General features: G+C 38.7%; 2 protein-coding genes and 1 long non-coding RNA gene across 8 annotated transcripts in view; all 3 read left to right on the top strand.

The window, feature by feature from the left end:
* Positions 1–1,060, top strand: part of FAT1 (FAT atypical cadherin 1) — a 134,673-nt gene extending 133,613 nt beyond the window's left edge. For all 6 annotated transcript variants that reach the window (XM_039322838.1, XM_039322836.1, XM_039322835.1 and 3 more), the window contains one exon: positions 374–1,060. In XM_039322838.1, coding sequence (XP_039178772.1) covers positions 374–987 — 614 coding nt within the window. In that variant the 3' untranslated portion in view covers positions 988–1,060. The remainder of the gene's footprint in view (positions 1–373) is intronic.
* Positions 1,061–12,796: 11,736 nt separating this feature from the next.
* On the top strand, positions 12,797–42,843 carry LOC120298795 (melatonin receptor type 1A-like). Its single transcript, XM_039322834.1, is given in 3 exon segments — positions 12,797–13,419; positions 41,976–42,800; positions 42,803–42,843. Coding segments are annotated over 3 exon segments (1,047 nt in total). The 5' UTR covers positions 12,797–13,238.
* A 26,514-nt stretch (positions 42,844–69,357) lies between these two features.
* Positions 69,358–70,368, top strand: LOC120298796. The gene is made up of 3 exons (XR_005554225.1): positions 69,358–69,410; positions 69,954–70,045; positions 70,159–70,368. It is a non-coding gene; the product is annotated as an uncharacterized LOC120298796 (long non-coding RNA).
* The last annotated feature ends 811 nt before the right edge of the window (positions 70,369–71,179 follow it).

Raw genomic sequence — 71,179 nt, 5'->3', positions numbered from 1 at the left:
TACCCAAAGAATGATGCTTTCCCTGGGACATCCAACCCTGGCAATTTTAAGACTTTGGACTTCAATTTCCAAAATTCCCTGGCTGGGGAATTCTGGAAGTTGAAATTAACAAGTCTTAAAAGTTGCTATGCAACTACATCTTTTCACAACCTAGTGCAAGGTATATTGAAATTAAGCTAATTCAGATTTGGATAATACACTATATACTGCATGGCACTTTGTGAACTTGTGGTAGTAACAATGAATGTCTTCGTTAACCGTTGGGAGCAAATTGCTCCAGTTATTCCCATTCTGTAATCATGGTTGGCTGAGTTGCTCTTAATGTATTTTGCTTTGGTTTTTCAGTAGATCTTTCTTTATTTATGTTCTCTAGGCTATCACTGGGATACTTCTGACTGGATGCCAAATGTCCAACTGCCTGGCATACAAGAATATCCAAATTATGAAGTTGTTGAAGAGACGGCACCTCTGTACACAGATCCAAATTCAATTGATGCTGACTATTATGCTGGAGGTTATGACATTGAAAGTGACTTTCCACCTCCACCAGATGATTTCCCTGTTCCTGATGACCTCCCACCCTTGCCACCGGAATATAATGATCAGTTTGATTCCGTACAGCAATCCAGGGACATATCTGCTGTAGGTAGCTTAGAGTCTTCGGTGAGGAGCAGGCAAAGATTCAATCTCAACCAGTATCTTCCCCATCACTACCCTTCAGACATTTCAGAATCTCAGAACACAATAAATGGAATCCCTACAAATTTCCAAGAAACTTTTGCTCCTTACACTGTAGGCTATAGCAGAGACCCTGTAGAGAACATGTCCATTTCTGCATACGCTTCCACAGCTTCATGCTCCGATATGTCAGCATGCTGTGAAATGGAGTCTGAGGTAATGATGAGTGACTGTGAAAGTGGGGATGACAGCCATTTTGAAGATGTGATCATTCCTCCACTTGATCCTCAGCAGCACACAGAAGTCTGATACTCTTCCTAAAAAAAAAAAAAAAAAAGTGCCTGGATGCTAATGAACAAAAAAGAAAAAGGATTGTAGAGAATCTTGAAGAGCTTTTTCCCTCCCTGGCAATGCTTGAGCGCTATTATTTCAGTGAACTAAAACTGGCATGGCTGCAATGGAATATGCAGCCCATATTAACCAATTTTTCATTTTTTTCCTCCTGCAGTTTCACTAATCACAGGTCTTCTGTGTATTTTTTTTTTTTTTTGTACTTTCATTGTCTATGTTAGAAACAGAAAAAAACACCACTTCCTCATTTTAGCATGATAAATGTATTTATATCATTCAGAAGCAAATCATTTTTCTTATATTTTTGTAAATTTTATGTACAGTTTTGATTTTGGTAATTTTACCTAGATTTTGTAGATAATTTTAAGGTTTGATTTCCACTGATTTAGTGGTGTTCTGTATGCCATTAAACCCTGGGCTTCATTATACAGTGGCCAAAATTGTGGAAAACAAGCTCACTAAATGAAAGAACATAAAAAAACCCAACCAACTTGATAGCGAGCACATAGCACACTGACAAATGTCCTCTCAGCTTCAATACATGACATCAATAACTGAATCCTACTATGATCTGATTGGCTCATTGCCAAAATAAGATGACACCTGATTGGCTCTCTAAACACTCATGCTCATTGGCTACAATCAAATGAAGGAAAGCTACCTGATATCAACCTAAGCAAGTTGTGCTTCCTTTTTCTGGTTATTTGGCTATAACTTTTCATAGAATACAGTACAAATAATTGAACAAACTTCGTTGCATTATATTCTTGATTAAATTATCTTTCCATTGATACATAATTTTATGGTACTACTACAAAAAAAGTGTTATTAGCCATCAAACCTCAAAAATACACTTTTCCCAAAAGGTTTCCACAATTTTGGCCACTAGATGTATTCAGGAATCATTACAGTAAACCCTTGACTGAACAGTTCTCTCTTTAGCAGGCTTACAATGCAAAAGGTATTGCTGACCCATGCACTGTATAACTTTTGTGTCCGTACGTATAGAATCCTATTCACTGTACAGCTTAAAATCAGATTCAGATTTTACACAACACAGAGTGCTGAACAGATGCTCTTCCCTTATTAGTTCATTAAGTCAAAGGTTTACTGTATTTACATTTGTTCTCACAGAAAATCAGTGTTATCACTTATATATTTCAATGTAATAACCCATGCATTTCCAATTGTACATAATTTCCAGTTGTAAAACATATCTGATATTTTCTGGCAAAAAACATAGCAGTGTCTTACACAAGTTTCTGTATTCTGGAACAGTATCCATTTTTTTCTTTTCCTGAACAGTGTGTTGAGCCCCACTGCATTCCTGTTTAGAACCAAAATCACAGCACAGTTTTTATAGTGTCTGTATATTTGTGATGCAGCAGTCTTGTAAAGGTTTTTACTGAAATCTACCATTAGTCAGTCTTTCTTACAGATAATAAATTATTAATAAAATACTCTAGCTTTGTTTACTCTATTTCATTCATTTTTATATAAAATTTATAAATCTATAAGTAGTAAAATGTAAAGTTGCTTCGTACAACCAAGCTCTGATTGTGCAGTCAATCCACTAGGTGGCAGTAGGAGCTTATTCATTTTTTTTTAAAAAAATCAAATACTTGGTTCATGATATAGAGATAGTAGATAACATACTTAAGAATGACATTTTCATATATTGCCTGTTACACTGCAGTGCGTTATCATAGTAAAAATACACAGAATAGAATGGAAGACTCACAAGTTACTTGGTAAATAGTTGTTATATGATACCCTTATTGCTGTTGCCAGAAATTTCAAACATCTTTTAGTTTATTAGTGATACCTTTAGTAAATGAACCTTTCAAGTTTATTGAGTACATAGTGTTTTGTGTCAATATAAAATTGGACCATATTTAGCTATAAACTATATCCTGAACTGCTTGGGCTAACTCTGGGCAGATGTGCTCCAACCTTATGCCAAGTCACAGAGGACTTTATAAAATCAGCATTTCAAATTGTATCAAGCTGATACAGAGCCTGTTAAACAGATAACATGTGCGCCCACCAAGCCAACACTGGTGAGCACTCAGGACACTATATTTTATGCCAACAGACTGTCCCAGGTTTGCTTTGTTGAATGAAGAAAGCACAATGAAATTATCCCTCATATCTTTCAAGCAATCAAGCTTGACAATCTGAAGTGTAACAGTGTATTATATACAATGATATGAAGAAGCTTAACTGCACTTTTCACTTTTCATATTGTAGATTTCCACCCTTGAACTGTCTACATCAGTGGTTCTCAACCTTTTTAATGCCACGACCCCCAACCGGTCATAAGTCAAGGACTACTCAACCGGTCGTAAGTCGAGGACTACTCAACTGGTGTAGCACCCTGTGCAGAATGGGACTTTTGGCAGGCTCATCAGGGCAGAGACAGCCTGGACAATTCCTATTGGCTTTTGAAAGCCAATAGAATTAGACTCTATTCAAGAGAGCCTATTCTATTGGCTTTCAAAAGCCAATAGAATAAAAGGGAGTAGCACAGCTAAGGAAAAGGGGAAAAAAGTGGCAGACTGCATTGTTTGGCGACCCCCATGAAATGGTCGTTCGGCCCCAAATGGGGTCCCGACCCACAGATTAAGAACCACTGGTCTACATAAAGTAAATGTGGAAATCCTCTTTTGCAAGCTGTATCAAAATAAATTTATCAGTGTAACTTCTGGAAAAGAATTTCCCAGTTGATTCTGTTATTTATGTGCACCAAAGAACAAAATAATTATATTTAGTTTTGACTATTACATCTTAAGAGCATTTCAGGGATTGTATGTGAGTGCGGATAGTCTTCAACTTAATGAACATTTGTTTAAGGGCCATTTGAACTTATGACAGTGCTGAAAAAGAGGACTTATGACCAGTCATTTCACTTAACAGCCATTGCTGTGTTCCATAATCAGACGATCACAATTTGTGACCTTTCCAGGGAGCTTCCTGGAAAGCAAAGTAGGTTGGGAAAGCCAGATTCGCTTAACAACTTCATGCTTCACTTAATGATCACAGCAAAAGAGATTGTAGGTCATAAAATCAGGCATGAGTCACTTAAATGACCATAATTGCTTAATGATGGATGTTCTGGCCCCAATTGTCATAGATCAAGGACTACTTGTATATTTTCTATTTAAAAAAAAACCCCGTATGAGAACAAATTTCCAGTGAGATTTAGCATCACTGGGAAAATTTCATGATTAGCCTTGGAGAAATGCTAGTTTCTGTCAGTCAATTTTACTCTTCTGAGAGTAAATGAATCTAGTAAATGGAATCCTATGAAGTCAGTAATTTTGGCAGGTGCTGGGAAATATAACAGAAACATGAATGTTTTCTTGATGTTATAAAGTTTTGTAGTTACATCAACAAATGGCATCCACTAAAATGGCCTTCCAATAATAGGGCATAATACAATTTCCCACTGCGAAGAGCTGCTTTTTACAGTTGGTGAGACACCGGGTGGCGAAAATTGCCTACTTGAACTCTCTACACTAGGGGTGTCAAACTCGCAATGTCATGTGATGTGTTGCAACATATCGCAACTTTTTTGCCATTGCCGGCATAAGGGTGGGTGAGGTTTTGCAATGATGCATCTGGCCCGTAGGCCGGCAGCTTGAGCCCTGCTCTACAACGTTTTTCACCTTCAGTTAGAGCATTCCAATTCCCAGAATTCCCCAATCAGCATTGAAAAGTGGTTAAATGAAAGAACAAAGGAAGAAAAGGAAAGCAGAAAGAAAGGATTAATACTGCACTAAACCTGTTTCCTAGTTTTTCATATTTTTTTTTCTTCTGTGAAAGACATCTATTTTTCCTCTAATTCTCAAAGGAATGCTTTAGAACTTTTTGACAATGTTTTAACTTAAGATAGTGTTCTTACTGTTGCATAACAGTATTTTCTTCTTTACCTGTGGTATATGGGGTTGCACTTAATCCCTGATAAGAAACAGCTCCTACGTAGGAGGAGTTCATTCATAGCCTCTTTGCAATTTAATGAAACTGCAGAAAGCTAAAGAGGCTTCAAATTAGTGAGCAATGACTGCACAAAGCAAGGACAACTACAAAATTAAGAACTTCCTTGGATTTTCCCTAAACAGGCAATTTCTTGTCCAAGCTGAACAAGGATTTTCTTTCAAACACTAAGCCATATTTGGCTCATTGCTACTGAATGCTGCTTCTCCTTGGTCTTTAGATGCTTTGATTAAAGGAGAATCAAAGGGGAGGGAGAGGATTGGGGATGATGTTACCCATCAGCAATGTTTCTGTTGGTGACATTTGCTATATAAAAAAGATACCTGTGTTTAAAGGGGAAGGTAATGAATCATGTCTTGATTAACTAAATACTCATTCATTAAAGTGCATGTAAAACTGGTGTTCTGGAAGGTAAGCAGTGATCGCATAGAAACAAAATACACATGGAGATTTGATCCATCTTCCCAAATGAAATGAGAGAACTACATCTTTTAATGAACCACTTAATTATATTATTATTCAAATACAGCTTTAATGGGTATATACAAAGAGAGTATTAGGCACTGGACATATTTTTAAAATAAATTACTGTAGTTGAAATAATACAGAATGGCCATCAAGATTTCCAGAAACGCAATTGACTGAGGATACATAAGAAGATACATTTTCCTGAATTGTATCGAGGTAAGCAGTTTTATGTTGTTAAGAGCTAGAGTCACATAGCATTATATCCTTCAAACCTAGTACATATGTCAGAACCCCTCAAATGTATTTGTCTTCACTTCACCTCTTTCATTTATTCCTTCCTTGCTTGAGCTTATGTATTCATTTTCAGGGCCTGCCATTCTGCTGGGGGCGGGTGCTTGCATGGAGGGGGAATATTATCTGCTTTGCTTTGCTCTGTATGGGGTGCCCTCCCTCTGGGTGAGAGGAATATAACCTGAAAACATCTGCCTTATCTCCAGACAATGGCACCTGGGACCATTGGGAAACAAAACCGAGAGAGACCTTCAGAAGCCCGCTGAATCTCCAGATTCTCCTAACACTGTGGCACCTGTGGATTGGCTGACTTTCAACCGGATGCTTGGACACTGGGGAAGGACTTCTGAATTGCCTTGTTGATGTAATCCTTCATGAGCCAAATCTTTAGACCTTGCTTTGCTCTTTTGCCATCACTAACTCTCAATAAAAAGTTCCCTTTGAGACAATGCCTGTTTCAAGAGTTCTGCTTTCTTGGGAGATCTAGTTGAGGCAGGTCCTTACATAAAGCAAGATCTGCAATAGTGCCCAACTTGGAGAGGCATCTGCCCTACCGAGGGGGGGGGGGCTTGTATAACATGTCTGTGCTTGGTAGCAAAATGGAAGCTGATACCAAAGACTGCAGTGAGTCGGCTATCCAGATCTATCCCAGGGAAGGCATCTCTACCTGATTGGAGGAAGATGCTGCCCTAGAAGACTCCTCGAGGCCAAGATGGTCACTCGGTGTCAGGAAGAAAGAGGACTGGGAAGAAAGAACCCAAAGAGTAAATTTCATCCAAAGAGGTCAGAAGAAGACTCGAAAGAAAAGGACAGAAATGCTCTCTGACAATAAAGAACTGGACAGGCAGTCAGACCTGAAGAAGGGGATCTTGAAGTGAGCCATCATTACATGATGGAAGTTTTTGAGGACCTAAAAGCCAAATCCCTGGGCTGCGAAGAAAAGAAGGAAGAACTAGCCAAGGAAGTCGAATGCAGTGAAGGAAAGACCATAATCACCGAGGTGGCAGGCAGAGCTGTGGGGTTGACAGAAATGGTGGAGGCTACTCCAGTAGACCAACAGCGAGCCACCCCTCAGACGGCTTGGTCTCCACAACCACCTTGACAGAGACTCCCCCAGATGAGCCAAAGCTAGTTCCATTGGGAGTTAAATTTGATGGGGATCCTTAACAATTGGGAATCTTCTTGGCTCATCCCATGCAAGTGTATGGGAGGTCTCTGCCCAACGATGCAGCTAAGATCAGGGTTGTCACTTTAGCCCTGGAAGGACTGCCACCAGATGGATGGTGACCTTGTATAACTGTGATGCTCCCAAACTTTAACCAATTCATGACCGCCCTGAAATGCCAGTTTGAAGATTGCTTGCCAGACCGGAAGGCTTGGGATCATATAAAAACAGTGAAACAGGGGCATTGACCAGTGGCCAAATACATGGAAGAGTTTCACAACTTGGCTTACTGCCTTGACTGGCCCAAAGTCATTCTGATAAGCTGTTTCCAAGATGGGCTGAACAACAGCCCATCTGTATGAATGATGTGTCATAGCTGAAGAAGTGGAAATTGACCAGACCCACAACCAGTGCTGTCCTATGAAGTCAGGGGGATGAAACCACATGGAGAAGAGAGGATAGGTCAGCAAAACCTCTGCAAACCAATCACATTCCTCTGCCTGCTTCAAGTGTGGCAAAGAAGGGCATCGTGCCATGGAATGCCACAGCAAAACTCTGGCTAGGAAGCCAGATTGGCCCGCTGGGGGAAAGCCAAGCAAGGCTACCCAGCGCTCGAAAGATATAGCCCTGAAGTCCACCTAGGTCGTGGAGCTACCCTGAGCCTCAAAGGCTGGGGGTAGAGCTCCAACCCCACCAGGTGACAAGTCGGAGATGTCGGAGATTGGTTATGATGAGGAATCATTGGTAAGTGGACCAAACAACACCATAACTATGCCCATATAACTGTCAATCCCAGGCACGGGCAGGAGAATGACATAATCGCACTACTGGACTCAGGGTGCATCTGGTGCTTAATAAGCCCCAGCCTAGTTGGGAAAATGGGAGTTCCTCTAAGGAAACTCAAGGATCCCATTGCCTTTTGTTAGCTCGATGGGTCCATGACAGGGTGCATCCCGGAAAGCTTTGTCACCAAATCCTTGGGACTCACCATGGGATGCCACTCAAAGACTTTGGCTTTCATTGTGGCTCCCAGCATGGAATGGCCCCTTTTCCTTGGACTAACCTGGTTAAAGAAATGGAACCACCTAATCAACTGGATAGAGTGGCATCTAAAGTTCCCAAGGAAGAGAGCTCCTCCCCAGGGATTGCCTGCTAAAAGAATGGAGGGTCTGAAGCAAGAATTAGTGTCCACACTGAGTGAGCAAGAGATTTGGAGCAATTCCAAAAGAGTACCGTGATTTAGCTGAGGTTTTCAGTGAAAAGAGGTCAAATGGGCTCCCCCCCCTCACCAGGCAACGGACTGTGCAATTGAAATCATCCCAGGGGCTAAATTACCTAAACCAAAACTATATTCAATGACCCCTAGGAAAGTAGATGAGCTGCACAAGTTCATTGACAAGAATTCAGCTGGCCAGGACTCAGATGGCAACCTCTGTGCTATTCAGAGAGAAGAAGGATGGGTCTCTTTGTCTCTGCATGGATTATTGATGTTTGAAGATGGTATCCATGGAAAATGTGTATCCCCTGCCCCTTATGAGGGACATGGTAGCTCACCTAGTAAAAGAATTTTTTTTTTCTAAGTTAGACTTGCAAGAGGCATACTATTGCATCAGAATTAAAGAGGGGGATGCTTTCAACTGCCCCCTAGGTTGCTTCTAATTCAGGGTGCTCTCTTTCAGGTTACAGGGAGCCCCAGCAGTGCTCATGCAACTAATCAATGAGGTCATCTATGAGCACCTACAAGGGGGTTCAGGTGTATTTGGACGATATCTTGATCTACACCAAAACTAAAGCTGAACATGTTAAGTCAGTTAGGGCAGTCCTAAAGAAACTCCACACTGCTAAATTGTACTCCAAATTCTCGAAGTATGAAATCCATAAGGATAGAATTGACTATCTGGGCTATGCGTCTTCCACGAAGGAGTGGAGATGGACTCAGAGAAAAGTGTGGGCCGTCATGGAGAAGACCTCTTCCCGCAGCAGGAAGCAGTTACAGAGCTTTCTGGAGTTTGCCAACTTTTACAGGCAATTTATCCCCTCGTTTGCCCTCTGCTTACTTACAAATTTCTGTATCATCTCCAACTAGTTTTGTTCTTCCTTTCATTTCCCCTCCCTTTCCCTCCCTTTCATGTTAGTCCCTTGTCTTCTGTCTTTTTGATTTTCTTTTTCTACTGCAGCAAGTAGTGTGCATGCATGTGTCTGAGACTGATTTGTATATTATATGCCAGCAGGAAATCAATTAACTTTATAAATAAGCTATTTATATTAAAGGTAAATTATTTTAAATTAGTGATTATTTCAATTATTATTTATTTGTCAGCTTTATATAGTTGCTCATCTCATGATCATGACTCTGGACAATGTACAATAACAGCAGTATACATTTGGAAGGAGATAATTCTGGCCAAGCTGTTTTTTGATGTAGCTGTGGCAACTCAGCATGCATCCAGTTTTGGTCACCATGATGTAAAAAAGACGCTGAGACTCTAGAAAGAATACAGAGAAGAGCAACAAAAATGATTAGGGGACTGGAGACTAAAACATATGAGGAACGGTTGCTGGAATTGGGTATGTCTAGTTTAATGAAGAGAAGGACAAGGGGGTACATGATAGCAATGTTCCAGTATCTCAGGGACTGCCACAAAGAAGAGGGAGTCAAGCTATTCTCCAAAGCGCCTGAAGGCAGGACAAGAAGCAATGGATGGAAACTAAGCAAGGAGAGAAGCAACCTAGAACTAAGGAGAAACTTCCTCACAGTTAGAACAATTAACCAATGGAACAACCTGCCTCCAGAAGCGGTAAATGCTCCAACACTGAAAGTTTTTAAAAAGAAACTAGAGAGCCATCTGTCCGAAATGGTGTAGTGTTTCCTGCCTGAGCAGGGGGTTGGACTAGATGACCTCCAAGGTCCCTTCCAACTTTATTATTTATTTATTTATTTATTTATGAGACTTATATACCGCTTTAAGTGCAAGCACTCTCTAAGCGGTGTACACCAGTAAGCAATGTATATATATATATTTACATTGCCCCCAACAATCTGGGTCCTCATTTTACCTACCCCGGAAGGATGGAAGCCTGAGTCAACCTTGAGCCGGTGAGAATTGAAACGCTGACCTGCTAAACACAGTCAGCTAAAGTGGCCTGCAGTACTGCACTCGAACTGCTGCGCCACCTCGGCTCTTTATAAAGAGCCACCTCGGCTCTTTAACAATTATTATTATTGTTATTATTATTATTAATAATAATAATAATAATACATAAACATATATGCAAATGTGTCACATGTATATATTCATGACAGGAAATTTTCTTCAGGAATGGAGCTAGCACTGATGCTAGGACAGCTAGGATTGGAGTTGGAGAAGTTGGGTATTGGACAAAACTATGGTCCACATTTGAATGGTGGGTTTATTTTAAACAGAGCATCATTTTCTTTCAGATATAATAGCTGAACACTGGTTTGAATTAACATAGCTTTAGGAGAGGTCCTTGACTGACAAAAACTGGCTTAGTATTGTGGTGCATCATCCTTTTTCATCACTTTCTGATGTTCCTCTGAATCTGTGATCAGAACCAATCAGAGAAATTTTCCTTGTAGCATAAGGCATGCGTAAGAGCACTGGATGCTATTTTTAGCACAGTTTTTTTTTCCCTTCTAGCAAATGGAATGCCACCATAGGAAACTGCTACATCTTCTTAGAGGTTGTTATTTTTTTACATGTCTATCACTTCCTACTTTTTCATTTGTTTTTTATTCAGCTTGTTAAACTTCATGACTGATTGCTCCCCCCCCCCTTTTTTTATAGCCCAGCACAGCAAGTTTCATTATTTGGTGTCAAGGACGTCAAAATGACATAATCAACAAATGGGTAAGAGTCAGTGCATTGTGGTTAGTAAATTCTACTTTTTTTCTTTGAAAAATGAAAGGGGGTGGTTCTCTAAATCAGCGGTTCTCAACCTGTGGGTCGGGACCCCACTTGAGGTCGAACGACCATTTCACGGGGGTCGCCAAACAATGCAGTCCGCCATTTTTTCCCCTTTTCCTTAGCTGTGCTACTCCCTTTTATTCTATTGGCTTTTGAAAGCCAATAGAATAGACTCTCTTGAATAGAATCTAATTCTATTGGCTTTCAAAAGCCAATAGGAATTGTCCAGGCTGTCTCTGCCCTGCTGAGCCCTCCAAAAGTCCCATTCTGCAAATGGTGCTGCAAGTTGTCTGCAGCGAGCTGTCTGGAAGTTTCCACCCCTCCCTGCTGAACAACTACTAAAAATGTAAGTAAAAGAGGGCCAGGGGTGGGAGGTGGGAGGCCAGCAGGCGCAGGGAGGGTTGCTGGCGTGCGTGGGGCCCGGCGGGTGCCTTACCACCCTTGGGCTGGGCCAGCTGGTGGCCCAGCAGGTGGTCACCCTGCATCATCGCTGCTCCTTGCCAGCTATGCCTCGGCCGGCGCAGGGGGCGGTACCACGCATGCGCGGCGCTCCCAGGCAAGGAAAGTCCTCGACTTATGAGTAGTTGGGTAGTCACCGACTTACGACCAGTTGGGTAGTCCTCGACTTATGACCGGTTGAGTAGTCCTTGACTTACGACCGGTTGGGGGTCGCGGCATTAAAAAGGTTGAGAACCACTGCTCTAAATGGTCCAAATAATTATATATTCGCTTTCACATATAAGGCATTACTCTTTCTTTTTCAGCTAGACACCAAATGAGAGGGGGATTCAGCACTATGGACTATTTGCTTAGCATTTGTTAAGGCTGTTTGAATAATGTAAATATGCTTTGCACATAAATTGAATTTAATGACATGCACCTTTAAAAAATAAACACAATGCTTTCTCTATGAGAGGGGGAAAGGAGTATTTCCCTGCTATTTTTACACCAATCAAACTGTTTACAAAAGGTTTCCAACCTTTTGAGCTTGAAGTCCAAACACCTTAAAGTTTCCAAGGGTGAGAAATACTGGTTTCTTGCACAATCTGGCTACCAATTCATAATATTATTCTGCTGATCAAAGCAAGCCGGCCCCTGAGAGATGGATGGAAAGGATCCCAGTTCCAGATAGGTATCCATCCTGAAATCATATGAAAAATCTGCACTGCATCTCACAATCAGGAAATGTAATCTGCATCTTTTTGTAAATACATAAGTAATATTGCATAAACATACAGTATCTGATTTTTACTTATTTTTTACAAAGGTAAAGAATACAAATAAAACATTTGGATTCTTCTTTGCTGTTTTCTTTTCCTACCCTATAGCCGAGGTCTAAGTTGCCTGCTTTCTCATTCCCCATGCAAAGCAAATACTGCACTCAAAAGAAGTTTTGGTAGCATTCTACTCAGAACTGGTTTTTTTTTTTCTTCCGTCCATTCCCAACCACTCCTCCCTTCCTTACCTACTTGACTAAAAATAGATTTTAAAAGCATACATAAAATTCACATTTATTATAAATAAATAACTCATTCGTCTCATCTTTCTCTTGCTCTTCCGTTCTTCTGTTCTCCCAGAAAGCTCTCCCGAAGGCTATCCAGCCAGTACATCAAGTAGCAAAAGATAGAAAAAATGCTGGGTACTGTCTCTCCAAGACCTACCGACGGCCAATCTCAGGAATGAACCCCGGTAGGCCCATGAACGAGCGAGCGAAGGAATGAATGGAGGGAAAGCCTGGGAAAAAAATGAATGGGACCTCGCGCGCTCGCGCCCGCACAGACCCTCCCGCTTACAATTTCGCCGTGAATGGCGGCCCTTGTTCCCGCGAAGGCCGCAGGGGGGCACTGTGCCCGCATTGCCCACTCGGACGCAGCTGGACTCCCCTCGAGGCGCACGTGTCTCGGGAAGGGGAGGCCAGACGCCAAGGCGGAATGTCACCTGGAGACAACGGTGGCGGCCGTTGGGGCGCCTGTGTGTGTTTGGCGAGAAGCGCTGAGGTGTGGGTGCCGGACGCAAGTGCAGCAGCCAAGCGTCGGGGCGATGAAGGCGGAACGAGGAGGGAGGGGCTGCTATAAAAATAACTCAACGAGGCACACTTCAGCGAAGCGTCCCCGTCTGAGTAAGGGGACGAGATGAGGCGCCCGAGGATGGGAGGCGCCCGGCGCAAGAGGCAGCCACTGGTCGGCTCTTTTGCAAAGGCACGAGGAGACGGAGTAATGTCGTTATCCTCCCACCCCAACCCGCCTCGTGCACATCTAGCGTCTCCCATAAGGAAGGGCAGAGGAAAGGGACGAAGTTCTGCTGTCCAAATTTGCATCGCCGGCATGGACGTCCGGTGAGCGGCTCCTCGTCTCCTCGGCATGTCAGTAAATCGGAGCGGGCTGAATGGCTCAAGGCCGCAGGACCAGCTCACCTTGGACAGGCCCCCTTGGGTGGCTTCCACCTTGGCCGTGATCCTTATCTTCACCATCGTGGTGGACCTGCTGGGCAACTTGACGGTGATCGTCTCCGTGTATAGGAACAAGAAGCTGAGGAACGCTGGTGAGAAACGGGAAGCCGAAGGAGGGTGGCAAGAAAGTTGCAAACCAACCCAGCCGCGCTCCGGACGGGACTCCGGGGAGAGGAGTGGAGATCGGGAGGGTTGAGGGGGCCGACGGTCACTCCGGCCCGGGACAATATTCCCCTGCAAGTCATAAAGGCATTTCTTCTGACAGCCAGGCGCCCAATCATTTTTCTCCCCCTCCCCCAGAAAGCGATTGCTTGCCTCCCCTAGCGCCCTCCCGCTTTAATCTGGCTGGCACTCCTGTACAACTAGGGTCCATCCAGCCGCCCTATTTTTATTCTCCGGACTCTGCCGGGTGGCTGCAAGGCAGGTTTTGTAGCTCAAGCTAGGCTTCTCCAGAAGTTTGGGGTGGCACCCTTCCTATGACCTGCCCATAGGATGAACCCATCTCGTGTATCCCCTCTTTTTTTCTATGGCAGTGGTTCTCAACCTGTGGGTCGGGACCCCATTTGCCAAACAACGCAGTCCGCCATTTTTTCCCCTTTTCCTTAGCTGTGCTACTCCCTTTTATTCTATTGACTTTTGAAAGCCAATAGAATAGACTCTCTTGAATAGAGTCTAATTCTATTGGCTTTCAAAAGCCAATAAGAATTGTCCAGGCTGTCTCTGCCTGCTGAGCCTGCCAAAAGTCCCATTCTGCAAATGGTGCTGCACAAGTTGAGTAGTCCTCGACTTACGACCGGTTGGGGGTCGTGGCATTAAAAAGGTTGAGAACCACTGTTCTATGGACTTTAAGTGCTCAAGTTTTACAAGGTTTGCAGGTTGCCCTCGCTGTTATTCCTGAGCCCCCATACTATGAAAAGCACCAGCTTCAGAGGGGGTGACAAAAAACAAGGGGGCTGAAATGTTTTTTTTTTCCTCCACTTCAGATGGGAGGGTAAAGAAGAAGATTTTTTTTTTTAGCAGAAACCAGGTTTTAGGCCAGTGGTTCTCAACCTTTCTAATGCCGCGACCCCATAATACAGTTCCCCATGTTGTGGTGACCCCCAACCACTTATACATCACCGGGTGCCAGGGGCGTGGCCAAAGAAAAGGAGGAAAAAAATGGTGGACAGCCTTGTTAGGCGACCCCCGTGAAATGGTCGTTCGACCCCAAATGGGGTCCCGACCCACAGGTTGAGAACCACTGTTTTAGGCTGTTATATAAAACTCCATGCTCAGTGTAAATAGTAAGATCCAGTCCCAGTTGGAGTCATGTAGTCCAGCAAGAGAGAGAGGCAATAAAATTCTCCCTTAGATGAATATGGAAAGAGAGATGGTCAATTAAACCATACTCTGTGTTATTTAATCCAGGGTAAGAAATAGTGGTTATTTGTACAAAGTGAATATGTTGCTTCCTTGCCTCTTTGCGGTGCAGCCAATTCAATGCTAACCCATTCTTTGGCCTTTCCTCTGGCTATTTAATTCATTGGGAGATTGTTAGGCAGCTAAACAAAGTTTTACTTCTTCCTATTTAAAGAAGAGAATCTCTTAAGAAAATCTGCCTTCTTTGATGCTTGATCTAATAAAGCAAGGTCCTTTTCTTCTTTGCTTTATCAAGTCGGTGCACACATATTCTAAATCTAGTCATTCGTACCTCTCTGGCCCTTTTAAACTTTCATTAAGAAAAAACTCTTGTTCGCTAAAGGAACAGAAAACACATGACACCTGCAGGGAACAGAAAACAAGTGCAAGGAATTGCGTCAGCAAAGCAGACAAATGTATTTCCACACCATCTTCTAGAATTCCAATCTTTAGTTGATGCTCTGAATGAAATGTCTTGCCAGCTTTTGAAGGGTGTCACATGGAATGTTAGTTGGTCTTACACAGTGTTTTGACAATCTGGGCAGATGAAATCTGACGATTGTGGGACTAATTGCACAAATGTCCATGGGCATCTATCCATGGGCATCTCCCACAAGGGCCTGAGATAACTGTTTCAGACACAGGATACATTCATCAGCCTTTTGGACAGACTCTGATAAGAACACCTGCAGTAGCCTTGTATCTGGAGAGTGTCTGTTATTTGATACATTGTAACCACCCCTATATACGTCTTTTGATTATGCTGTGTGATGTAAAAACCTTAGTAACAATAAAAGAGGGTGCTGGAGTCAGCTCTGGGCTCTCATCCCGAGATACCTGTCTGCGTGTCTCATTCTCCATGGGAGACCACCACATCTGGTGACCCCGACGTGATCCACTGAAGGATACGTCCCTGCCAACCCTTTACTTATCGCCTGGAATAGGCTTGGTGCACCCGACGAAGTTGCTGGCAACTGACTCCTCTTCGTAAGTATGGGGGGTGGAATGTCTCACGCTCAAAAGCAGCATGTGGAAGAGCTGAGGCTACTTGGCAGGAAAAAATATCTTACTGATCAGGAACAGAAATTAACCCGTCACCTTTCTAAATCTGAGGCTGTCAAATTGCTTGCTTACGTTTGGGCTAACTGCTCATCCTATCCGGAGTCTGGATCTTTAAGCATATTGGTCTCATGGAGGAAAATTGGTTGCAAACCAGCTGACTGATCAGCTTATAAAAATCCACTTGATAAACCTATGCTGAATTGCCTCATCAGCCCCCCTGGGTATAAATCCGTCTGTTATGTTGCCTGCCACTCCCTTACCCCAGTCTGATAAATTGGTTTTGAAACCCTCCTGTCCCTGCCAATTTTATGGATTCTGATAAACAGCAAACAACCTCTCCTGTTCCTGCCACGTTGCCTCCTCTCTCCTCTCTCTCTCTCTCTCCTGGAATCATGCGTGGTGCTTTTCAAAAGGCTTTAAATAATGGTGATTTAAGCGTTTCTGAACTATCCGAGACAGAGTTGTTCCCTGTTAATTACCAACAGACTGCTAAAGGGTTAATAGTGGGTTGGGAGGCACTTCCCCTGGCTATGATCAGAGAATTGAAAAAGGCTACAAAAGATTATGGCATAACCAGTCCCTATACTAGAGGACTAATACATTCAATTGCTAGTGCATATAGAATGTTGCCTCAAGATTGGAAAGATCTGTTCCGCATGCTTCTTAACGGAACACAATACGTAGTCTTTGAATCTGAATATAAAAGAGAGGCACAAAAGAGAGCTAATCACCCAGGTTCACAATACACAGCAGAACAACTCTTTGGAGAAGGCAATTTTACTACCCTTAATGCTCAAGCTCAAACTTTTACTCCCTTTGCATTTCCTATCATTAATGCTTGTGTTCTTTCTGCCATGGCTCTTGTTGATGAGTCTGGAACCCCGATTCAATCTTTTTCTGCCATTCACCAAACTGCAACTGAATCCTATGCAGACTTTGTGAATTGCCTGCAAGTTGCCATTGAGCATCAAATTTCAAACAGAGATGCAGCAAATGAAATCCTCATAAAATTGGCTTATGAATATGCAAATGCAGACTGCCAGTCCATTCTTAAACCAATTGTTTCCAGTCCCACGGCCACTCTGGCAGACTTTCTTAAAGCCTGTCGCATTGTGGGAACCAATGCTTTTCAAATGGACACTCTTGCAGCTGCAATCCAAAAGGGGAATCAACCCCAAGGCACTTGCTTCAATTATACTCTTCAGATGTATTGCAACTTTCTCTTGCTGACTGGGCAGGATCTGTTTCCTGTCATGTTCCCTCTGACCCTCGCTTCCAACTCCTTAATAATGTTTCAATTTCTCTGCATTCTCCCATTTCCTCCTCTCCCATTCCTAATGCTGTCACCCTGTATGTTGATGGCAGCAAGACTTATGGTTCATGTGTATGGAAGGAGGGTGAACAATGGCACACAAAAATTACTCCTCCTCAAACTTCTGCTCAGCGTGCTGAACTTGCTGCTACAATATTGGCCTTACAAACTTTTTCTTCTGAACCTTTTAATCTTATTTTAGATAGTCTTTATGTATATAAAGTTCTCACCTCTTTATCTGATTCATATGTGTCACCCTCACTGGATGACTCTCTCCTCAGTCTCTTTCTCACACTTCAATCCCTTCTTCATTCCCGCTCTACTTGTTTTTTTCCTGCTCATATTAGAAGTCACCAACCTTTCCCTGGTATTATCTCCGAAGGCAATGCCAAGGCGGATGCTGCCGCTTCGGCTGCCTCCACTCACCAGGACGTTTCTGTCCTTGTTTTATCTCCCATAACCCCATGGGACAGCCATTCATATTTTCATCAAAATAAGAAGGCTTTAATGAAACAATTTTCTTTAACAGCTACGGAGGCTGCGGCTATCATACAACAATGTCCCACCTGCAGCCTCCAAGCACACTCTGTTCCTCAAGGGGTCAACCCAAGAGGGACGCAGAGCTGTCAACTTTGGCAAATGGATGTTACACAATATTTGCCATTTGCCCCTTGGAAATACTTGCATGTTTCCATTGACACCTATTCAGGTTTTATTATGGCCACCCCTCAAAGGGGTGAGTCTGCTAAACATGTTATTAATCATTGTATTCGTATCTTTTCTATCCTGGGCAATCCAAAAGAAATTATGCATGCAAAAAAGAAAGGGGAAAATACCCCCGGCTTGCCTGGGATACAAAACACTCTTAATCTTGTACTTTTTACCTTAAACTTTTTGAATGTTTCTGGCACCCCTGGCTCAACTGCCGCAAGCAGGCATTTTTCTGCTTCTCCCACAGATTCTTCACGCCCCCAGGTATACTATCGACGTTTGCCTGATCCCACCTGGAAAGGGCCTGCCTCCCTCATTACTTGGGGTCGAGGCTATGCTGCAATAGACGACCATGGCGAGATCATTTGGACTCCAGCTCGTTGTGTTCGTCCTTATATGGCTCAACGTACACCACCTCAACCAGGCATATGAGGATCAGGGACTGTGGGCTTTTAATGCTTTTGTACGGGATGCCAGGCGCACTGCTCTTACACTTAACGTCACGAACTGTTAGATCTGCATGCAAATTCCTGGTGACAGTCGTGGTGGTCTTATTTTCCATGCCATTCCATTCAATGAAACAGGATGGAAGCAGCTGTGGAGCATAACTACAGAGACATTGAATATGACATATGCTGTGGGTGCTCGTATAATGGAACCTGCCAGATTTTGTTTTTATAGCACAGGACTATTCCGTACTGCCATTTATTTGGGAACTTATAGTAATTGTCAACAAGTTATTATATGGAATTCAGCAAAGAAATGTAAATCCATCAAAAGCAACCTTACTAAGGTAAATGACACTTATCAAAGCAATCAATGGACAAACATCAGTACCTACATGGCTTGCCTTGACATGGAATCCATAATAACATTTGCTAATGAGTCTCACCAGGGTTATTATGAGTTACCCGATATGTGGCTACTATGTGGCCGTAGAGCCTATCGCCAGGTGCCTAAGGATTGGAAAGGCACCTGTACACTGGGCCTTTTGACTCCTGCTATATATGCCTTGCCTCATCTCCCTGATGGACGCCTGCGGAACAAACGTGATACTGGTTCCTCGGATCCACCCCTAACATTGGGTGGTAGTTTAGAGACTCAAATCAGCAGAGGGATTCTACCCAATCTAGGAGTTGCCATGAACTATAGAGACCTTCATTTGCTTAACAATTGGACTGTTCATATGTTTAATGAAACAATTAACAGCATTAAAATGATTAATCAAGAAATGGGGGAAATAAGGGAAGTAGTTTTGCAAAATCGGTATGCTTTAGATATTATTTTAGCAGCAAAAGGCGGTGTATGTGCCTTAATTCATTCTCATTGTTGTATGTATATACATGATTTTCAACCTAATATTTCTGCTACAGCAAAGAAAATGGAATCTATGCTCCAGAATAATCCCTTACGCAGTGATGGATCAGGCACCGTGGATATTTGGGGTGCCCTTTGGTCCTGGCTACCAGATGGATCCTGGCTACGATCTTTGATTTCTATTATAGTAACCATTTTGATATTATTTGTATTGCTATGTTGTTGCATTCAATGTATTCCCTCCCTCCTGCAAATGTGCAAAAATGTTACGCCCTCCACTAGGAAGGACGCCTTAATCAGTGAATCAAGATCCCTTCTGGAACTGGAAGTGAGTAACATTGAAAAAACAGAAAAGCAGGAGATGTGGGACTAATTGCACAAATGTCCATGGGCATCTATCCATGGGCATCTCCCACAAGGGCCTGAGATAACTGTTTCAGACACAGGATACATTCATCAGCCTTTTGGACAGACTCTGATAAGAACACCTGCAGTAGCCTTGTATCTGGAGAGTGTCTGTTATTTGATACATTGTAACCACCCCTATATACGTCTTTTGATTATGCTGTGTGATGTAAAAACCTTAGTAACAATAAAAGAGGGTGCTGGAGTCAGCTCTGGGCTCTCATCCCGAGATACCTGTCTGCGTGTCTCATTCTCCATGGGAGACCACCACAGACGATGACTCTGGGAAAGCACATCTTTTTCCTGTGGTGTCCATAAGAGCACCTAAGTATTGCAATGTTTTCCAGAATTTGTGGGAGTTTTGGAATAAATCACCTCCTTACTGCTGCAAGGTAATTATTACACAATCAGAATGCAATCAAAGGAAATAGCCTTTCTTTGAGATATTTGCTGCTGGTGTTCTTTTCATCAGTCTGGGGAGTACCGAAAACAATATTATGTTCGTTTGTTGTGGGCGGGAGGCCACCTCACTGACTTTAGATTTTGAAACTCTACATTAAATAACACTTTGGGTTACAAAGTTAATTTCCATTTGCAGTATATAATTCTCATTGTCTTTTTCTTGCAGCCCTTTCTGCATGGCCCCTACACACACACACACACACACAAACACACACACACACAAATTTCTGCATGGAATGGAGATGTGTATTCTACAGTACTGACAGAAGGACAGATCAAGTAGAAACAAAATTTTACTTTGATATTGAAAATAAGAGGCAATAGGAATCAATTCTCCCAGGGCAAATGAATACAAGCACATTCTATTGCATACACTATATGCATACAAGCAAATTGGTTAGCATTCACATGGTCCCATCTGGGTCTTGCAACTTCTTCCTCACTTCTCCATTGACTTTACTTGTTGGAAACTGTCACAAGGAGGTGGTGACTTAATCATCCACAAGTTTCACTTGACAATGACAACAAGGACTGCCAGGAGTGCCATCACTAAGTTATGCAGTCATGTGACACAGTGCTTTAAGACCACATTGCTTAGTGACCAAATTTCCAGTTCCAATTACCATTGTTAAGCAAGGTTTACATATCCGTAACAACTTGGAGTGGTAGAATCATAATGTACAATTGTTTGAATGAGAGCTGTATATTGTTTTTCTATGTGAAACTATTTCCTTCCTAAGGCAAGTTTATTTTATTTATTAGGTTTATAATCTTACTTTCCTCCAAGAGTTCAAGGTAGTATTTGTTGTACTCCAATATTTTCTTCACAAAATGGTATTTTCTGAGCATAAGATTGGAATAGCTTATTAAATATAGTATATTAAATTGTATTGTGTACAGAATTCGTGAATAATTTAGTTTCTGTATTTACCTGCATTGCTGAGCCCAAAAATAAATCACTAGCCTCTTTAAGTGCGTTAACTGAGAGGCATTCTGAATCCATTAAATCCATCTTTTTCTACATCAAGTATAAAAAAGTTTGTTTTAAAGGAACATTATAGTTCCATGCTTGGTATTTTCAGCTTGAAGAGGAGTGGAGAGTCAGAATATTTATAGTCAGAATCACACTAAATATTTTTGGACTGTGCGAATGATGTAATGACATGATGTTCCAAAGTGTGTAAAACTGGACAACATATAAGGATTCCAGGTTTTTATAGGTTTTGTTCAGGGATAGAGGTAATATATTTCATTTTTTATGTTAATACTCTATTACTGCAGCACACCCAACCATTGGATGCAGCACACCCAACCATTCTTTTTCATTTTCTATCTAGAAATGGCATAAAATTGCACCATTGATTTTTATTAACCATACTATTGAAATTTGATAGCTGCAGAGCTTGGGGCAATATGGCAATGAATTAAACTATTCAAGATAACATAGTTGGGAAGAGCCAGTGCTTATAACCTTAGAAAATAACTCTTGTTTGGAGCAGGTAGACTAGATCAGGGCTTTTCAACTTTTTCACAGACTGTACCACCTTTAGAACATGACAATATTTGAGTACCACCAGTAGCTTAGCAAACTTAATGACCCCCCAAAACAACCAGGAAAAAACTTACCACATTTTTAATGGGAAACTTGTGCCTGCCCTTCTGCCATTAACCCTCCACTCTTCCCCCCCACAAAAGGCTACCAAAAGCCACATCCAATGGAGTCCCTCTGTCCCCCAAACAAAAAAAGATTTTCCTACCCCTCCTCAGCCTGATATCTAGGAACAAGGAAGCCCTCCCATTTGAAGCTTTCTAAACTTCCTTCATCCAGATTTGGAAAATAAACTGTGGCTGCCTTAATATTTACCCCAAACTAACCCGAATTCCAGAAATGTGATTTTACAGCTGATCAGAGTGGAGCGGGAAGGTGGGAGGAGAAGGAGGAAGAAGAGGAGAAGATGAGGGAGAAGAAGAAAAAGAGGAAGGAGAGGAGAAAAAAGAGGAAGAGGAGGAAGAAAAAAAGGAGAAATAGGAGCGGAGGGGGAAGGGGGGAAGAGAAAGAAGAAGAGGAGGAGGAGAAGATGAGGGAGAAGAAAGAGGACGAGGAGAAAAAAGAGGAAGAGGAGGAAGAAACAGGAGAAATAGGGGAGGGAGGAAGGGAGGAGGAGGAGGAGGAAGAAGAAGGAGAAGGAGAAAGAGAAGAAGAAAGTTTCTTTGAAATTACTGATCTGAATATGTGGCATTTCAATTAACCCATCTTGGCTTTTTTTTAGCAAGCTGCTCTCCTGGGCTCCTGCCCAGCTCACTCACTCACTAACTCAACTTTTACCTGAAAAGACATGCTTGCTAAACACACCACTTGCTAATCTTTGCCTGAAAACACGTGCTTGATAAACACATCGCTCGCTTGCTTACTCTTCTCCCCAAAACATGCTGCTTGCTCACTCACCCTTCCTCCAAAACAGGCTGCTCGCTCTGTCTCCCCTCACTGCTTTGGTAAGCAAAGCCTCTTCTCTTCTCAGTCTGCCCCTTTTATACCTTCTCTTCTCTCCACCCTCCTCCTCCTTTTCTTTTCCGGGTGCACCGGAAGCTCCAATTGCCATGTTGCCACGTGCACAGATCCTGGGGATTCTGCCAAGCTCTGCAGTTCCAGTTGATCTCCTCCAGGTCTGTGCGGCTCCGCTTTAACTTGTTTCCTCCCCCACTGCAATTAGCTAGGGCTCGCGTACCATTAGCCAGGTGGTAAAGTACCACTGGTGGTATGAGTACCACCGGTTGAAAAGCCCTAGACTAGATGAAGCAAATTCTAGTCAACCTAAGAGTAACTTCTTTGGAATAGGAGAGACTATTTTCTATAGTTTTCCATGATAAAATTCCAAAAACATAAAGATTATCCTGTGCACTCTGCTTTTGCCACAACTATTTTCAGAGTTTACTGTTCTCAGGCATATATGCCAAGTTTTTAAGGGTAGGTCTCAGTAATTCAGAATATCACTATCACAAGCTTATTTATAGACATATACAATGTGTGACATTAGTATGGCTAAAATAATAAAAAATGCTTTAGAGCAGTGGTTTTCAACCTGTGGTCCGTGGACCCTTGCAGAACACAATGTTGTCCAATGTTGTCTGTGAAGGCTTGAAGAAATGTTATGATTTAAATCTTAAGTTTTGGTGATCTGTGGCCACAAAAGATATTTAAAGGGGGTCCATGGTGAAGAAAAGGTTAAAATCACTGCTTTAAAGTATCGTGAATGAAACTAGCTGAGATCTATAGAACATGAGGGAAATTGTGGCTAAGGGAGATATGACTAGGCTACAAATGGTATTTTGCTAGAAACAAGGTTCTACTTCTTTAGTCTTCTATCCAGGGGTCCCCAATCCCTGGTCTGTGCATTGGTACCGGGCTGTGGCATGCCAGCAACCGGTCTGCACAAACAAGCAAAGCACCATCCATGGGATGCAGGCAGCACACAAAACCACGCACTCTCCAGTCCATGGAAAAACTTTTCTCCACAGAACCGGTCCCTGGTGCCCAGAAGGTTGGGGACCTCTGTTCTATGCCATGTTCAGAACTTCTGGCCATGTTTCATAAGCATGTCACACATATCTGCTTATTTGTCTTCATCCCAAGTATTGCTTTTCTAATTATCTTTTAATTATTATGGTCAAGGATGTACTAACACAGTGGTTCTCAATCTGTGGGACCCTTTTGGGGGTTGCACGAGCCTTTCACAGGGATTGCTTAAGACCATCGGAAAACACATATTTCTGATGGTCTTATGCAGGGCTTGTCAACCGCCTTCTCTCTCTCCCCCCCTCTGCTCCAGCTCACTTGTTTCTGGAAAATATGCTGCTTGGCAGCAGTCTGCACGAACTCTACCAAATGTGCCCTGCAGGGGGCGCATGAAGAGCGCAGGCACAGAGCAAAGCCCCGCCCTCCCCAGAGACTCATTGTGCAGCATCCGGATTGACTTCTTCTTGTGCACACAGGTCAGCCAAGGGGAGGCCACGCAGCACCCAACTCTTGCGCCCGTCAGCTGGCGACCCCTGAACTTGCACTTGTCAGCCAGGAGGTCTGGTGACAGCTGCAGGTCTCCTTTGCCACCCTGCAGGTCCTCGTCTCCTCCTGCACCCGTTCATGTTGAGCCCGCCGGGGCTTGACAGGGAGAGAGGGAGGGAAGGAGGAAGGGACTTCTCCTCTCCTAAGTTTTGATCGGCTTCCCAAAGGCGCCACAATCCTCATGAAAGCAAGGGGGAGAAGCAAAGAGGACGAGAAAGCTCGCGGCAGGCTCGAAGCAGCACCTGTCAGCGTTGGTGACGAGAAATTCTCCACAAACCCAGGGAAAGGTGGAGAAAAGAAGCCCCCTTTGGGAGGAAACTGCCACCTTCTTCTCCTTGGCTTTGCACTCTTCTGTTTCTCGGCAGCTGGGCTGGCAAGCCTCTCCTGGCTGGACCTTCGTTTCCTTCCCTCCCTCTTGGTCTCTTCCTCCTTCCCTCCCTCTCCCATTGTCCCTTCCTTTCTTCTTTTCCTTCGCCTCCCTTCCGTTCTTCCTTCCTTCCCTCTTGCCCAGGATCGGGGCGAGCCTCTACAGCTGAGCTGCGCTTCTGCAGCTGTAGCTGCTCTCCTTGGCTCCTGCCCAGCAAACTTGCTCGAGCTTTGATAGAAAACAAGCCGCTTGCTAATTTAGCAGAAGCACAAATCAGCTGTAGCCCGGCGCTGATCCTGGAGCTTCTGCTACCTTAGCAAGCGGCACGTCTTTTGGCAAAGCTGAGCAAGTGAGCTGGGCAGAGCTCTCCTGTCTCTGCCTGTGCAAAGGCAGGTTTGCCAGCAGCAAAGCCCCCAGCCACGCTGGCAGCCTATCCCCCTCCCCTTGTCCCTTCCTGGGCACGGGGGGGGGAGGAAGGAAGGAACGAAGAGGGATGGAAGTAAGGAACAATGAGAGAGGGAAGGAAGGAAGGAACAATGGAAGGGAGGGAAGGGATGAAGGGACAAAGAGGAAAGGAAGGAAGGAAGGAAGGAAGGAAGGAAGGAAGGAAGGAAGGAAGGAAGGAAGGAAGGAAGGAAGGGACAAGGGGAGGGAGGGAAGGAGGAAGAGACTAAGAGGGAGGGGAAGGAAAGAAGGAAGGAAGGGACAATGGGAGAGGGAGGGAAGGAGGAAGAGACTAAGAAGGAGGTGAAGGAAAGGAAGGAAAGAAGGAAGGGACAAGGGAAGAGAGGGAGGGAAGGAGGAAGAGATTAAGAAGGAGGTGAAGGAAAGAAAGGAAGGAAGGAAAGAAGGAATGGACAAGGGAAGAGGGAGGGAAGGAGGAAGAGATTAAGAAGGAGGTGAAAGAAAGAAAGGAAGGAAGGAAAGAAGGAAGGGACAATGGGAGAGAGGGAGGGAAGGAGGAAGAGACTAAGGGAGGGGAAGGAAAGGAAAGAAGGAAGGAAGGAAGGAAGGAAGGAAGGAAGGAAGGAAGGAAGGAAGGAAGGAAGGAAGGGACAATGGGAGAGGGTGGGAAGGAGGAAGAGACTAAGGTGAAGGAAAGAAGGAAGGAAGGGACAATGGGAGAGAGGGAGGGAAGAAGGAAGAGACTAAGGGAGGTGAAGGAAAGGAAGAAAAGAAGGAAGGAAGGGACAAGGGGAGGGAAGGAATGCAGACACCCACCCCAGTCCCATCCCAGAGACCCACAGATTCCCCCCCCCACAGGCACTCTGCAACCTGAGTGATCAGCTGGCCATGCCCCCTGGCCATTGATCATGTGACCCTGGGACACTGTGAATGTCATAAGTATGAATCAGTTGTCAAGCATCCAAATGTAAATCACATGATCCTGGGGATGCTGCAACAATCATAAGTGTGAAAAATGATCATTAATTCGCTTTTCTAGTGCTGTTGTAACTTCAAACAGTCACTAAGCGAATTGTTATAAGTCGAGGACTATCTATACTTTCCCATTTTTTCCTCTTTTTTTTTGGTCAAGTTTTTGATACCCCCCCTGGCCAGCTGGATGGGGGGTTAGGGGTCACCACAACATGAGGAACTATATTAAAGAGTCGCGGCATTAGGAAGGTTGAGAACCACTGTACTAACAGAATAATTATATTCCGTGTAAAATGTGGAAGTCTTGTGTTTATAAAGAAATTATCATTGTAATGAGCAGCACAATTCTAGGTCAATATGCTAAAAAAATCCATTCTTTGCAACTTTTTAAAATATTCCTAAAGATATTTAGGTTAAGGATTTCCCACTTAAATTGCAGTTTAAGTTTTCCATTACTCTTTTTTGGGAAAACAATGCCAGATTCTTTTATTAAAGCATTTGCAGCTGATGAACTGTTGAGAGAAGAAATTTAAAATGCAAACTTGACTCATTTTAAATAATTGTTATTAATTAAACTGTAACATTTAGCTATAACTGTTACAACTTCTGAATTCAGGAGTATTTAGTTATTCAATTACATATCTCATGTAATCTTATGTTTGTGAGAAGACTGTTAAATGAGACTCATCAAAACAACATGAATTCTGTGTTCTACTGATATGATATAAGTGCAGAGGATACAGGATATATAGAATAATATTTGTCCTGTGTGTTTTGTGAGAAAGGATTTTCTTTTAAGTTTCTAACTGATATTTAAAGCATTTAAGACAATAAATAAAAATAGTACATTTCTGCGTATGTGTACGTGTGTGCATGTGCATGCACACACGTACGTATTTTTTATTTGTAATGTATTATTTATGAAGAAGCTATAACTCTACAGAATAAGAATATGGAACCAGTTATTTGCTGACATTTTCACTATCAAAAACTTCACCACATGATGGAAATCTGACATAGATCAGAAGATGAATGAAGATGCCTCTTAAAGAAAATGTAAATCAGTGAATATCACCTTTTGTTTTTTCTCTGCAAGGAAAACATACTGATTAAGGCCATTTGGAAGTGATACCTTGAGGAAATCAATCTGTTTCTTCATTCTTTCCATCATGTTACCAAATGGCTAAAGAACATGGCAATTTGGATATCTGGATTTCTTTTAGCTTTTTGGGAAGAAAGTGGGTGGGTAGGAGAAAGCAAAAAAAAAAAAAAATGGCTATGCACTGTATAGAGAAGGCCACAATTCAGTATCTCTTCACAGCAATCATAACTTTTGCAACTAGAATTGCAGAACTCAAATCAAAGACTGATATCTCTCAGAGATCTCCTAAGAATGTTGTTCAAGAAAGTAATATGTTGCAGATATAAAGGGCTTTATCGTAGTAGAAGCCTGGATTTAGAAGATGTTCTTTCAGACTAAAAAGTTGGTGATATGACTGCTAGGACCCTTGTTTTATTGAATATCAGGTAGTCCCCGACCTACGACCACAGTTGAGCCCAAATTTTCTGTTGCTAAGTGAGGTATTTGTTAAGTGGGTTTTGCCCCATTTTATGACCTTTCTTGCCATAGTTGTTAAGTGAATTACTGCAGTTGATAAGTTAGTAACCTGGTTGTTAAGTGAATCTGGCTTCCCCATTGACTTTGCTTATCAGAAGGTCACAAAAGGTGATCACATAACCCTGGGAGACAGCAACAGTCATAAATATGATCCAGTTGCCAAACATCTGAATTTTGATCACACGATCATGAGGATGCTGTAAATGTCATAACTGTGATAAACGGTTATATGTCACATTTTTCAGTGCCGTTGTAACTTTGAACAATCATTAAATGAACTATTATAAGTCGAAGACTACCTGTACTTGACTGCAACAAGTTTCATCTAATTTTTTTTAGGATTTAACAGAATCTAACAGATCAATCACTGCTCTACATTGTGGTTTTTTGGCCCAGCAACAAAATCTTCTTTTCTACAAAAAACTATTGAATGTATGACCTATCTGCCCAATTCACTTTACTGTAATTGGCAGAAAAAGATGAGTATAAACAGAAGAAATGTCCATAGTACAGATAATACACATACAAATGTGCTAGTTCCTTTGAATGGATTGTGGCTGCTGACAGTTATTTGGGAAGAAAAAAAAAAGGTTCATCAGGATGATGGATTCATCTTTGTCCTTTATCTCTGTTGAACTTTATTTTTTCTATAACTTGAAGAACATGCACATAAGAATTTTGATGTGTGTGAGTTATTAATACTGGTAATCCCTGAGTTGCGAAGGTTCCCTTAGCAAACATTTGAAGTTATGCAATAAGAGACGCCAGCACTTACGAGCAATTCCTGAAATTATGAATGTTGCCACACCACGGCAGTCATTCACCCTTATGAGCAACTGCAGTGACACTGCAACATTCACCCTGGTTATTCCCTCCTTCCTCATCCTCACCCTAGGTCTCCCTAGGCACCAGGCCTTCAATATTCACCCTGTGAAGATTAAGATCCTTCACATTCTTGGCTGCTCCAGGCCTTCAGTGCCTTTGCAGAGAATGGAGGTCTAAAGTAGCGCAAGATCACGTGAGATCAGTGGGGTAAAATCTCATGCTATTGATCTCACATGATCTCATGGTACTTTAGGCCTCTGTTCTCTGCAACAGAGAATGTAACTGTAGCTGGGGGATGCTTCTGTGTGCCTCCAGAGGCTAGATCCAGGGGCCGCTAGATCTGAGGCTGGGGGATGCTTCCACGTGCCTCTGGAGGCTGGATCCGGGAGCCAGAGGGCCACGGAAGCATCCCCTGGTCTTACTTCTAGGCAGCAGCCTGGAAAAAGCCTCCAATGCCCGGATCCGGAACATGGAAGTGTTCCCCAGCCTCAGATCTGGGCAGCAGCAGGAACCACAGCAGAGAGGAGACAAATCTTTTCAAGGTGAGTCCAGTGCAGCAGGAAGGGAAGGAGAAGCATGAGGTATCTTAGTGGGTCGGGGAGGCCTTGAGGGCCTGTTCCATTACTAGGCCCTCCACGGCCGTTCCCACCCTGATATACCCCATGTTCACTTAATAAACCGTGTATGTCTTAAGGAGTGAGGGAGTGATCTCATTCAAAGTATGAGATTTATTCCCATGAGTTTTCGAGTTATGAATGGATTGAGCAGGCTCTATTACACTCGTAACTCGAGGACTACCTGTAATTGTTAATAAATAAATTCAGTAATTGTTAATAAATAAATTCATTTCATTAATCAACATGATTCTTTGAGTTAAACATAGAAATTAGAAGTGGTGCATTTTTGCATAACATTATAATAGTTTGTTTCAGTGGTTAAGGCATTAAGTTGGGAAACTGCATTTTACTACTCCAAATCTCAATTTTTAACTTTCAAGGCACAATTCATCATTGAAATATAAATATTCAGAGTCACTAATTACTGCTTGTTTTAATTTATCTCATTATTATAAGGACAATGTGGATAAGGCAGAATTCAAAGTTGGGAACTGATATCCCCAGGACATCTGTCCTATATGGGAAATATTTCCAAAGTATTACCAAACCCAAACTGCTCTTAGCCAAACAAGAAGATTGTTAATCGAATTCAATAATGTTGAGCATGAATGAGTAAGCTGTATATCTCTTTATGAGATATAGAAAATCATTGTTATGCAAATTTTACTGAAATAAATATAAATAAAACCATGAGTCTTTCATAATCAGAAAGCAGCCTTGGAAACATTCACTTCTGATCTTGTGTAAATTTTCTCTTTTCACAGATACTCTTAGGGCATAGTTTAGAACTGGATTTGTATCAATCCTGGAGAGGTTAAGGCCAGTCTTTAATTTGTGAATGATAACTGTCAAAGAATAAGCATAATATCTGTACCAAGGCTTCATAAATAGTAGGAATGGTAACATAAGTCAAAACATACCAGGAGTATACAAAAGATTCAAAGGAGGTGCTTCATGATGTTGTTCGTCCATTGATTTCTATGAAGACCTTGACATCTTCATGATACATGGGAGCATAACAAAGTGTTGCTCTTTGAATCATTAAAACAGCCACATTTTTTTCAAGACTTAGCTGGATACATTGAAAGCTATTCCACTTGTCTCTGGATGTCTTATGAAGTTTACATTTTAGCTGTTTTGTACAGCCCTGAAGTGAATCCTAAAATTAGTAGGAATACATGGTAAATGGTCATTGATGGATACCATTTTAGATCTTAAGTGATATGTCTCCTTTTTAAATGCTTTCATATCTCTTTGCTTCAAACATCACTCCGCCATCTCTAGTGTTAACTATGAGCTGCATCATATGATTCTGCTGATTGCAGGGCTTGGCTTTAAGGTAATTCTAATCAACCATTTAAGACCTAATAAGGAAATTGAGGTCTATATTTGGATTTACAGACAGATCCCGCTGACTGGCATTTGCAGAACTGATTTTTTTTCTGAAGCAAATATGAAATTTTGAACAGCAATTTAATTAATTAACAAAGGACCCTTTTTATATAAATATTTATTGAAAAACAAAGGGCCAGATATTAGATTTTAATCTACTTTAGAAAATTACCCTCATTGTTTTTGGTGCCCTATTTTTGAACTGAAGTAGATTTCAAATTTTTTATTGCTTCCAATGTAATAAAAATACATTGATTGTTGCCTTGAATTTTGAAGTAAAAAAGTCCTTTTCATTATTTCAGATGTCTTTTGGAGCAAAAATGGAGGAGACATCTGAACCATCAGAAGGACATTTTCACTTTTAGAAGATCAGCTACTTACATGCAAACTCAGGATCTCATGAGAAGAGAGTGAACATTTATATTTCAGAATTGCCTTACATCAGGTAGCGTGAAGGGTAAGCAAATTGCATATATGGAGGGGGTGGGAGTTAGCCACCTTAGACTGCAATTCCTACATCTGTTTACAAGGAAGTAAGTCCCCTTGTATTTAAGTGGCACTGACACTTCTGTAGATGTGCATAGAATTGCATCTTAAATTTCTCTGCAGGCAGAGAATAAAAAACTTCAAAAATGTTTTTGCAATTCTTTGTGAAATTTCTATCATAATCGTTTATTTGCTCTGATAATCAAATTCATATGGCTGACCATCTCTTGAAAAGTGACTCTGGGAGGTGTTCAACAATTACAAAACCTGCTAAATATTAAAGTACTATTTCCTGACATTTATATGAAAAGAGGTGACGCTTCTTTATTTTTATCAAACCTTCCTAACCTACATGTCCTTCTGTATTTTTTGAGACTTTCATTTCCGGTGTTCCCAGTCAAGCCCTGCTGACTGGGAATTTTGAAGTGGTAGAGCTGCCATGTCTGAAAACTATTGAATTAGGAAAAGGTTTTCCATCAATTTTTGAAATTGAGACCTGAGAGCTGGATGAAATAGGATATTTATTTATATTATGAATCCCTTTCTTTCTGACTCTCTTCTCCAGTCACCCACAAATAGTAATGCAAGAGTCTGATAATGATCACAACTAGTGAGCTAAATAATCATTGGAAAAAAGGATAAGCATCCTGAATTATGTATTTTTGAAATAACCTGCCAAACTAATACTCTAAGTGTCTATATATTTCTCTTATTTCTTAAGCCATTTCAACTTTAGGAAAAAGCAAATACTGAGGAACATGTATTTTGGGTTGAAATACATATGTCTTCACTATTAAAACATTTGTCATGCTACTTAACCACTTTTTTTGTAGGGAAAATTTGACAAAACTACCAGTGGTCCTGTAAATTGCTTTTTGAGAACTGTCTTTATAAGCAAAATTTAATGGTATCAATTTTTAGCAAATTTGCTCAAAAATAATTCTAAGCAAAACACTAAAAGAACCTGTGACTTCTGTTTTCCACTGTTGGTGGAAGAATGATATTTGCCTTGACATTTTTATTATTATTTTGTTTATTTAACCACTGGGAAATTTACATCCCCAAGAATGAGTCTTCATTAATTTTCAGTCCATATTCTTTTTTTTTTCAGGGGAGGGTTTTATGTTCTGTGGCTATGGTATATTGTAATGAGCTGTTTATATTTATTCCTACATACACAGAAACTGGTGATTCAGTTCCTTCTTTATCACAAACTTCCAGCTAACTCAACCCCAGCTTCCCATCTATGGAATATTGAGTGTTCTGATTCTTTTCCAATCTTCCCCAATCACAACTGGAAAAAGAACAATTTTCCCATTGATCCCACAAATTAGGAACAGAAAGCCAGATTTCTATACCTTTCCTCGAAGGTATAGATGAAATGCTTGTAAGGTAAAACAAATTCCTCTTTACTCTCAATCGATTCCTCTTCTAGTATGTTTTGGTTTATAGAATGCTCAGATGTAGTCTGAAAGTCAGTTTGAAAGTTCGGAGTAAGGCTTCTGGCTCTTAATTCTGTAGTAATCTCTTTCATTGTAGCACATTTTTCTTCAGTAATCTCATAAATCTTTTCCAATATAAGTTTACAGTTTAATTGTGAATAAGGTTTCTCCATTTTAATAGTAATTGAAGAGAGTCCCTTTTTTCTTTTAGTGGAGGTTGTATTTAATAAAAGTTAAGCAATATCCACCCCCACAGTTCCCACAGCTGCATCAGCTTAACTTTTCTCTTCAAGAGTGGTTTGAAGGTCAAGTCCATCTCATCTCCAAACAATAACCAGCAGTTGCAATATTAAGTTTTCATCACTAGATGTCCTCAGTAAATTAAAATATCTTTTCCAGACACCATTTCCCCCTTTTTTCTATCTTTTAAAGGAAAAGGTGGAAAAAGAAATAATCTTCCAGTGTAAAATGATAGTACAGCTCTTAGAAAAGAGTTTTTTCTGTACCCTAAAGTAAATGAAAATAAAGTGTAGTCTTTAAAAAATTTTGTTCTATCCTTTTTGTTCAGCCCCTTTCTTCCCACGCATACAAAAGCTGCTTTTTCAAGACAGGGAAATAATTCCAACAAAGCTTTTACAGGCAAAAAAAACAGAATAGGGTGAAGAGAGGAGCAGAAGGGGTCTCACCCTGATCATCGGCAGTGGGTCTATCACGCTTAGATGTAGCTGTGACTTTCAGCTGGTGCAGCAGAGTAATCGGCCATCTTGCAGGACGATCTTTGCTCCGTCGGCCCTAAAGAGATAGCTGGAGCCATGAGAGAAGCTGCCACCCTCCCACAGTCACCAGCAAGCCTCCTCCTCGGTGGTCGCTCCTCCAGGACGACTTTCAACCCGCTAAGGGTTCTACCAGCGAAGAAAACTTGGCCGGTGTGGAGACGAGTCTCCAGACAGGACTGGAGTCGCCAGAAACTGGAACCGGAAGTCCAGCAGTTATTTTTCATTGTAAAGCAGCTTGCTTCATATATAGACATTGTAAATAGTAATTAGAAAGAGAGAGAAAAACTTACAGAATTACTGGATAATTTCCTCAAATGATTTTTCTATCAGGTGGCTTCTGAGTGTGAATCTATGAAATTATTAGTTGTTTGCCTCAGTCCTTTCCTTTTTATTAAGAATATATATTTAAAATTTAAGAAATGAGTAGTAAAAGGGTTAGAAAAGGAAAAGTTTTGTTACAAATTTGTTGTTTTTTGATGATGATGATGATGATGATGATGATGATGATGATAATAATAATAATAATAATAATAATAATAATAATAATAATAATAATAATAATAACGGTGCAGTGCCTGGAGACAGCAGAATAGATGAGAAAGAACTGGAGAAGATAACAAAATACAAAGACCTACAAATAGAAATAGAAAGACTGTGGCAAAAGCAAGCAAGGGTAGTACCAATAGTAATAGGCTCCTTGGGTGCAATCCCAAAACAACTGGAGCACCAGTTGAACACCATTGGCATTGACAAATTAGCTATTAGTCAATTGCAAAAGGCAGCCTTATTAGGAACTGCTTCCATCCTGCGACGATATCTGTAATACCATCAAACATCCACATATGCCTATCCCAGGTCCTGGGTAAGGACTCGATAGGTAGACAAAATGCCAAATCCAGTCTGAACATCTGGCTGACTGTGCGATGATCAATAATAATAATAATAATAATAATAATAATAATAATAATAATAATAATAGTAGAGTTGGAAGGGCCCTTGGAGCTCTTCTAGTCCAACCCCCTGCTCAAGCAGGAAACCCTATACCATTTCAGACAAATGGCTGTCCAGTCTCTTCTTAAAAACTTCCAGCGTTGGAGCATTCACAGCTTCTTCAGGCAGGTTGTTCCACTGATTGTTCTGTTAGGAAATTTCTCCTTAGTTCTAGGTTGCTTCTCACTTGATTAATTTCCATCCATTGCTTCTTGGCTTTGGAGAATTCTCTTTGATATATTGGATATTCTTAAAGGGATTTAATAAAGAATGTTATATACTGCTTGGGCTTCATTCAGGTTACAGATTTTTGAAGATTATAGATTGTTCCTGGCAGGGAAAAGTATTGTTCAAAGCTTAATTGTTTGGATATCTAAAGGACTGCACTGTTAATATTCTCTGAACATTCCATTGGGCCTGGAAATGATGAATCACAGCATTAATTAACTGAAATATCAAATAAACATTCATTAGCCCACGTTTTGAATCAAGTCAGTAAAAAAAGTAATGTGAGGAATTGTGATGAAGCAATTAAATGTTGGTATTAAATGACTGGTTATGAAAAATAGTATTGGTATATAGAAAACTGAAATTAAAGCACACCACCAATTCATGCCTTTTACTGTGCATTTTTATCATTATTTATATTACTTATAAATTGCCTTGACAGGCTTTCTTCCTTCTTCAGAAGTGTAGCATATGAATATCTTTAATAATTTTAAGAAAAGAAAAACATCATGGGATCATTGTTTGATGGCACTTATCTAACTATGGACATTTGCCACAAATACAACAGAAAGATACTAGTTCTTATGAAGCGGTTTTGCATTCAAAGCGTGGAATCTCAAACAAATGAAATAGTGAAGATTATTCTGCCGTGCAATTCTTTTAATAATACACAGTTGATATCTGTGGACGTTCACAGCCAAACTGCAAATTATGAGAGGCATTTAAAATCAGATTTAATTGCTTCTTTATCAATTTCTATTACATTTAGTGCATATGCCTCTCTGAGGATGGCTTACAGTGTTTACAATCAATATGTTTCAAATATTTTACCTGGGAACAGCCAGGTCTTCAATGCCTTGTGAAAGGCTAAAAGGATTGAGGCTACCGGGAACTCCTGGGGAATGAGACCAGTGACATTCAGGGCACGGAAGCACCATCACTGGGCCCATGTCCTGAGCATCTACTCCTTCTATGCACACATGGCCAGGCAGTTTCTGTTTGGAGGAGCCAAATTTTATAAAGTTTTATAGGTAAAAATTATGTCATACATTTGTTCTGCAAACCTATTGGTAACTAAGGAAAGGGAATGAACACTGGTGTTCTGTTTACATCCTGCCTACCATATCTTAATCAACTGCAATTTCCAAGATGTTTTGCAGTGCATGTGACAATAGCACACCACCCACAACTTCCCTGCTTTCCTGGTATTATTTCTTGATCCAAAAAGATTTCCAAGTTGCAAAGCTGCTCAGCTGGGATGGGTGTGGGGGAGAATCCCTTCCATATCTAACATTAGAACTATGTCTAAATTAAGTAATATTTAGCTGGGATTTCCTCATTAATATTTTAATATCCAATTCAGTTAGTACATGTTCTCATAATAGTTTAGTTGTATTCTTCAGTTAGATAGTTCTTTTAAATGGCCAATGTTTTCTGCTGTAGAAATCCTGTAATGAATTCATCAAAGTTACCTTTATTAAAAAATAAGAGAAAATTACTGAATTAATGTCAGAGAGAGTACTAGAAATTTCAGAGGAAATTTTCAAAGAGAATGAAAATTAATTTTTCTAATAGAACAGATCTTATATTCAACTATAGAAGTTTTAAAAGCATTTTAATATATACAATAATGTATTAAACATGTATTAATATTAATATTAATACATATGTAATACATATACATATTAATAATGTATTAAACACGTGCATCCATAGTCATTATATCTATTAATATTACACAATTTAAAATACAATTCAAACAGGAAGCCTTGATTCAACACTGGTACAAACCTACTGTCATTTACTTTGTGTACAATCTAAGCAAACCTTTTGTACTTCTAGCATAAATGGGTTTCACATGCTATCAGTAAAAACAGATAAAGTGTATCTTTCCTGCATCTGAAATAACTTAGCAGATACCTCATCTTTTTTCAATATACCTCTTGCAGACTGATAAATGTAATGGGCACTTATAAATGGAAATATAAAACTGCATCCTAATTCTGAGTATTACTACAAAGTCAGATTTTTTTGTATAACAAGAATTTGCCATATCTACTTTTATTGTTGAGGGTACAGTTTACAACCGTAAAATGCTACATGCTTGCTAAACATTATAGATTATATTGCCTAATTACTCTGTTCAAGATTCAATTTCAACTTGCCATGTTAAAAGGAGAGCCTTGATAGAACCATAAGATTCTTATCCCTCCAAGTATCCAAATTATAATACTGTAAAGTCTTGCAGTTCCTTAGGAAAGTTGGTTTTGAGAGTGAATCCTTGTTCAACAGTTCACTGAAGGCAGATTGATATTCATTTTGTTAAATTAACAAAGATAAGCATGACTTAAACTAAATATGGACTGTTTCAAAGAAATACCTTTGCAAAGAGTGTTCAGGAATTTATCAATATGAGCTTAATTCAAAGTAAGCCAATTCGTTTTGTACAAGATAGCCAAGATTTCCTTTAATAGGAACAGACAGTAATATTTTGTGAAACTGTTTTACCTATATCCTGGACATATGTCTTCAGAATTTCTGAAAGCTGCAAAATTACTGCTCCAAACAGCATTTGTGGACTAAGGAAATAATAACCATGAGCATAATTGAAATATCATTTAAAACAACTCTTTAATGTGGTTTAATAGCCATTGCAGCTTGACTATGGCTATACACAGTCTCTAATACTCTACTTTCTATGACCTGCTTTATTTGCAGTAACACAGATATCTTACTAATAATTACTCAGGGAATTGTTCTGAATATAACTGAAATCACACATCACTATAATGCAATCCCTTTATAATCATGAACATTGATTATAACACAATAACAAATCATAATACCTTAGATTACATACAGAGTTTCAGCTGGGTCCAAGCACTAAGCAGGAGGAGAACAACCCTTTGGGAATGGGTTTTTTTACAGAGCAGATTTGTAGGGTTCCTGGTTCTTAAATGCCTATCTGGATCACTTGTTTGATTAACAAAGCTTGTTTGTGTCTCCTAAATAGAGTCAATTGACTAAGGCAGACCACAAACATGACAGCTGCTACCAGAATTCTCTTAGCTAAGATAATAAAGTAGACCCAGTGCTTTTTTTCTTTAAAAAAAAAAAAAAGGTGCTGGAACGCATACACGTCATACAACCCGCCTTGCCTACCCTACAAGGTTCCATCCAAAAAGGGTGCCCGAACTCCGTTCTGGGCATTCTATGAGAAAAAAAGCCCTGAGTAGACCTATATGAAATTTACTAAGAATATAAAATATATGGCCTATTTTTAGATACACAGATATGTTGAAGTACGCATGCTTTCTGCTGAAATGAACACTTTTGAGTTTAAAGCCATTCACATCCTTTTATATAGCCATCTGCACTATTAGAACTAAATCCCAACAGCCTTTATGAATTACCATTTAATAAGCACATGAATTTTTATACATACTGTATGCTTAATGTAGGTTTATATATAGAATCTGGATTATAAAGGCAAGCATTTCACATTTCAGGGGGATGTAAGAATTGTGAAAAGAATGTAATATTCCTGGGAGTTTGTTGTTGTTGTTACTTGCGAAGTCGTGTCCGACCCATCGCGACCCCATGGACAACAGGTCTTCCTGTCCTCTACCATCTTCTGGAGTCCATTCAAATTCACACCTACTGCTTCAGTGACTCCATCCAGCCATCTCATTCTCTGTCGTCCCCTTCTTCTATTGCCCTCAATCTTCCCCAGCATTAGGCTCTTCTCCAGTGAATCCTTCCTTCTCATTAGGTGGCCAAAGTACTTGAGTTTCAACTTCAGGATCTGGCCTTCTAAAGAGCAGTCGGGGTTGATCTCTTCTAGGACTGACCGTTTTGAACGCCTTGCAGTCCAAGGGACTCGCAGGAGTCTTCTCCAGCACCACAGTTCAAAGGCCTCAATTCTTTTGCGCTCAGCCTTTCTTATGGTCCAACTTTCACAGCCATACATTGCAACTGGGAAAACCATGGCCTGGACTATACGCACTTTTGTTGGCAGGGTGATGTCTCTGCTTTTTAGAATGCTGCCTAGATTTGCCATAGCTTTCCTCCCCAGGAGCAAGCGTCTTTTAATTTCTTGGCTGCAGTCCCATCTGAGGTGATCTTGGAGCCCAGAAAAATAAAATCTGTCACTACCTCCATTTCTTCCCCATCTATTTGCAAGGAATTGAGAGGGCCAGATGCCATGATTTTGGTTTTCTTAATGTTGAGTTTCAAGCCAACTTTTGCACTCTCCTTCTTCACCCGCATCAAGAGGCTCTTTAGTTCCTCTTCACTTTCTGCCATCAGAGTGGTATCATCGGCATATCTTAGGTTGTTGATATTTCTCCCAGCAATCTTAATTCCAACTTTTGATTCATCTAGCCCTGCCTTTCTCATGATGTGCTCTGCATATAAGTTAAATAGGCAGGGCGACAGTATACAGCCTTGCCGGACTCCTTTCCAATTTTGAACCAATCAGTGGTTCCGTGTTCGGTTCTCACTGTTGCTTCTTGACCCGCATATAGGTTTCTCAAGAGACAGATGAGATGGTCTGGTAATCCCATCTCTTTAAGAACTTGCCACAATTTGTTGTGATCCACACAATCAAAGGCTTTTGCATAGTCAATGAAGCAGAAGTAGATGTTTTTCTGGAACTCCCTAGCTTTCTTCATGATCCAGCGTATGTTGGCAATTTGATCTCTAGTTCCTCTGCCTCTTCGAAATCCTGCCTGTGCTTCTGGTAGTTCTCGATCCACATACTGCTGGAGTCTAGCTTGTAGGATTTTAAGCATAACTTTACTAGCATGTGAAATGAGTGCAATGGTGCAATAGTTTGAACATTCTTTGGCATTGCCTTTCTTTGGAATTGGAATGTAAACTGACCTTTTCCACTCCTGTGGCCACTGTTGAGTTTTCCAAATTTGCTGGCAAATTGAGTGTAGCACTTTTACTGCATCATCTTTTAAGATTTTGAATAGCTCAGCTGGAATACTGTCACCTCCACTAGCTTTGTTGTTGCTCAGATTTTCTAAGGCCCATTTCACTTCACATTCTAAGATGTCTGGTTCGAGGTCAATGACCATCTCACTGTGGTTATCTGGGATGTTAAGCTCATTCTTGTATAGTTCTTCTGTGTAGTTTTGCCATCTCTTCTTAATCTCTTCTGCCTCTGTTAGGTCTCTGCCATTTTGGTCCTTTATCATGCCCATTTTTGCATGAAACATTCCCTTCATATCTCCAATTTTCTTGAAGAGATCTCTGGTCCTCCCTATTCTGTTGTTTTCTTCGATTTCTTTGCACTGTTCATTTAAGAAGGCATTCTTATCTCTTCTAGCTATTCTCTGGAATTCTGCATTCAATTGGGTGTATCTTTCTCTTTCTCCTGTGCCTTTTGCTTCCCTTCTTTCCTCAGCTATTTGCAAAGCTTCCTCAGACAGCCATTTTGCTTTCTTGCATTTCTTTTTCTTTGGGATGGTTTTAGTTGCTACCTCTTGTACAATGTTGTGAACCTCCATCCATAGTTCTTCAGGCACTCTGTCTATCAGATCTAATTCCTTAAATCTATTTGTCACCTCTACTGTATATTCATCAGGGATATGATTTAGTTCATACTTGAGTGGCCTAGTGCTTTTCCCTACTTTTTTCAATTTAAGCCTAAATTTTGCAACGAGAAGCTCATGATCAGAGCCACAGTCAGCTCCTGGTCTTGTTTTTACTGACTGTATAGAGCTTCTCCATCTTTGGCTGCAGAGCACATAGTCAATCTGATTTCTATATTGACTGTCTGGTGATGTCCATGTGTAGAGTCGTCTCTTGGGTTGTTGGAAAAGAGTGTTTGTTATGACCATCGTATTCTCTTGACAAAATTCTATTAGCCTGTGCCCTGCTTCATTTTGTACTCCAAGGCCAAACTTGCCTGTTATTCCGGTTATCTTTTGGCTTCCTACCTTAGCATTCCAATCCCCCATGATGATAAGGACATCATTTTTGGTGTTAATTCTATAAGGTGCTGTAGGGCTTCATAGAACCGGTCAATTTCATCCTCTTCAGCACCAGTGGTTGGGGCATAGATTTGGACTATTGTGATATTGAATGGTTTGCCTTGGATTCGAATTGAGATCATTCTGTCATTTTGGGGATTGTATCCCAGTATTGCTTTTCCTATTCTTTTATTGACTATGAAGGTTACTCCATTTCTTCTGAGGGATTCTTGCCCACAGTAGTATACCTGATGGTCATCTGAGTTAAATTCACCCATTCCTGTCCATTTTAGTTCGCTGATTCCTAAGATGTCGATGTTCATTCTTGTCATCTCTTTTTTGACTACGTCTAGCTTGCCTTGATTCATGGATCTTACATTCCAGGTTCCTATGGAGAAAAAATCTTTACAGCATCGGACTTTCCTTCCACCACCAGATATATCCACAGCTGAGCGTCCTTTCAGCTTTGGCCCAGTCGCTTCATTCTTTCTGGCGCTACTAGTACTAGCCCTCTGCTCTTCCCCAGTAGCATATTGGACACCTTCCGACCTGAGGGGCTCATCTTCCAGCGTCATATCTTTTTTCCTTTTAGTACTGTCCATGGGGTTTTCATGGCAAAGATACTGGAGTGGTTTGCCATTTCCTTCTCCAGTGGATCACATTTTGTCCTGGGAGTTACTAGAATGTTTTTATTTTCAATCAATCATTATGTGCTCTAAAGACTGGAGCTCCATTTATCCAAATTGAACTAGGATTATTAAAGCAGAATGAGACTATGTTAATAGTTTTGTAATCCTGAATGTCTACCTATATTATTTTCTTTATATATTAAGAGAGATCAAATAGCTTTCAATACATGTGCCCAAGTAGTTTCCTGTCCATTTTAGCAGCGGTGAATTTTTATCTATTGGGATAAAAAATGTAATTTCATTTACAGTTTTCATTATATAAACATACTCAATTTCCTCTAATGTATGCTAATTAACTTTAATTTTCAAAGTAATTTATGTAATTTACCTTTACGTTTATCTTCGTTTAGTGAATTTTCAAGATCTAGATTTTGTAATTTATTCCAATATAAGGTTTCCTTTTAAAGGAATCTGAAGACTTTTCTATATATATATATTTTAAAAAATATTTTGTCTTGTATTTCCCACAAATACTTTCTATGTGACTGTGGATATTTCAGATCAAAAGATTGTTATGGTGTTATCCAACTTGATGGTTTTCACAAGTTTATTTTCATGAAAAAGTTGAGTTATTTTTAATGTATGTATATATTTAGAGGCAGATTTGGGAATATTTTTCTGAAAACGTCTACTGAATGAAACATAATGAAACACTGATCTATAGAAATCAATGTTTTTAAGTAATAATAACAATCTTACATAGTCTTTATAGTGCCCTCAAATAATTAACCAATAGTGTCTTACTTGCATTAATCACCTAGAGCAGGGGTATCAAACTTCCGGCCCACAGACCGGATGCTTCATCCGGAAGCCGCGCCCACCCCATTGCCAGCAATGGCAAAACCATCCTGATACATTGCACGATGTCACATGACATCGCGAGTTTGACATGTCTGACTTAGAGCATCTACCATTTTTGAAACTCTATGTGTGTGTTTTGCTGTATCAAACATTTTTTATGATAAAAACTATGGCTCTAATGGGTTGAATTCATATGTTAAATTTATCATGGGAGAAATTAATTTATATATGCACATATCACATACGCTTTGATCTTCAATTCAGTTTTTATGTAACTTTGTGTTTAAAAAATGCTATCAATTATTTACAAATATATTATGTTTATTTTTCAGAAAATGTTTTTGTGGTCAACTTAGCTATTGCCGATCTGATCGTAGCTATCTACCCATATCCTCTGGTCTTGACATCTGTCTTTCATAATGGCTGGAACTTTGGATATATACAATGCCAACTCAGTGGATTTCTTATGGGCCTGAGCGTGATTGGGTCTATTTTCAACATTACAGGCATTGCTATTAATCGATATTGCTACATCTGCCATAGCCTCAAGTACAACAAGTTGTACAGTGTAAAGAATTCTGTCTGCTATGTCATTCAAATTTGGACTTTGACTTTTGTTGCCATTGTGCCGAACTTTTTTGTTGGATCCCTTCAGTATGATGCTAGGATTTATTCATATACTTTCTCCCAGTCAGTGAGCTCCACTTATACCATAGCAGTCGTCTTTTTTCATTTCATGCTTCCAATAACCATAGTAACATTCTGTTACCTGAAAATATGGATCCTCGTTTTCCAGGTACGGAGAAGAGTTAAACCTGACTACAAACCTAAACTAAAGCCACACGACTTCAGGAACTTTATCACCATGTTTGTAGTCTTTTTACTGTTTGCAATCTGCTGGGCTCCATTAAATTTCATCGGCCTTGTGGTGGCTATCAGTCCAGAAACTATAATTTCCAAGATTCCAGAGTGGTTGTTTATTTCCAGCTACTACATGGCATACTTCAATAGTTGCCTTAATGCTATCATTTATGGACTTCTAAATCAGAATTTCCAACGAGAATATAAACGAATACTTAGGACAATTTGTACAAGAAAAGTTTTCTTCCAGGACAGTTCTAATGATGCTCCAGACAGGATAAAAAGCAAGTCTTCACCCTGCTCACACAAAACAATTTAGTGAGGGTTGGCTCAGTATGAAGGGAGAGATCTAGTTACTAACAGTTACTAAATATTATGTTACATGACACCCAAGTATTAAATCCAGGTATTAGCCCTTCAACTTCTGTTACAATACACGGATCCTTACATGTATATACTGTATGGATTTAGATAAGATTATATGTATAACGTTTTGGAACCAAGCTAATAATTACATGTTCTATTATCACATTATGTATGATGTTACATACAGCAGGCGTGATCTCAACAAAGATACTTGAAAACCATTGACAATAGTTAAGAAAACAATATATAAATTACATCTGACAATGATTACCGTATATTCTGGCGTATAAGGCGACTAGGCGTATAAGACGACTCCCAACTTTTAAGAAGATTTTCAGGGTTTAGAAAGTCATCTTATACGCCAGAAAATACAGTACAATATTGAATTTCTGTTTACAGATGAGCACAATAGGAGCTCCTTTGCTGCTAGAAAGCTTTGTCCTGTTAGTGTTTATTTCTGTAAAAAAAAAATAGGGCTGGCCACTAGGGGGCAGATTGGTTTTAAATTCAGAGAACAGCTACCCATATATTCCTGAGTATAAGATGACCCCTGACTTTTGAGAAGATTTTCAGAGTTTAGAAAGTTGTCTTATACACCGGAAAATACGGTAGATAATTTCCAGTAATCCAGTGACACCACAAATGTACATTGCACACCTACACAAGTTTTCTCTAATGTAAGATCATTGAATTCATAAAGACTTATAGTTGGGTACATGAAGGTATAGAATTATAGCTTTGGGTTATTACAGAATTATAAAATAAATCACGGTAAATTACTTGTGTAATTTAGATTAGCCCAAAAGATGGATTAAAACTAATCAGCTCATTACTTTGATTTCCTATGCTTATCACAGCCTCTTCCAACATTCAGCAGCCTCTTCCACTGCTTACTATCCCTAGAAGAGATTCTGTCAGTACACACAGTTTCTCCGTGGAAGCCTCTGTATGGAGAATTGCATCTGGAGGAAAAAATGAGATTGTGACATAGGGCTGCGTCTTTGCCTCAACTAAAAGTATATTATAATTATATGGCTCCAACTCTATTTTTGTCCCCAATAATTTGGAGGCACATCTGAGAACCAGAAAAGCTTTTGATCTGCCTAAGACAAAGTTTTTGCTTTTTCAGACATCAGACATGGATGAGGTCTTGAAAGAGCTGGAAAGCGCAAGGGAAGATTTTTTTTCTTTATGTTCTGAAGGGGCAGGGTGTCCTCAAGCAGGATATCCTTAACTTAAAGATGCAATCATATGTCCATTTTATTCTGGATAATAAAATATTTTATTAAAATTGTGGAAATATAATAAAGTATTGGCACATTAAAAACAAGCATTATTCCTTAATTTATACATTGATAGAATTTTGTTAAAATTAATAGGTTGAGAACCGCTGCTTTAAAGTATAACAAAAATTATAATATCCAATAATCTAATAATCCAAAATAAACATTTGGGTCCAAGGCTTTGTAGAAACAAATGTATATGAATCAGAAATATTTTTTCTAATAAATATTTTTTGAAACAAGAACATGAACTAATTTTAATTGGCAGACATAATTTGTCTATAATATTCTTTAAAATCATCCTAATAATACCTGATTTTTCACAATCATGTGAAAATTTATTGGATTAGCAGTAGCCAAGAATCATTATACATGCTTTTACATATTAGAAAGAGACATAATAAAACAAATTAAGAAAATATTTTGTTTTCTCTGAATAACCCTTGAAATAAAAGTAGATTAACCCATTAATAAAGTCTATATAAATATCATATGTCCATGAACACTCCATATTCCATGAATACGCCATGTTCTCCATTAATACTTTACAGGCAACCAGGTAATAATATGAGCTTGTTATAACCATCTGATTAACCTGCAGAACATTGGAATAAATGAGCATGTTATCAGATTTAGCAAGTCTCTTCTTATATTCTTTGTTTCAATAATTCACAGCTCTTCTGCCAGCTTGTCTGGTAGAATCAGATCCCCAGGGGAGATATGTGATGATTGAACTTGGTATTTATGGTAAGAAAGTACTTATAGTTGGACTTTATGCTCCAAATCAACAACAGGAACAATTTTATAAACAGTTACACCAAAAAATAACTTTGCTTGATTATAGATCGGTGGTATTAATGGGTGATTGGAATGGTGTCTTAGATACACAAAGGGATAAGAAAGGTTCCTCTCCTTTTCTTAAACAAGCAAGGCTACCTAAAGCCTTTTTTGATATGAAAGAAGACTGGGAATTAAGGGACTATTGGCGGGAACGTAATCAAGAGGAGAGAGACTTTACTTTTTTTTCTGACAGACACCAATCTTTTTCAAGAATTGACTTTTTCTTGATTACCACGGATTTGTATAATAAAGTAAAGAATGTAAAGATTTTTCCTAGATCACTGACGGATCATAGTCCAGTTTGGATGGAGTTGATTCAAGAGAAAGAGGAAAGAAGATCCTGGAGAGTTAATGAAAATTTGTTTAGACAAGAGAAGAATGTTCAAAAACTAAAGGAGTGTTTAAAGGACTATTTTGCTTTGAATATGTATAAGGGGACTTCAATGTCAATGGTATGGGATGCAGGTAAAGCATTTATGCGCGGTGTTTTGATAAAAATGAATAATTTTTATAAGCGAAATCAGACTCAGAAACGTAGAGAACTTGAAGATGAAATTAAACTAAAAGAAAGGGCTTTGATTCTAAATCCTTCTGATGAAAGTACTAAAGAATCTGTAAAGTTATTAAGGTCACAATTTAATATGTTGATAGCAGATCAAGCTGCAACCAATTTATTATTTATGAAACAAAATACATTTTGTAATGCTAATAAGCCGGGGAGATGGTTGGCTTATCAATTAAGAAAGAAACAGAGACTGAGAATAATAGAGAAAATAAATTATAAGGGTAAACTAGTTTCTCAGAAGGAATTAATTAAAAAATCTTTTTTGGATTATTATCAAAACCTATACAAATCTACTAATGTACAACTGTTAGATATAAATAAATATTTAGCTGAGGCAAGTTTTCCTAAACTGACTGAGGATCAGAAATATGAAATTAATGGTTTAATTACTAAGGAGGAAATCGCCTCAGCAATTCAACAATTGAAATTAGGGAAAGCACCGGGTACGGATGGGTTAACAGCTGTTTATTATAAAGCTTTAATGGAGGAGATGATTCAACCATTAAATGATCTTTTTAATGGTATCTTACAGGGTTTAGAGATTCCTCCTTCATGGCGTAGTGCTTTTATATCATTGATTCCAAAGGAGGATCAAGATCTTACTTTACCAAAAAACTATAGGCCTATATCTCTTTTAAACGTGGATTATAAGATATTTGTAAAAATTTTGGTAAATAGGCTTATGAGGGTGGTGCATCATCTTGTGCATAAAGATCAATCAGGGTTTATAACAGGAAGGTATATGAAAAACAATGTTAGACAAATTATTAATTTATTAGAATACTTAGATAAGAACAACCAAGTTCCTGCAGGGCTCATATTTTTAGATGCTGAAAAAGCATTTGACCAACTGAATTGGCATTTTATGCTAAGAGTAATGGAAGAAATGAATTTTGGTGAAAACATATTACAAGCCCTTAAGGTAATATATCAAAAACAAACAGCACAACTTATTGTTAATGGAGGTTTGTCGGAGGTTTTCACAATAGAGAAAGGTACTAGACAGGGGTGTCCTTTATCGCCATTGTTGTTTGTTTTAACATTGGAAATATTATTGATTAAAATTCGAGAGTCTCGGGAAATTAAAGGAATATATGTTAATAAAAAAGAATATAAGTTGAGAGCTTTTGCGGATGACTTGGTTGTTACTTTGTCGCAACCTGATTATTCTGTAGTAAACTTATTACAGTTGATTCACCATTATGGTTTGGTCTCGGGTTTTAAGATTAATGTAAATAAGACTAAAATTTTACCTAAAAATTTGTCGAGTCAGGAGAAGCAGATTTTGGTTAACTTGACGGGATTTGAGATTGTTAATAAGGTAAAATATTTGGGGGTGATGCTGTCTGTTTCTAATGCAAAACTATTTAAAAATAATTATGAAAGGTTGTGGGTCGGGGTACAGAAAGACTTGAAGAATTGGGAAAAGCTGCAATTATCCCTCATGGGAAGAATTGCAGTGATAAAAATGAATATTCTACCCAAGTTTCTTTTTTTGTTTCAAATGTTACCAATTTTGAAAAATGAGATTAATTTAAATGAGTGGCAGAAGGGTCTCAATAAATTTATTTGGGCAGGGAAAAAACCAAGGGTTAAGTTCAAAATTATGCAAGACTTCCGTGAGAGGGGCGGACTCAAGGTACCAAATTTGAAATTATATTATGATGCGGTGGTTTTAACATTAATTAGTGACTGGGTAAATTTGACAAATTCTGAGATACTTTATCTAGAGGGATGGGATTTACTTTATGGGTGGCATGCCTATTTAATATTTAATAAAAAAATAGATTGGGCTTTTAAATCTCATATTTTAAGAATTTCTTTACTTAGGATTTGGAGAAAATATTATAAAAGTGATTTTAAAGTACCATTATGGGCTATACCTTGGCATGCGATAGAAGGAATAAAAAGAGGGGTTAAAATGGATATGGTGTCTTATAGACAGTTACTTAAATGGGATGGACAAAACTGGCAATTAAAATCACGGGAAGAATTAGCACAAGAAAATTTTACTTATTCTTGGTTCCAATATAGGCAACTACTAGATAGATGGAAGATGGATTGTAAGGTGGGTTTTCTTAGAGAAGATGAAAATCTTATTAAGCAACTGAAGGATCAAAGACAAACCCACATTAAGAGAATTTATGGGGTTTTAGTTGAATTGGACTCAGAAACGGAACTAATTAAAGATTGTATGATTAGATGGGCGCAGAACTTTGGTGAGCCAGTTTCATTGGACACCTGGGAAACTATTTGGGTGAGAAATGTCAAATTTACTCAAGCACAGAATCTAAGGGAGAATTTTTATAAAATGTTTTATAGATGGCACCTTGATCCACAAAAAATGTCTTACATGTACCCTGACGTGCAACCTAAATGTTGGAGATGTGGTTATAAGGAGGCTTCCTATTATCATATTTGGTGGTCATGTAGAGAGATAAAAGCATTTTGGATCAAAATATGGTGGAATATCCAGAGAATTTTTAGAAGGAGGGTAAAATTTACTCCGCAATTATTTTTGTTAGGTATTGTTACAGATTGTGATACAAAGGAGGTTGTATTGATGTTAAACTTGATCACAGCCGCGAGGCTGTTAATTGGACAATATTGGAAGAAGGAATCTTTGCCTACATTGCAGGAATGGTTTTTTAAAGTAGCTTATCTGGCAGAAATGGCAAAGATTTCGGCTTTCTTAAAGCAACAAACGCAAGAGAAGTTTTTTGCTATCTGGGACAAATGGATAAAATTTATACAATTTAGATTGGGTATACAAAAATATTATATAGCTTTTTCATAAGTTTTATTTTTATATATATTATAGATATCTTTTTTATATATATAAATATAAAGTTTTTAATTTAATTTTTATTTTTATTTTTTTTTTTTTTTTTTTTAATTATTATTATTTCTTAAGCCTATATTCTGCTCTGGGAAGCTCAGGGGGGGGGAAGGGAGGGTTTTTGGGAGGGGTGTGGGGTGGGGGTTTTTTTTTTTTATATGTATTGTTTAATTTTTTTTTCTTTTGTATATGTTGTTTTTTGTTCTGTATTGTTCTTGTTTTTTTTTTGTAAAATTTATAAAACTTTTAATAAAAAAAAAAAAAAAAAAAATAATTCACAGCTCTTAGTTTATTCTATTTTGGCGAACTTTAAATCTGAACATCAAAATATTTCTGTTATCAAAACCTCATGTGTCTTGTGTAGCAGTAACTGCTCAGTATAACATTCATGTAGAGCTAACCAACTTAATGAAGAAGAAATAATCTTCACCATACAACTATTTAAACAGAAAAGTTGTGTTATGAGAAACTTCTGAAATTAATCCCATACTGCCATTAAGAGTATGCCAGCAATTTGAAACAAGTGTGTGGGATGCATTGATCCCTGCTCAGGTATTTCCATAGGCTAAGTAGTACATGTATAGCTAAGGGATCTGTACATTATTCCATGTAAAATTCTTCTATTTAAAATTATTTGTGTTGTGACATCTGCAAATTTGACTAGGTGACCAGTAATCCAGTACTATTATGATGCAGATTGGCTAGTGGTAACAAGTGAGGAAAAAATTTAAAAATCCAAGGGGTGTTATCACTGTGTAAAATAAAAATGAAAAGGTATTATTACTAGTACAAAATCAAAACAAGAGAGAGATGAAGTCAGAGAAAGGCAATTACAAAATTTACTTTCCCAGGTTCTCTTTAGGGCTAGAAATAGCTATACCTATTCAGCCCTCTGGTATATCCCTGAAGCTAGTAAGAGATATCACAGAGGGAAGTGATCCATCCCCTTTTCTCAGGATTTAGCTCGCTCACAAGAGTTGGGTATTTTAATTTTTTTTTTAATTTTTAGGGATTTTGACAGTTATCCTGACACTAAGGCTTGTTTTAGATGACCTTAGAGTTTTCATGGTTCTACTTCCATGTGAGAAACTTCCATGGTATAATAGTACAGTTGGCTTTCAGCAATCACTGCCAAAGTCTTGCAAAATAAAAGTCACTTGCATGTGTCCATCCATTGCTTGGTAGATGGTAAACTGTGTGGTGAAATGCACCATTATAATGTAATAGATGAAATTGGTCATGGTAGTTATGCTGGATAGGAAATTATGCTTATCCAGTTATGCTGGATAGAATTTTGTAACAAGTGCTGAATAACCCCTTTCAAGAGCAGCAATGGATGTTGTTTTAATTCAACTGTGCTGGAGATGAAAGAAATGTCTTCCTCTGCTTGTATACAATTAGGGACAATAAAAAGGGAAATGTACTATGCATTAAGCCCAAAGTATGTGATTCTAGAAGAAGCATATCCCAGATGAAAAGAGGAGAAAAAAGAAGATTCATAATAATTTGACACTAAGATGTAATTTTCATCTCAGAATTCTGTAGGTTTTATAGTCTGGAAGGAAACTTTTTCTAAACCAAGCCATTTGTGGGATAGAGTTAATTAGTCATCTGAAGAAGTAGGAAGTTTGAAACAGATCATTAGCTTATTGTGAGAGGTTACAATTTAGCAGATACTGTAAAACTAGGAATTCAGTAACAAGATAAATATTGGCAAGTCAGAAAGAATAATAATCCTTAAAACAACAGTCACAATCACAGACTGCAGCTGTGTGAACAAAGCAGGAAATAACTTGTTAGACAAATGATTGCCTTCTTCATGAATTATACTGAGACCATAAATGTAAAACAAGATATTTCCATGAAAATAAATCACATCACTTATCTAAGAAACTTTTTCCATGGCATAAATTTATTTTATTTTAAATTAAAAATAATTCGGGAAATAGTATGTTAACAATTGGCAAAAATGTAATTTGAATAAAGTCATACTGGTATATATTTTGAATGTTATATAGATGAATGAGTAGCACAAAACTGCCCTATCTGAAAGTATCTAAAATAGGAATTAAATTGCTATCAAACTACAGCTCAAACACAGGAAATACACAGAATTAAAAATGCTTTTCTAATTCAGATTGGAAATTGTAGCTGATAAAAAGTGAGCACCACAGATCTTGAACAAATACTTTTCCATAAGCCATGAAAATATAAATTTTCATCCTAGTTGTAGTATAGAGATCCCCATAAGATGCTACTATTTTGAATATGTCAATAATGCTGAAAGCAATGTAGTAACAGACATGTTCATGAATAAGTAAAAATTTACTGGGATTGTAAATATTTATTTGCCAGCAGTGAATCTGTTATTATTAAACAGTAACAGATTAAATATCCATTATCTCTCTAGCTACTTATTTGTCTACCTATCCATCTGTCTGAGAATAACAGCAGCAACTTCAACCATTAGGCAATATGATTAAATTGCTTCTTTTTTTACTCAAATAAACAAATAGATTGGTCCAAATTCTTAAAACCTTCATGATAAAGTCCACATTTAAAGAATTAGATATGGGAGGGGGGAAAATCATCCTATGTAATTTTTGAATACAAATCGACCAAATTCATATCCTTCATACTTAAAGAGATGGTTCTGAATGTGTATATGATAAAAAGCTGCATGTTTAAAAAATATCAATGGTTTGCAATTTCCTGCATGCAAAAGAACCCTCATTGCATGCTAAGTAACAATGTACACAAAATTATGAATATAAGAACTAAATACACATTGGAAAAAGAGCAGATTAATGTTTACTTGTGCCAAAAAGTACATGAAAGTGTGGTCTTTTCATGTTAAATTTTCTTTTGTAAACTGATGTGAAGATGGACACAGATTAAAGCTGCAACTGAAAGAAAACCTGAAATGGATTTATTGTTCTTCCATATATGAATGCATTATTGCAGAATCTCTAATAACAAATGGGGTGGTGTGAGGAAAAATGACATTTTCATCTATGGACTGCAGATTCCTTCGCTAACTACCTGGATTTAGTAGCTTTCTTCATAAACACACACACACACACACACACACTTAAAACTTCCTTTATAAAAAACTTCAGCTATCTCTTCACTTTGAGATAAAAAGAAACTTCTTTGAAATCTATTAAACAAATCAATTTTATACTAATGATTTGGATGAGTCCAACTGAATCACTTGGAATGATTTAGCACTCTTTCCAGTATGACATGTTTCTTAAGAGAACTCTCAAGTGAAATTATTCCAATGAATCAATGCGATTTACCAAGTTTGGAAGTGAGTCAAGTATTATCACTTATGCGCTACCTACATCTCTTGCTAGCTACCTGTCTTATCAACTTAGCAGTTTCTAAAATTAATATACAGATAAGTATTATGGGTTTTACAGAATATTTTTCTGTAAATGCCCTTTGCAAATGGGAGATTTATATCAGAAAATTTCCAGAACATTTTCTAGAATATTCTGCTCAATGATGTTGTGAGTCCTCGACTGCCAGCAGATCCAGCAGCCGAGTCAGATGAATCAGATGAGGGGTAATCAGACATAAAAATCTGGAAAGTTTGCAGACCATTCAGAAATTGAATCAACGACAGATTCGGTGGTCTCTCTTCTTCATGAGGTTCAATTTCCACGTTACCAAGCAGTCACAATCAAAGAGTGGATGCTCTTTCAAGGAAACCAGAATACTCCCATACAGAAGACAAGCTTCTGTCCAGGATAGTTCTGCCCATAGAGTCTTTCTCTGTGGTTTGGGAGCCAATAGATTTATGGGCTCAGGTTCGGGAAGCCCATCAGCATGATACGAGGGTGGCTCAATGAAGGGAGGAGTTGGGGCCAGACTTCCCATGGACCATCATGGATAGATTCCTGAAATATTGCCATTGGCTCTATGTTCTGGGAGCGCCACTCAGAGGCCCCATTCTCAATCAACATCATGATAACCCTGATTTGTAACAACTTCCAGGGTCATCCAACCATCATTGAGCTGAAACACTAATAATCAGACTCAGTTTATATCACTTCTATGATAACTCTGAGAATGGTGTAAGTCACTAATATGGAAATGGCTACTGACTCATGGTGATACATTCACATCAAATTATATGTGCATTGATTATAAACATTGATTTTACTATTTATGAGATCAGGTAAATTGACAATTGATAATTTATGTCCCAAAAGACACATTTTGTCACTCCTCAAAGAAAGCCAATCATTATTTACTTAATGAATCTCATGCAGGAATATTTTTTCATGCAATTTATACAAGTATTTTCTATAAGGAGTTGAATTTATTGCAAAGTTTCAATATACTTTGATTAGTTTAGAAGTAATCTAATCCCCTTGTGAAATTAAGCCTTCCATATATTCTGATATACTACTACAATTTCTACAATTTTGTCTTTGTTTTTCATAATACAGTAAAACCTCCATAGCTGACCACCTCCCTAAGTTGACCTAATTTTCATAGACCGGACATACATTATATGTACACAATAGAAAGCTAACTTCTCTATATTGACCACTTCTCTAAGTTGTATCTTGACCACCTGGATCCTGACACACAGTATTAATTTACTCTCTATAACTTGACCAATTGAGTCCAGTCTGTACCAAGGGGAAGAAAAGTGAAATGCAGAACTGGTAGCTGATGAGTGTGAACTCTTTTTCAAAGTGATGCCTGAAAAGAGCCTCGTTACAAGGGGTGACAAATGTAAGTGTGGAAAACTTTCTAAACAATGTTTCACAGTTCTGCTGTGCACTAGTTTAACCGGAAAGAAGCTAAAACCTTTGGTGATTGGTAGAACAGCAAAGTCACGCTCATTCAAGAACCTGCAGCCCAAAGACCTTCTGGTCATCTGGAAATCTAACAAATCTGCATGGATGACAGTTGCCCTATTTGAAGAGTGGATAAGCAGTATTGACCAACAAATGAAGAAGAAGAAATGGGCCATTTATCCTTGTAGTAGATAATTGTCCAGCCATCCCCAAGTGAATCATTTTACAAATGGGAAACTGATTTTTTCCCTCCAAGCACTACATCAAAAATTCAGCTTCTCGATCAAGGCATAATCAAAATATTCAAAATGAACTAACAAGTCCAGCTTCTGCAGTGGGTCATTACTAAAATGCAAACCTATGGTCTGTCTGCAGAAGGGGCGTTGTCTTACCTGAACGCCTTTTCTCAGCATGACAATGGACAATCCATAGATTGGTTGATCTTCCCTTTCTGCCCTAGAGACTAAGTCAATCAACCTTTGCCATGCCTCTCTTCCTCAGGCTAGGAATCCCCAGTCACAACAAGGTGCAGCAGTTGATGACATTTCAAGGTGGTGGTTCAAATTCCCCTGACACAGGACCGGATGGACCTTGGGGGGGGAGTGGATTCTCCATCATCATGCTGAGAAAAGGCGTTCAGGTAAGACAACGCCCCTTCTCCAGCATGACGAATGGAGAATCCACAGATGGGACAAATCAAAGCCTCACTGTCCCTATGGGCGGGAACAAGCCTGAGCCTGTATCTCACTGTCTGTTACTACCCTTTGGAGAACTCTCCTGCCAAATGAAGAATCTGCTGAGGTGAAGTTTTCCAATTTATAATGCTTCACAAATGGGGAAGGAGACGACCAAGTCGCTGCCTTGCATATCTCTTTGATTGACGCCTGTGTCGCCCACGCCGCTGAAGTTGCCACACTGCGAGTGGAGTGTGTGGTGATTCTTGTTGGAACTGGCAAGGAGTGCGTCTGGTACACCCCTGCTATGCAAGCCCTAATCCATCTGACGATAGTAGAGGCAGTCACCTTCTGATCCATTGAAGAGGGGTGGAATGAAACAAATAGGGCTTCAGATTTGCGAAAAGGGGCAGTTTGCTTAATATAGTGGTGCGAGGCTCTACGAATGTCCAAGGTGTGCCATTTACATTCCAAATCGTGGGATGGCTCAGGACAAAAATCTGGCAGCACAAGCTTCTGTGCCCTATGAAACAATGAATTGATTTTGGGGACGAAGGAGGGGTCTAAGGATAGGACCACCCTGTCATTATAAAAAATACATAAGTCATCTCTAATTGAGTGCTGCCAATTCCGAGATGCACCTAGCCAATGTAACGGCTACTAGGAAGGTGACCTTGAGTGTCAAGAACCATAGAGTGAAGGTTCTGATGGGCTCAAATGGAGGTGAAGTGAGAGCCTGTAAGACCTTGGACAGATCCCAAGAGGGATATCTGTGAATCATGGGCGGTTTGCTGTTGATTGCTCCCCTGACAAAGGAACATATCATGGGGTGTTGAGCCAAAGGCTCTGAGTTGCCATATATGAGCACTGTGGACAGGGCAGCAACTTGTCTGCAGATTGTGTTGGGTGCTAAACCCCTCTTAAGTCCCTCCAGTAAATAATCCAAAATTCTTGGAATAGGAATTGTTGTTGTTAATTGCGAAGTCGTGTCCGACCCATCGCGACCCCATGGACAACGTTCAACGGAATTGTAGGAATTGTAGATGGATCTAATTGTTGTCTCCCACACCAGCTACAGAAATTCTTCCATATGGAATCATATATTGTATTAGTTGCAGGCCTTCTTGAAGCCTGAATCATGGTAATCACGTCTGATGAGTAGGTCTCTTTTGTTAGGAGTCTCCTTTCAAATGCCAGGCAGTTAGCTGGAGCCACTGAGGTCTGGGTGTTGTAGAAGCCCCTGGCTGAGGGAGATTTGATCGTGGGGTATCCTCCATGAAGGAGAGATCGAGAAACCTACGAGGTCGGCATACCACGGCCATCTTGACCAGTGGGGAGCAATGAGTATCACTTCTGTCCATTCCTGCAGTATTTTCCGGATAACTGCCTGGATCAGAGGGACAGGAGGGAATGCATACAGGAGCTCTCTGGGCCATGGGCTGTGTATGGCATCTACCCTTTCCGCCCCTGGAGACAGGAACCAGGAGAAGAATCTCGGGAGCTGAGAATTCTCTGGGGTAGCAAACAAGTCCAGCAATGGATGACCGAATGTCTCTGATATCTGTCTGAAGAGAACTGGGTGCAGGTGCCACTCGGAGTGGTCCACTGTGGCCCTGCTCAAGAAATCTGCTTGCCGGTTCATCTCTCCCAAGATGTGCTCCGCCTTGAGGGACGAGAAGTTGGTCTCTGCCCAGGTTCCTAATAATTGAGCCTCAGCCATGAGGGACCTGAAGTGGGTACCCCCTGACCTGAAGTGGGTACCCCCTTGCCTTTGATATGAGCTTTCACCACCACATTGTCCATGAGGACTAGAACGTGTTGCCTTCCACTGCATTGCAAAAGTGTCGTAGAGCCAGATGTATAGCTCTGAGCTCCAACCAGTTTATCTTGTGCTTCAGATCTGACTGGGACCACCGACCCTGGGCTGAAAATAGTGAATGGATTTTAAAAACCAACAAATATATAATGAGATTGCTCTTTCTCAATTTATCATCTTCTTCTCTAAGGAATCAGCTAACTCTCTCAGAAATGCATGTAATGGCTAAAAGTAGCAGCTTGAAAAGTCTGGTTCTTTAATGTGAATTAGGTGATTAGATCAGAAAGGACTACAACACAGATGGACCAGAAAATTTACTATGTATAACCAGCCTTACCAGTTATGCCATCAATCAGGGGAATGAAAGAATTTGGCATATCCATAAATCTAAAGAGGGAAGAATAGAGAGAGAACAACCTGTTCAAATAAAAATATTTTGGGGAAAAATATCAAGAACTGCGTACTTGGTAATAAAAATATTTTGCACAGTTTTTGTGCAAAAATTATAAAGTTTCCAAACAAATTCTTCTCTATAACTTTTAGATATAAAAAATGCAGGAAAAAAATTAGGTATCTTATAATAACAAAAATATTAAAATAGTAAGAAAAATAATTAGTGACTATACTCTGTTGCACACATCAGCGTTTTTCATTTGTTTTTCTATACTTGTTAAGATATTCATTGAGTTATTAATCCTATTTCACTGGGATTTAATTGAAAGAATTTTTGCCTATAGAAATGTTGTCCTACAGAAAATTGGCCAGTATCAGCATGTCACCCTGTTCACCATGAGATTCTCATTTGCTTATACCTACTCATGCAACTTACCCTGAAAAGAGGAAGGTATGTAAGCCGAAGGAAGGCCACCAGAGAGTGACTATGGTGGACTGATTAAAAAAAAATGAATAGAGAAAAAGATACAATATATCCAGTGGTGGCAGTGGTGGGATTCAAATATGTGAACAACCAGTTCTCGGTGTGAATGCCTCTTCCGGAAGTCCATTCTGGGCCTGGGCAACAAAAAATTAGCTACCGGTTCTGCCAAACTGGTGCAAACTAGCTGAATCCCAACACTGAATATATCCCGCTCTGTTCCTAACTTCTGAAAAAAAAATATACTTTTTTCACTCTGAGAACAGATAGTGGTGAATACTCCAAGCCAGCATAAATATTATAGATATTTCTTTGCCTGTTTTTGTGCATTTGTTATCAAAGATGTAATATTATAATGTATTTAAAAACTTACTATCTTTGCATTACTCTTAGAACCAGCCATTTTCACCATCTAGTAGATGTACATTCTAGGGCCTATTAAACAAGAAGTATTCATTGTATTTCTCATTTGGCATATATTGGAAAAGAATCTCAAAAATATTAGCTGTAACTGTAGAGTCAATCTTTGGCTGAAATACTCAAGATTGATCTACTGAGTTTTTAAGTCTTTTTTCCCCTCCCTCTTTTTATTTTACTCTCTGAGCTACTGGGCTAATATATGCATTGACATGTCTTAATAAATCTTTTGTGGCAGGCATTGATGTTCTCTTAATGCAAGAACTAGCACTGCCCTTGGGAGTCCTCACATAGAGTTGACTTTAATAAACACCTCCCCCTTCCCATGCCCCTCTTGTTTTCTCAGAGCATCAGATCTCACTTGATAATCAAATTAGTGGCTATATTTGCAATGAATATTGCACTAGCTCAAAATACTGATTACTCCTTCTGACCTTTTCAGCTTTAAATTATTTGAATACCAGAAGAGCTAAAAGTCAGAACAGCTGCAACATAAATCTGAGTGGATAGTTTTAATAATGCTGTGCTCAAGATTTCTTTCTAAACAAAAAATAAATTCCTGAAAAGGAGACTAAGGAGATGGTTTTCATAAAACTTGGTTTTTCCCTCGGACATTAAGACCCACATTGCTACTGGTCCCTAATATGCATGGTTCTGCTGGGTGAAGTGTCATCATTCTTTTTAAAAAGAATTATTATGAGTTTTAATTGTATTTTACAGTATTTCAAATTGGGTTTTTTATTGTTGTTAGCCACCTAGAGCTACACATTTAAGATGGGTAGACACATATATTTTCTAAATAAATATGCAAGAAATTTTTTAAGGAGAATATTTCAGTGATGAATAACTGGAGGAAAAATCTGATACTAAATTCTTTAAAAGCTGTGTTATTTATAGTACAATTTTACACGTCTATTCAAAAATTCAGTCCATTGAATATACTAGAGCTTACCTTCAAGAAAATGTCCCATCCTGATACTGCCTTCCCTCCCATCATCCCCACAATATATCTAAGGCAAATAAGAAATTCAATTGTGCATTTTTAGTGATCAATCCATACATCTAAATATGATGCAACCAAAATTTTCGGAGTCCCACAAACATGTGAACAATTGAACAAAGGAATCCAATTTAAAATTACAGTTTCAATAATCACAGTTATCTTTGTAAGTAAGGTGGAGTCACTGTTCCCCAAGAACAGGGAGTTATTAGCAAATTGTTTCCAAGTTGGTGACAAAGCCTTTCCCAAAGCTGCCTTGTAAGTATCTAAGCTACACTGCCCACTTCTCATGCTCCAGCCCTCAGGAGGTCACATGAACCTATTTATAAACTGTCTCTGACAACCTCATAGAACTCAATGGAAAAGCGAGAAGGGATTCTAGACTGTTCTGAGCTGAATTTTGAGCTGAATGGTGGTCATAAGTTGTGGACTATCTGTACCTATTTTTCTTTCATCCTGGAGGGGATGGTTGGCATCATCAGCTTCAAATGATGAACAACAAGAAACTAATGGCAATGTATTACCATGTATATTGAATAATGAACCATGAAAATTAGTTTAATAACCTTATAAGAGGAACAATATGTGGTTGACGTGGCTGCTAAGATTGAAGTCAAGAAGCTATGTTGCACCTGAATGAATCAAGCAACCTTGAAAACAACAGCATACAGAAGCCTGACATTGAATGTGTATGTATGTACTAGTGCAGATGAGCTGTGTGTTGGTATGTAACTAATCTCTCTATTGCTATGTAGGAAAAAGTAGCCTGTGAAAATGTGGCAATTGGTTGAGGAGACAGATGAAAAGAATTCATACCCTTATGATTTACTTGATCAAATCTGGAAAGTAAATCACACAACAATAAAAAAGCTTGGTTTTTTTGAACACTTCATGAGTATATCTATGCATAGACTGCTGCAAAATTGTAGATTTAGAGTTCTCCAACAGATCATAATTTCTGAATGTGTCATCACGCAATTTCCCAAATGATAGGTCTTACAGGGATGACAGCATGCATTAATGGCATAAAAATAGCTCACTGAGAGGCACAATCATTGAATATCTGTCACACAAAAATGGACAGCAAAGAATTCTAGAAAGAAGCTGCGTAGCAATGAATAAGCCAGGTAATGAAAAATTACAGAAATACTTTAAACAGAAGACTTCAAGCTGGAAGTAATAAGGTTCCAATAGTAAAACCATTTCAGTTTAGATGTATATACTGATACCAAAATGCACTGATTGAAAACATTTTTAAAATGAAATATATTTTCAAATAAAGTTGTTAGAGTGAGCTGGAAATAATTAAGTATATGGTGTGCAAAATGGATCTGAGAGTCTAGTGAAAAGCTTTAGCCCAGTTCACATGACATATTTAACTGAATTAAGAAAGAATAATGAGTTATACAGAATAACATTTTATTTCAAAAAAGTGGGGGGAAAGAGAATGCAAACATTATAGCTTAAATAGACACATGTAAAATGTCCAGAGGCAAAGGATATTAAGATATGAAACTGTTCAGAACTACAGTATTTATAACCCTACATGGAATAGGGGCAGGCTACCTACGGAACTAGTTTCATCTCACTACATCCCATCCCACCCAGTGAGGCAGGGAAGGTATAAAGAATTCTGACTGGTGAGGTCTAGAAAGAAAGCCTTCTCTTTAATGGCCCCCACCCTGTGGAATAATGTTCCCCCAGAAGTGATGTAGGACCCCATTCTCCTGACTTTCCAAAAAAAGAATTAAAACATGGGTCTGAGAGGGATTTCCGGTCCTGCGTGATACCAACCAGTCACAGGCTTGCAGATTCTCTGCACCCCCATGGCTAATTTTGCCCTGCCTGGGGACCTTAAATGGGTCGAAGTCATCCCAGAGAGACAACAAAGAAAGAAGGGTGCTTCAGAGATTCTGGAATGGCGGTGGCTGTTTCATTCGATTTGGGGAAAGCCTTTTAGCCTGACAGGAGAAAGGCTGGCCGTATTGAATTGACTAGCCCAAGCTACTTGCAACCAAAGTCCAAAAGCACTAAACAGCACAACTGTGAACAGCATGCTTCAAACTGGGTGAGGAATTCAATCTTCTCTTTTCTATTCTACATTTAATTTCCTGGAAAAGATCCCTAAGAAGCAAGATACCTCCGAAAGGGAAGAAGGGGGATTTCTGCCCCACTTTTATACTAATAAAAGCGGCAAATTAATCTTTTTATGGAGGATCAAAATATATGGAAGAGAAATAAATATAAAACCTGAAATTTAAAACTTGAATCTGGATAAATTTAAAATTGTTTGAATGATTAAGACTCTCATTCTAAAGATAATTGTTCATTTTGGAAATTGAAAAACAAATAGTTGCTGACACCTAGTGGTGGATGAAAACTATGACAGCTATGACTTTAATATAAGACTTGGCAAAACCTGGGAAAATTTATATATAATCTATATTTGTGACCTTCAAAGCTTTAACAACAAAGAACAGCTATGACAAAAAAAGACAATAATCTGGGCTGTAGACAAAGAGTGAATTATAAATTTCAAAAAAATCTTTTTTGAACTATTTGGATTACAAATATCTATTTAATTGGGACTCTAAAGCTATTTGCAAAGAAAAGAAGAGAAAAACTCAAATTCTTGGCCATCATGGATCAGAGACATGTAGAAAGAACATATCTAGAAAACATAAATACTTCACAGGAGGAGATATATTGTATACTGCAACTAATTCAAACAGCTATGACTTTAAACCACAAAGAAATCCAAAATAACTTTGAAAATATAAATTGATCTATTTCTAAGTTAATTCTACAACAAAAAAATTCCCAGACAACAACAACAGAGAAGGAGCAGATAAAACAGATAAATGGATATAGAATTGAGAATAGAGACTTAAAGATGAAACTTAACAAAACAAAGAAACATGATTTAATCCTAGTGGGAAAAAATTCACAAGAATTGAAAAAAAAACAACTTATCCCTTAAGACTAAAAAATAAATCTGGGGACAAGAAAACAGATTGGATAAAATGAACTGTAGAGATGTCAGGAGCATTGGAAAGAAAGGAAATGACAAGAGAAGCAGAGAGAAAGAAAAAGAAAAAAGATTTTTAATAAACATGAAAAGGCAGAAGCCCCGAACAAAAATACTTCACCTGATTTACTTTTTGTATCTACAGCAACACTTACAAACATACGGAAAACCTTTTTGATTCAGCAAAATACATTGATTAAGAAAGATACCGGGTAAAGGAAAAAGACTAAAGTGGAAACCAAGAAAATAGATGATGGGACTTACCAGAGAGAATATTTTTAAAAAAAACATTCGTTTGAATATGGTTAAAGAAATAGAAAAGTTTTGGAATATATATGTCATTCTAAGAGGGATGAACGCCCTAATAATATAGTATGTTTTTTTCCCTTTTTTGTTCTCTTTTTTGATATGAGTAATATAGGAAAGTTGAAATGACTTAGATAAAGGAAATGTTTTAGATACTTAAATGTGATTGAATTTAAGAAAATTACAATGGATAAAAATGTTTTGAATAAGAATTAAAGGACTAGATACTAGATGTATTAAATGGAATGTTTAAAGATTAAACATATTTTTAATTATGGTTAAAAAAAGAAATTTAGGAAATAACTATATAATAGCTTAGGAGGGATATATTTTAAGTCGTATGTTATTTTTTATGTTTCTTTACTCTTGCTCTCTTTTCCTTTTTTTCATTGTTTTATCTATTCCTTAAGAAATGTAAAAGTGTGAGATGGTTCATATGGAAAAATAGAGTTAAATTTTTAAATGTAATTAATTTTTGAGAAAATCTTAACCAGTAAGAATACCTAGAATTTGATGGGAGAAACAAACTAAAATAAGGACTGTAACAGTTTTTATGATAAGGCAACCAGAATGATTGAATAGAAAAGAAATATTATATTTATGTGATTATTATTTTTAGGAATATTGGGGAAAATTATATATTGAATTGTTATCTATCAAAACAATAAGAATTGTATTAACTCAATGTTTGCAAAAGTGAATATTTTGGGAAAAAAGGAAATCAACTAAAACCATTATGTGGATTATGGAGTATAGAAATCAATTGTTTTACAAATGTAACCCAGACAACACACTGTTCACCAATTATTAAGTGATTTATGTTTAAAAAAAATCAATAAAATATATTACAAAAAAAATAATAAAACATGGGTCTGAGACCTCACATGAGGAGCCCAAGGAGCATGCAGCCGTGGGGTTAGTGGTGCCCTGAGAGCCCTACTTTTGCTTTTTAATTAATTTTTAATGGAGTTTAATTATTCTTGCCTCCTTTTAAAAAATTAATTATAAAATTTTAATTCTAACATTTTTAATACTGTTTTTATATTTTGATTTTTGATCATACACAACCCAGAGTCTCTCTTTATGGGAGATGGGCTGCTCAGAAATGTGATAAATAAATAAATAAATAAATAAATAAATAAATAAATAAATAAATAATTACCATCAAAGACAATTAAATTAGACTGAAAAAGATATAAATTAAAAGTAATCTTATGCATTATTTCTAATTCAATACTTTTTTTACATAAACAAGACTGTCTCTCATGAAACAGATTTCCCTCTGTTTAAATTCCTTCAGATTTCCTTCCAGATCCCTGGAGTTCATCCTGAGCTTCTGGAGAGATGGAAGATGTCCTATTTCTTTTCTCAGTCTGGCTTCCAACTTGTCCCTTTGTTTGAAAGACATTATTTTTATTTTCACAGTAAGGGCAATATGGATAGTTTGGTTTTCTATGTGACACAAGGCCTGCAACATCCTGCAATTGTGGACTCTCTGTAGGAGTTGAGTGAATATATAGATAAACCTGGACACTTCTACTGTAGCTGTCACTGAATGCTCATTTACGATAGGTGGGAACTGGGAATTATATCCTCCTGAACAGGAGATCAAAAGAAGACAGTTAAAAGGCAAATCCCTAAATTGCAAGTTCCCTTCATCTCTCTTTTATTGTGTTTTCCTTTTTATTAAATGAAATGTGAATCTCGCTTTATCAGCTCAGTAGGAATTTCAGGACAGGAGCTTTGATTGTTTTTTGCCTGAACCCTAAATGCACCAGCACTTCAGAAATACCCCTCGTTGCTTTTTTTTTTTTTTTTAACTCAAGACTGCCTGCTAATTCTATAGACAAAGAGATTAATGAAAATAATTATAGACTTCATTCTTTCTGTAACTTCAGTACATGCTGTCCTTCTTTCTAGGATTCTAAATTTGGTTGAAAGCTGGTAGAAATTAATAATATCTCATTTACATTTCAATAGTTTTTTTATCATTTCAGTTTTTGCTAGTTTGTAATTCACAGCCAATATATATATATATCTTTCCTCCTTCTTGCCTTCCTACTCCCTAAGAGTCATTACCATACTTTATTTCTATTATTTGTTCAGTTATTTTTGCTGCCTTGTTAAATTTGCATGAAGAATATCCCATTTATTTTCCCCAGCTATGTAATAAAAACGAAGGTACATTGTTATCAAACTGGGCTCAAGGTTCATTTGCCTTAACTCTTTCTGGTAGAAGTTTACTTAACTCTACATGATAGAAGGTTACTACATATAATTACTGTATTATCTAACATTATTGTCATACTTTTTATTTTACTTTTCCACACATTTTTCCTCCTTGTCTCTATCTTAATAGAAATTTAGGACAACCAGTACAGATTGCAGAGTTCCTCTGTGGCTATTTTTATTGTAACTGCCAGAAAGAATTTTCATTGTTTAGTGTTTTTTCTTCCCCAGAAAGTGCAGAGTTTACTTGAGAGGAGAAAAAACTATACGATTCCTTTGCCTTCTGTGCACCCACCTTTACCTCCACATTTTCCTCACAGGAGCGTGCAACAACCACAGACCCTGTTTCATGTGAGGGCAGCAACTCTGCTGGCATGAAGGGAGACATGGCAAGAGATGGCCTATACCAGTGGTTCTCAACCTTTTTAATGCCGCGATCCCAACCGGTCGTAAGTCGAGGACTACCCAACCGGCTGTAAGTCGAGGACTACCCAACCACCGTAAGTCGAGGACTTTCCCTGCCCAGGAGCGCCGCGTATGTGTGATGCCACCCCCTGCGCCGGCCGAGGCATAGCTGGCAAGCGGCAGAGATGGTGAAGGCTGACCACCGGCTGGGCCACCAGCTGGCCCAGCCCAAGGGAGGTAAGGCACCCACTGGGCCCCACACATGCCAGCAACCCTCCCTGCGCCTGCCGGCCTCCCACCTCCCACCCTTGGCCCTCTATTACTTACATTTTTAGTAGTTGCTCAGCAGGGAGGAGTGGAAACTTCCAGACAGCTCGCCTTCGCTGCAGACAACTTGCAGCACCATTTGTAGAATGGGACTTTTGGCGGGCTCAGCAGGACACAGACAGCCTGGACAATTCCTATTGGCTTTTGAAAGCCAATAGAATTAGACTCTATTCAAGAGAGTCTATTCTATTGGCTTTCAAAAGCCAATAGAATAAAAGGGAGTAGCACAGCTAAGAAAAAGGGGGAAAAATGGCGGACTGCGTTGTTTGGTGACCCCCGTGAAATGGTCGTTCGACCCCAAATGGGGTCACGACCCACAGGTTGAGAACCGCTGGCCTATACAAACCAGAAAGTGATGTGCCTTTTTTCCATCTGGCTTGGGCATATGGAAAAGTTCGTTCAATAATTCTAACTTATTTCAGTCCAAAAACTGATTAGAATTTTCAGAGGTTATAAGAATAAAAATAACCAAAGCCTATTTTTTAAAAAAAGAATACACCTTTTAACAGTGAATTAAAAGAAATTCACCATTATTTTTTGTGAGCCTAGGTAACCACTTTTATTATTCAGCAATGAATAAAGTCTGTTCCCTTTTCATTTTATGCACTTAGCTGTTTATAACTTGCAGGCTGGGGAATGACTGGGAAATTCTGGGAGCTGAGGTCCACACATCTTAAAATTGCCAAGATTGAAAAACATTACTGTATAATATGCCCCTTTTGGGCTTGCTGCCTGCCTTATTAGACAGAAGTAGCATACCTTATATAACCTGAATACTTTGTATGTGTGGATGCCTCTAAGTCCATGCTAACAAGCTTTTGTAGTTTTCCTGGCAAGATTTTGGAAGTGGTTTGTCATTGCCTCATTCCCAGGGTTGAGACAGTAGTGATTGACCCAAGCCCATCCATCTGGCTTTGTCTTGAAAGTGGGACTAGAACTCACACTCCCAGTTTCTAGACAGGTGCCTTAACCACTAGACCAAATAAGCTCTTGCACCTGATATTGAAACAATATTTTTTTTAGGTATCTGATTCCTAAGCTCCATAGTACTAAATAGTTAAACATCTTTATTCTGCTTTGCCTTCAGGAAACATTCTGATAATCAGAGTTTGTCCAAGATGATAAGTTGACAATTATAGATTTTATCTTTACGACAAGTCCATATCAGCTCACTGGAGTTCATCCAATTGCTACTAGTAGTAATTGTAACAAAGCTCCTGTTATGGTTCCGGCTAATGAAACATTTCAAAGAACTTCCAGGCATTATTTTCCTAAAAGTCTTTTATTTTTACAAAATGTCGGCACAGGCACAATGGAGGGATGCTAGGATCTAAGTTCTCTTCCTCTGAGCAGTTAAATTATCAGCATGTTTCTTCCCTAAATTAGCTGTCATATCTCACATTATCCAATTAGTGTGAAGGTCAAATGTTTTCTTCCTCTTTCTTTCCCAGGGCTTTACCCCCAACCCCCCTTCTGCTCTGTATTAACCCCATAATTACCAGACAATTCTGCATATTGTCAAAAGCAAGGATATACAATATTTGCAGCGTTGACAGCTCCTTTGTTCAGTTTAAATATGTCACCATAACTGAAGAAAAGATGTTCATTTTCACAGATTAGTTGGATCTCAACTGATAAAGCTGGACCTAAATAGCAACCAGTCTATAAATATATGTTATTGATGGTATTTATATCTAAGCTCATATCTAAAATAGATATTATAGTTTGGGCCCTGATTCCCTGAAAGATCCCATCTTCTTAAAGAACTACTGCCATGCTGGAAATGAATTTTTATTATTGATCATTCAGTAATGGTACCACCATTTCTACTACCTTCCTAAACATATGATAAGAAAGAACATCTCACTAACTTCCCCTTTATTCACAACAATTGGGTATGCTTCAAATGTAGTAGTTGGGGTGGGGGAAGAAGTGCTCATTCCCTTCCTATGAGCATTTATTTCACAATTACTCTCTCTTTCCCACTGGATTTGCTCGTTCAAACCATGCAGCCTAGAGTGATGCAGCAATTTATTCACTGAGCTAACATTTATTCCACCACCTTCTAGTCCCCTTCTCCAACAAAATTAAATGATCAGGTGGAAAATACATTAAAAAGGACTTTTCTGCTGAAAAATTCAAGGACACCATAGGCCCAGTATCTTAGGGCTAGGTTGACCTGGCATGCAAAAATCTGGACAACCACTCAATGGCAACAAAAGCGATAGTGAAAACTTTACTTTTGCTGACATTAATAGTTGTCTGGATTTTACCAGCCCAAATATCTTGAGACATCCAAGGACATCCAAGACATGCTATTATATTAGTCCCTGGCCTAAGGAAAATGTTTGCACAAAAATGATTAATGTATATTATTATTATGGACCCAAAAAAGGAGGGAGGCTTAACAAAAAGGATTAGGAATCAGTCTTCTGCAGGGTCACAAGAAGAGAGGGAAATAACTCCTATCTACCATGTTTCTCCAAAAATAAGACTGGATTTATGTTAATTTTTGCTCCAAAAAAATGCATTAGGGCTTATTTTCCTATTAGGTCTTAGTTGCAGGGAAATACGGTACTAAATATGTCCATCTGGCTGATGATCTTAACTGGGGTGTATTTTTAGGGTAGAGATTATATTACGAGCAACCTGAAAAATCATGCTAGGTCTTATTTTCAGGGAAACACAGTATTGTACCTTTGTTGTTGTTGTTGTTGTTGTTAATTGCGAAGTCGTGTCCGACCCATCGCAACCCCATGGACAATGTTCCTCCAGGTCTTCCTGTCCTCTACCATCTTCTGGAGTCCATTTAAGTTCACACCTACTGCTTCAGTGACTCCATCCAGCCATCTCATTCTCTGTCGTCCCGTTCTTCTATTGCCCTCAGTCTTTCCCAGCATTAGGCAATACAACTTTCCATGGTTTCTTGAGCCACAGGCAATCAGCAACATTCAACAGCCTCTTTGAGGTACTTCATTTTCCCTTCCTTCTATAAATATAATAGACAATGGGTAGATTCCCATTGTCATTTAATCTTATCAATATTTATTTAAAAAAATGTGGAGGACGCCATTTCAGGATCCTGTAGTTCTTCAAAGGTTTGCCTTCAATCTATCTCTTTCAAAAAGTATTTTTTTCCTGTGGGCATGAAATCCCAGTTGTCTTGTGTATAGCCAGTTGACAAGAATAATATTTTTATTATCTAGATTCCTTTCACTAAGGATTTTGTGTTGGATTCCACCCAGGTCTTGAAATAATGCTAGATGATCTCTGTCCAAAGGAATACAAGGAGAACTGTGAGCAGTGAATCAGCTGCCTTCATATATTTCCATATTGTAGTTTCCAGCAGCGATGCTTTATTCAAATTATTTTGTTCATTCTTGTTAACTAGATGATAGGTTTTGGTGTTATGGTACAGTATTTCATTCTAGAAAGCATTCACTCAGTATAGTTGTCTGGCTCCCTCTAGTGTTAAGAAATCTATATAAGCCCCAGGAAACTAATATCAAAAGTGGATGAATAAATCAACCCTTAAAATTAAAGGTTGTTTGCTTAGTTCCTAGGAATATGCTCACTACTTTGCAAAATTTCCTTCAGTGAACTCTGGTGTTATATGAAAGGTTCTCAGAGGTTTTTCAGTTAGGAGGTTGGTAATTATGCTTTCTTACAAATTTCCTCTCTTCCACAAATAATTGGAAGTGTCAACTGTACTCCAGGTATAAGAATGAAACTCAGGTTTACAAGAAAACTGAAACTGATTGCTGACACTAATGCTAAGTTATCTGGTTAATACTCTTCATTTGACAAATAAAGAATCAGATGAAATACAGGGAATATATCTATTCAAATCTGCACTTTTTAAAAAATGCTTAGCAAGTAACATTGACCAATCATTATTATTCTGCCCAATCTTCCTTACTTTATACAGAAGCAAAACTTATTCTCTTCTTTGATCACAAAGTTTATAGCAGAAAAACCACATTATTTTTTCTCCCAGCTAAAGAATTGGAGATAAGAAGCCTAAATCAATTTGTGTAACATAATAGGGGTACAAAAAATCAGAACAATCCTCACACATGTTTTTCCTCTGAATAAATGGGATTTAGAAAACATCTTCTCACCAAAAAAATGCAGTGGGGAAGTCAGACCCTCCCAAGTCTCATGTCATCAATACATTTTTTTAAAAATGTTGATAGACGATGTTATGCATGCATAAATAGACCACAGATTTAAAGCAAGGGAAAATCACGGAAAATATCTGGAGGGTTGGGTTAGGGAGGGAGTGATTTGTTTGGGTTTTCATTTTTCTACTTTAAGACTATTTTTTTCTGCTTTTAAGTGTGTTCCTGTATAACTTTTAGAAGATGCACTATTTGAATTGATTGTATTAAAAAAATTTTTAAAAAAACTTCGCATATAAAACAAGGTAGCGATGAAAGTGAAATAGAGAAAGCTACACCATGATTTCCTTACTGCCCTATGTGTTATCACTGCGGAAGAGACAGCACAGTCAAGAAGTTTAATGAGGCACAAAGAAAGCCAATTGGCTGGTAATTTTTTTTAACCAATTGTGGTGGTGTTTTTTAACCTGGCCACCACTTTGCTGCTAGTCAATTGCATTGGTTGGATAGAATAACTGAAATGAAAACATGGCACTTGTTTCCTGTCAGCAGATTCTCCTGGTAATTTTGAAATTCAGAGCATAAAAAAATGTAATTGGATGTTTGTACAGCTACTGTTCCACTTTATCTTAATAGAAACAGCCGAATTAATTTTGTGTTTGACTCACTTTGTCCCCTTCTGCAACACTCACTTGCCAACTAAAAAATCACTTGACTTTAGTATTTCACTGATCATCTTGACGTACACAATTTATTATTAGCTTAACAAAACCTTTCATATCTTACCAGTATTAATCCCAAGAGTATGAGGATAAAAAAAATGAATTGCTTTTTCCATAATATTTATTTCTTAAAATTTTGATTTAGTGAGGTCAAAATGCTGGTCCATCTTCTTTATTGCTTCTTTATTTATTTCTTCCTTATTTCAAACTACAGAATTTTTCAACAGCATTAGAGAAGGTTCATTTACACTGATTGGCAGCAAACCGATTACCTAAGGTAAATTCAACTGAATTCAAAACATACTCTTAAAAAAGCGATCCAAGAAAGCAACTGTAATTAAATAGCACATTACAAGTTTATAAAAGTACAAAAAATGTATTGGTCAGGGAAAATAATATAACAAATGATTTGATTTGTTAGAATCAAAACAATAGCTATTGCCACAAGAATACTGAACTTCATAATTTTCCTCCTGTGTTTGAATTATTCATAGTTCTTTTTATTCAGTTCATGAACAAAATGGAGATTTATGTGACTTCTAACCCTAAAATATAAATATTTTTTCTTTCTGATCTAGAAATGGTAGAATGTATATATAATAAAGTGTATGAAGTTCCTGATCCACACACAGAAACCTGCTCTAATGTATTCATTGTGTTCACTGCTGATTCCATTTGAAGTCTGGTGGATATTTTTAACCATTGCTGAGAATTTTTAAAGGATTTTCATTCCAGTGACCTCATTCATAACAGCCTTAGATGGCACATCAATAATTCCTTTGTCAAAATCCTAATTCTATTTCATCTCACTTGGTTTTAGAAGCTTAATTAATGGAAGTCCCAAGAGTTGCTATCTGTGCACTGAAGAACTGTTTTTCCAACATTCACTCATCTATCTGCTGTTTGTAAAAGGTTTGACATCTGCTATTATACTGAAATTACATACTTCATTTGGGAGTCAGTGAACTGTTTTTCCTTTCATTGCCTGCTATAGTTCTGATTCATTGCTTTGTTTGCTTCTGCAGGCACAGAGCAAGAGGGAGATTTTTGCTAATCAAGGAGAAAGCACCTGATGAAGCAAGGCAGATGAATGGCTGTTCTTGAGGATGCATGTATAATTCATATAATTTCATCTTGGATCCTTGAGTGCTACCAACACTGGACTAAAATGAAGTTTTCAAATGAGGTGCATATCACAGAGACAGTGGAAATTAAGCATTTTGAAAGACTCAAGATATCTGTGGTGTTTTTGACAATTTTCCATTTACACTATGAATTTTATTTATTAAAGCAATGGTATTTTTGTCTCAAAATTTATTTCGTACTATTTCTGTAAATGTTTAAATGGATAGATATAAAAATGTCATACAGGAGATCCATTCAACCCAGCCAAAAAGGTAAAGATGTTTTCTGGAAGGTTCCAGCTTATGTAGAAAATTAGCCATAATGAAGATTTCTAAGAAGAATAGTCTCAAAACAGGAAATAGTTCTTGTTGAGTCCTTGGCGAAAAGCAGACGCGAGAAGCAGTTGTAGTTCTCAGGTTTCCTTTTATTCTGTGTTCAGCTTACAAGTGAAGGCTTCAGCAACGCCCAAAAGCTCCTAGTCCCTTATATAGGCAGTTCCCGGGTCAATGTGTTACTTTTCCCGCGCCAGCACCCGCGCATGCGCACAGGCGCTGGCGACAGCCTGTCTGGTCCCGGGCAGCTTGCACCTGCCCGGGACTGCCTGCAAACGCCCCGAGCCCGTTTGCAAGGCTCAGGACATAACACCCCTTTCCCCCGGGCTAAGACTACTACCAACATACAATTATTTCTTGATGCAGTGTTCTACTCCCCAGTGCTCCTACTGTTTACTGGCTTTTGTTTGGCCAGGAATGTTATGTAATCCTCTAAGTATTTAGGAGATTTCCTTGCTCTCTGTGACCTTCTCAGCTCTGGGTTTCTGACAGGTGATCCCTGACTGAGGGGAGACGTGAGCCTGTTCCCCTTATCATGCCTTGGTGCCTTCCGAGGACTGTGCCCCTATGCCTGACCTGCTTGCTCGCC

Source organism: Crotalus tigris, unplaced genomic scaffold (genome assembly GCF_016545835.1).
Source record: "Crotalus tigris isolate CLP2741 ecotype Arizona unplaced genomic scaffold, ASM1654583v1 scf7180000024141.418231, whole genome shotgun sequence".
Taxonomy (NCBI): Eukaryota; Metazoa; Chordata; class Lepidosauria; order Squamata; family Viperidae; genus Crotalus; species Crotalus tigris.
This window is presented reverse-complemented; position numbering and strand designations above follow the sequence as displayed.